The sequence below is a fragment of the Catharus ustulatus genome, chromosome 3 (genome assembly GCF_009819885.2).
Source record: "Catharus ustulatus isolate bCatUst1 chromosome 3, bCatUst1.pri.v2, whole genome shotgun sequence".
Classification (NCBI taxonomy): Eukaryota; Metazoa; Chordata; class Aves; order Passeriformes; family Turdidae; genus Catharus; species Catharus ustulatus.
The window spans coordinates 42,883,841-42,951,171 of record NC_046223.1 but is presented as its reverse complement, the minus strand read 5'-3'; the positions used below and the strand labels follow the sequence as shown (position 1 = coordinate 42,951,171).

At 38.2% G+C, this 67,331-nt stretch overlaps 1 protein-coding gene across 1 annotated transcript; it reads left to right on the top strand.

The window, feature by feature from the left end:
* The first annotated feature begins 12,770 nt into the window (after positions 1-12,770).
* Positions 12,771-45,868, top strand: THBS2 (thrombospondin 2). Its single transcript, XM_033055054.1, has 22 exons — positions 12,771-12,898; positions 13,969-14,043; positions 14,925-15,481; positions 16,932-17,016; positions 21,376-21,569; positions 22,352-22,492; positions 22,723-22,819; positions 23,522-23,692; positions 24,511-24,687; positions 25,429-25,602; positions 26,046-26,173; positions 26,291-26,443; positions 27,440-27,658; positions 30,269-30,376; positions 32,083-32,242; positions 33,659-33,777; positions 34,201-34,435; positions 38,208-38,435; positions 38,890-39,161; positions 40,138-40,235; positions 42,469-42,608; positions 43,284-45,868. The coding sequence occupies exons 1-22, from the start codon at positions 12,892-12,894 to the stop codon at positions 43,289-43,291; spliced, it is 3,546 nt and encodes a 1,181-aa protein (XP_032910945.1). The 5' UTR covers positions 12,771-12,891; the 3' UTR covers positions 43,292-45,868.
* The last annotated feature ends 21,463 nt before the right edge of the window (positions 45,869-67,331 follow it).

The window sequence follows — 67,331 nt, the reverse complement described above, 5'->3', positions numbered from 1 at the left end:
TTGGAGTACTTGGAATAGTCATATTTGAAACAGTAAACCACTGTCAATCCTAACTATAACTCAGTCTTTATACTGGCACTGTTCCTGTTTCATTCTGCGACATTTTTGACTAAAGAATGATTAAAACTCAGTAGGGACATCAGAATTTCTTCCATGCACCATAATGCTGAGGCACTGCACACTGCTGTGTCAACTACAGAAATGCATGTTTTCCTGGCACGACTTCCCAGTTTGATGTATAGTTTAGTGACCTCTTCCCGCTCCCTGCCAAATGCAGCTGTAATGAGGAGTTACTTATGGCTGTCCATTTTAGTTGAGAAGTTCTTTTCATGTTGGTCTCTAGGACACAATTTAGTAGCAACCATTTCAGACTTCCCAAGTCTCATGGGTGAAAGAACCAACAAAATCTTCTATGTTTGTGGTGCAAGAAATATCAGGTATTTCACCTGTAGATTTCACTTTTAGCCGAGCTTTTTTATGTCAACTCAATACATAGAATTAACAAGAAAAAATGTCAGGCACATAAAATTTTCCTGAAAAATACAAAGGATCAGCTTCACTTTGTGAGCAGTTTTTTATGACTTTGTGAGATGTGCATGCCACTTTTCTGGGATATCTGAGTTTTCCTGCAAGACTCCTTTTACTTCTGAAAGTTAATACAATGAGGATCACTTTTTCTCTTCATGTTGCTTGCTTGAAATATGAACTGTGGATTTACCGTGGGTTTTCTTTCATGCTTTAAGATTTGTATTGATGCCAGTTTAGTTTATGTCTGTCCATAACATAAGCCCAAATTAATTTTTAATCAGTACGGAATTAAAGGATGGTTCTTTTCAGGTTTTGGGTTGGTTTTGTCAAGGGTTTTTTTTTCCCCCAGCCATTCTTAACTTCAACCTTTTGGATCAGGCAAAGATTTAGGGATAAATTTCTTATTAGAATAATCACTCAACATACCATGGTCTGACTAGGAAAAATTCCTTGATCCTCCCTTCCTAGAAACATTCCTACACAGTGAGGGTCAACTTCTATTTCCTACTGACATAAATTTCTTTTGTTTGCTTAACATTTGGTAGTGTAGATAATCTGATACTTGTGGATAATCTTAAGGGATCCAGTAACAACTGCTATATACGTGATAGAAATGTCACAGACAGTGTAGATATCAACATTTCAGCATTAATGCTATTTGATTCTTTTTGCTAGAGTTTACATTTTTCCTATGCTAATACTCTCAATTAAAATTTTCTGGTTTTGAGGATGTCCCAGAGATATTTTTTAGAAATGTTCAGGGAAAAAAAAAACAAACTTGGGAAGGTTGTTTATAAAGTTGGAATGAGCACATCTTACATCTGATATCCTCAACTCATACAAAACCCATCATTTAGAAGCAGTTTTGCATCCCCATTCTTGGAATAAAATATCATAATTCAATTAAAAGAGCAAGTAGTTTCACTTGGAAATGCTGAGAAAGTTTGGGAGTTACTTTGAAAGTCAGATCAGGGGAGTCAGGAGCTGGGGAGTGTAGTGCTGGTCAGGAGATAGAAGGACATGTGAGTACCAGACAAGAGAGATGAAGGCAGGAAGGACATCATGTGATTGGTGTCACACATGGGGGACAGAAAACGGCATTTCTTTAGGAGAAAGACACTGGAGTATAGTAGTAAGAGAAGAAGAAATTATTTCCAAGAGAGACACTGATTTGATACAGAATTCTTATAGATAGTTTTAGCATCCTCACTGCAGAATTGAACTTTTAAGAGTTTGAGTTCATGGCCCCCCAAGACATATTTGTGTGAAACCTTCAGGAAAGGGTAAGACCGTTATGTCCAAAGCCTGCATCATTACTCAGCCACTGCTTTTCCCACTCTTTAGTAGCTGCAATTTTTTGTCAGAAATCTGTGCTAATTATCCAAACTGTGGGCAAATGTTGATGTGAAGGAATTCCTGGGTGTTTTCATTGGTTCTTGTATCACTTTTAGAGCCTCTAAATAATGAGGTGTGGTACAAGAGCTGGAATAATTTGCACTTTTTACCCTTCCAGCCTGTCTGTCTTGGTTTATCTTGCTCTTACAGACCTTAGAAGGTCAATGGAAATTTAACTCCCCTTCAGAATCTGAGTCCAGCATTGACTTAAACATCCAAGTCTATACCGGAATTTAGCACGTTCTCTGCTTCTGTGTTAGTGAGGACTTGGTGTCCTCATTCCTTCACTTGGGGATTTTAGACATTCCTTCTTTGTCCCTCACTATTACTTTTCATTATCTGCATTTTTCACATTTGTTCTTTTGGCCACATGTTGAATTGTGAGAGGAGATAACAACTTGGTAGTTAAAGAACAAATTATTAACTCAGAGGTTAAGAAGAAAAGACCCAAAGAGCCTTCAAAATGTTGGATACATAGCAACACTAATGAAAAAATTGTGTTCAAGCTTCTCAGAACAATGTGTGAAGTCTGACAACTCAGTCATTTACTGTCATGTTTTGTTAATTTTTGTCTTTGGTAAGCATTCTGAATCTTGTTCATTTCAGACTAGCTTTTAAGAGGGGGAGAGTCATCCTCTGGAAATGCCTGTGTCTCTCTGTTGACCACAGAAAGACTAGAAGTTGTATAGCTAAGAGCTGTATAATCAACTTCTGAGTTAATTGAGAAAAAAATGTATTTTTATAGTCAGGGAAGCTCTCAATGCATCACAATTGGAATTTTCCAAAATCTCAGTTTCCTATTTGACATTTTTCCTTTCTCAGCAAGCATAGTCCTATTAGTTTAAAAATTCTCCTTCCATGGTGCTGTGCCATGACCTGCTTACCACTTTTACAATGCACAGACCTACACCAAATGTGCTTTTTATCATGAAGACAGATGACTAAATGTAGTTGTGAAATAGGTTGCCTATAAAGCAATCCATTAAAGATCAAAGAAGATCTTGGGCTGGCCTTCTGTTATGAAAGTTCTAAAACACATTTCCTTTTGGCTGTGTGTTCAACCTAACACAGACCTCAGTGATGCAGAAGTCTGATGACGTTTTAACTGTATCTGGCACTGAATTTCTAAGAAAATTAGCATTCTAACCAGCCAAGCCTCAGAAAACAGCTTTCATTGTCTTTTTTCCAACAATAGATTGAGATAATTTTCTTTTATGTTCTTCCATAGATTTGACTCTTGGAGACCAGATATATAAGGCAGGTGAAAGCTACTGATTTTTGCTGTTAAAACTAATCATTGCAGATTTATAAGACAAAGTCAGACTGTATCCCACCAGGAGCAGAAATCACTCTTGTATACTAAAAAGTAACAGACACTCCCTTTAACAGAGATAGTAGCAATAGTCAATGAGCAACTTGTACACCTATGGCTACACTACTCACATAATTAGCCAGATGTCTTTAAAGCTTATTTGAACTAAAAACCACTACATTTAGCTGTTACTGTCTCTCTGTGATGTGTTGAAGCTGTCAGTGTACTGATTGTATTGCAGCATTTATTTAAGCAACACATAACAATAGAGACATAACTCAAATTTAAATCTTATTTACACTGGAGTCCTGCAAGCCTCAGAGGAGAAAGAAAGGTAGAAAGACAAGTTTACACTTCAGCATAAGAAAGCAACCCTGTGAAAGCTGCTTAGGGCATGTGGTGCAAATAATCTCATCCTCTGGTAATGTGTCATCCATCAGCTCCCTTCAGAAGGTGGTTTAAGAGACTGGAAGCAGTATTTGGCTGAATCTATCCTACTCCATATAAAGAACACCAGGCTGGATAAAGAGATTGCACCGCTTCTGTTTAGAGAGTGAAATGCATTCTTTTAGAGGTGGTGTCTAGTTTTACTTTTCAACCCAAGAGGCTGAACTAGTAATTCCAAACAAAGGTCAGGCAACTAGATTTTTATTAATTACTAACAACTTGATTTCCAACAAACAAACCTTAACCTAACGTTGGATCAAAAATGTAGACACAACTAATATTCCACTAACTTACTTATACTGGTAAGGAATCTGAGAAAATCACAACAAGACAATATTGAGAAATTAAGAAAGGACACAAAATAGGACTTAATAAACCACCTCTGATGGTGTAAAAATAACCAACTTTTAAATATCTTATAAACTTCCACTGAATTTGAAATCATAATCTTTATTACATTGAAAATGGTCCCACTTTATATGTAAGAATGTGGTCTCAAGAGGACTCTCACAGGTTTAAATTACTGAAAGTCATAGCTACAGTTCTTAGTGAAAGGTGATGCAGGGAATATGCCTTAGTGCATACTTATGTCTGAAGACAAATGCATAACAGTTGTCCAGGAATGTTTCTTCAAGATCAAACCTGAACAGGACTATAGACTATCTAACAACATCTTCTGAATGCAGGTCGTACGTTGCAAGCCATAGAGAAAACTGAAATGTTAAGCAAAGTCTAGAAGTGCTTAGGAGGAGCTGCTCGAAACAGCCACATTGTTTTTCACTTGGTATCCAAAATTCAGTGGAAGAATATCATTTTCTCTGCAAGACAACACCTCATAAAAGCCTGTTTCTAATGAATTATAGAATTACATTTCCATAGACTTACACTATAGGAACTAGTCACTCTGAAGGTGTGTTGAGTTGCTTAAAAAACAGAGGCTCAGTTACTTGTTTATTTGAATGTGGGAGCCAAAGGTGTTTTAATATGATTTTGTCTGAAACAAAAAATAAGGATGTATAACCAGCTTGATGTAAATTCTCCTTGAGAGCAGGATCAAAAATATAATTAAAGGCTCTTCTGAGCAAAATTTAAGTTCATCTGCTGACATTTATATTAAGAGTTTGTCAGTTATTGTCTCAAGAATATTTTCACCGTAGATCCATCTTATATTAAATGCAGTAGTAAGTAGAGCACAATAACCCTTTTGATTGCAGTAATAGTTAAAAGTGAACGATCCTCACTGTGGATGGCTGAGGAGAGTATTGTAGAGAGGTCCTACAAGGGGATCTTCTCATTGCAGCCACGTTCAATAGTTGCACGTACCTGAAACAAAATACCAAAACTGCTGAGGTCTTCAGATTACATAAATATTTGAGGTGGTGTCCCTTAAGAACGCATAGTTTAATTCAATGAAATATGAGAACACAGGAAGCAGTGACTTTAATCTTTGTAAAGGGTCATAATAATAATTAATTGAACAATCCATTAAGCACTACAACAGGATTATGAGAAAGCACTTACATCTTGGACACATACTTAGGCAAATACCAAGTAGAAGAGGAAAAATATTTTTATCACATATTTCACTGGAAAGCTATATCCCCTGCTGGTGGTCATATTTCAAAAATATAAATGAATTTTGAACACAAGGAATAAAAAGAAAAGGGAAAAAATAAAGAAAAAAATTAAATTAGTAAAGGATATTGAAAAAGAATATAACATCTGAGGTGGAAGAAAAGGCAAACTCCCAGAGCCAGACATTCCCAAAATTTACATCACCAAATAATTTCTGCACCAGGACTTTGAAAGAACTGGCACTGGAGGTTCCAAACCCAGAAGTAAGTAATTTGAATCTGTCTTATCTGGGATAGTCTCACAGGAAACAGGTACAAATAATATATATTTTACAAAGGAGAAGAGTAAGAAAATCAGGTCTCAGTAAAGCACAATGAATTTAAAAATACTAAAACCAGGAGTAAATGAAGATAGGGAGAAAAACTGGGTAATAGCAAGATCTATTTACCAGTGGAAGCTCATGGTGGCTTTTATGGTAAAATAAACCTTGTAGAGAAAGAAAATGCAAAATATCTAGTTCTGCAGTTGTTAGCAAAAGATTAAGGCCTAGTGGCAAATGAAGAATTATCAGTTAAAGGGTAGGAAATGAAGACTGCTACAAGAGCTGGAATTTTGAATGAAGAATCATCCAGGTTGGCAGATAAGTGGCTTGGAAACTGCCTCAGGCACAACTTTTTCTGAAGGTTGTTACTGAGCTGGCTTCTAGATGGTTTTTGGGTAGAGTTTTATAAACCTGCAAAGGATTAGACCTTTAAGTGGGCACAGAAAAATGAGGAATAACAGTAAGAACAATTAAAATTAAGTGAATAATTGCTTGTTTGTTGTCTATTTCATTTTTGAGGTACAAAAGTACTAAATTCAAATTAAAAGCAAATGAGAGGCATTCTGAGAGGCATTTGAACAAGGGGTGTCTGATGACAGGATTAACATGTAGTATAAAAATAAGTAAAGCTACATATTTGCACTCAAGCTGAACTTCAGTGTCTTTAACATGGTGCAACACAGGGAGCTTACCAGGTAAATGCAATGAAGGACACATCTTTGAGCAGGCACACACTTTTGCTCACACAAATGCATCGACAGAACCCCACACAAACCTCACCAACATGCAGGATTCCACCACCAGTGACGTGCACACAGGATCACCCCAACATCTGCAAATCATTCATCCAATTGCAAAAGTGCCGCAATCATCAACTATACTTATTTTCTTTTCTTTTCCTCATTGCTGTGAACCATGCAAATTGCCATGCAAATTTAAAATGCATTATGTGGTTAGCTGAGAGAAAAATTAGAAGCTTTATGCTCAGCAGAGGTTTTCTTGAAGTAGCCAGCTTTTTTACTTGTGATTTCATAGAAGTAAACATTAAGAAACAAAAATTAACTAACTAAATAAACGCAACACAATAATAAATACTAAGGTGTCTCTTCATCTGACCAAATATAATTCCATTGCTGTGCCCCCGTTTCCAACACCTCATTATAAGCATTCATGAAAAGGAAAGTGAAGCAATGCTAAGAAAGCAGTATCACTTGAGAAAAATATAGTTAATTGCTGTAAAGTAAGTAAACAAATAAAAATATTAATATCAGTAAACCATGTATAGGTTGAATGACATCACTGCTGTTTAGCTTATCATTTTCTTATTGTCAGAGAAAAAGTATAGAAATAGCAAGAAAATGTTTCATAGCAAGGGGAGTAAATTGCAGTTTCCTTGTACTCTATAATGTGAAGGCAATTAGATCCTGAATAGAGCAAAATACAAAACTAATTACAAATAAATAAAATATATAAATTAAAGGATAGTAACTTGCAAGAAGTGGCAAGTCTGCAACAAATGTGTGTGAAGATACATGGCTTTGTTCCTGGTGTATGTTGTAAGGAATATTTTTACAGCATTCCATTACATGATTAAACCAAATTGATCAGTCTATGGTTATCGGAGCAAATTTCTCCCTGTTCCCTTTTCAAGAGTACCATAGACAACCACGTTACAGAATGTAACAGCAAAACTGACTTTCTTCACCTTTGAACTCTTTCACAGGGAGGTTGAAATTATTTAATTCTATGTGGATGATGTCTTTGAGAGATATTTCAGAGCAAAATGAATGTTTGTAAACATGAGTACTATAGAAGATCCCACTTTTAACATGTACAGCCAAGTATTTGTATGGGAAGTGATGGTGTGCTAACTGGGGAGCATGAATGCTGCCATCTGACTTCTCTAACTATTTATAGCTAAACAAGATGATTTGGATTTTAAATATTTATCAACAATGCAAGCAACAGCTATAAGAGCACACCCAGATAATTAATGATCTAAGGGAAAATGTGGTCTGAGTGTAGATGTTCTTACGAGGGGAAAAAGATGCAAAACACATATTAGAGAAAAAAAAAATTATGGGAATTATTTGTTCAGCTTTAATCTTCCTAATCATTATCAGGCCACAGCTTAATGACGCTCTTTCTCCCAGTCAGAGACACAGCCAGCAATAGTAGTTTCATGAATTGCCTTCTTTCATCTCTTCACTTCATCCTGTGGGACTCCTGACTCCATCTGTGGGAGTTTTGAACATATGGAGAGATATCAAACCTCCAGACTGTTCTCTGTGGCCTTTCAAAATTTTTGCAATCAATTTCAATTCTTTTCAATATATTTTTTTTCCTTGTCCTATTGCAGCTTCCTTGCATTCAGCTTCTCTACCCAGTGGTGCCTCCCAATCTCTCCAGACTCTGTGTTTCCCATGTTTCAGGGACACACTGTACCTGGTGAGGCCATATTTTGCTGTCTGCCAGCCAATCTGCTGTATCTACAGAAAAATGGGGGCTAAGGACAACAGTTCAGATGCCCAGGCCCTTGCTGGAAGGAGAGAGAAAGCATAGCAGAGGCAGCACCCTTGGTTGTGGGACTGCATATCTGCCAAGAAAAGGGGTCCACAAAAGTGTGGTTCTCATTGCAACAAAAATTATTTTTAAACTAAGATCATTCAAACATTTGTTATAGCTTATTGAGCTCTCAGTAAGCATTTGGCATTTTGTTTCATCTAACTGAATGAAAAGAAACTAGACCCAAGCCTTCAAAAGTAGTTTGCTACTACATCCTCCTGAAATGAATGGCATCTGTTCCCCCAAATAACTTGGAAAATCCAGTTGGAACACTGAAGTTATAATTTTAGTTTTATTCACGCACCTCTCAGCTAAAGCTACTGTCAACTTCAGTATGTTTTACTTCTAAATAGGGATTTAATCCAAATCATCTAAAAGGTTTGAGAATGGGTTGGTTTTGAACATATACAAGAGACCAAATCCCATTCGACATACAGAAAGCACAGTATTGGAAATACAATAAATATTATAATATTATGGCCTGGATAATACGGATAGTCTTAGTTATTTAAAAGTCAGTGCTTTAGTGACCTTTTCCTGTTATAAATGAAAACGTCAATACTTCTGTGATAGAATGTGAAACTGTGTAACAAAGTTGGATAAAAGTAGGTCTTTGGGTAATAAATCTGTTCTGAATCTGGTAAAAGGTTTGGGGTTTTTTTGACACAGAGTAGCAACATGGGATTTACAGAGCATTTTCAGTGCTCATTTGCACTTCACTTGGTAAGGGAATGTTCCTTTTTGGAGGCTGAAAATACTTGGCAGTCTTAATATGTTCAGCAGCTCACGTGGGGAGAGAATACAAAAATTCTGTACAATGGTTGAGGACACAGTTAACTGTTTGTAGATGGATATTTGTTTTGTCATATATACTGCAAGAACAGGGAATTAAAAGGGTTTCCAGATCCAAGTTTCCGACCATGAGTTAGGAGTCTTGGGTTCCACTTATGTATGGCTCTTTCCATGACTTACTGTGTGACACCAGTTAAATCATGTAGGAACCAATGTAGCAAAACACTTAGACATGGACTTAGCTTTAAACTCAAAGTCTTCCTGTTGAAACCACTGCACAAGTTTTTGTTCATAGCCATTTTTTTGAGTAAAGATGAAGTTTGCAAACGAATGGTAGCAGTATTTCCCTCTTTGACAAGTTTATTGTGAAAGCATACCAACTGATGCTTGTGCAGTCTATGGCCATTTGTTCTGACAGAAGGCATTAGCATTTGTATCTGGATATATTTTCTACCTGGAAATTACTTAAGGAAGGTTTAAAACAACCCCAAACACTTATTCCTCTGAAACAAAAAAGCAGAAGACTAAGTACCTAATTATGAGACCCATTTTTATCTGGCACCAGAACTTAAACTAAAGCATTCATAAAGCTATGTCAAAAATACCTCTCTCCCTCATCATAGATGAATTCACTCTCCCTTGAATATTCTATTTCAGGACTCAAAATCTGCATTTAGGTGAAGTACTTATGACATATTGTCATAGGAAGCACTCAGGTCTCTCTCCCTGTCCCTATAAGCTCATTTAAAAAACTCCATGACTGTGTCACATGATAATCTGAAGTTACCTGTTTCAGTTTTGGTTTCAGTTTTGGAACCTCAATACAGTGAATTATGAAAATCAAATTCCACCAGAGGAAGAAAAAACAAGAAAAATTCTTCACGGCTTTCTGACAGCTTTTCTGTGAGAATATTTACAGGTGAAATTCTGGACTGCAGGATAAAACCTGAAGGACATTATCATGTTCATACAGCTAGATCTACTTTAACTAGTGGACACGTTTTTGTCAAAAAGGAAAAAAAAGATCAGCATTTCACCCAGCTAAAGTCACAGAATTTGTGTTTTGGATCATGCCAAAAGCACAAAGTTTCAATTTTATCAGAAAAGCAGTAGAAGAAAAAAAATTGGCATGTATAGCATATTCCACTTTATTGGGATTTTTTCTAATGTAGGAGAGTTAAGTCTTCACCAAAGTCAAGCTAAGTCAGAAAATCAGTGATAAAGTCCTTGGCAAAACCATGGAATATTTGGTGGAGGAGATCCATAAAATCAGTTATTTCTGAGATAGTGCCATACCAGAATCCTGACATTCCCCAGTGATTTACAGTAATGTATGTTACCTTGTACAATGTTTACATGATCCAAAATGGAAGGTCCCAAGGGCTGGTACAGAAGGAAAACTGTAGACTGAAAAAGGCAAAGGGAGGTGCATAAAGAGATGAGAAATTAAGGACCTGTGCTCATGTCTGATGTGCTGGTCTGAAGCAAAATGCAGTGAAAGGTAAAACACTACAGAAAACCATCAGTACGAGATCCACCGTTACCTCAGTTGTGTTCCTACATGTTAGCAAATCTGACTTCACAATCTCTCTACCCTTGTTCACTTTCCCTTTGCACTGAAAAAGCAGGAAAATTGAGACACATGAATGTAATTCCAATGTTTGCATGTGTACATTGGTTCACTGCAGAAAGCAGAGTGCGTATTTGTTTCTTGGAGACTTTCCATCAGGAGTCTTGGAAAGAAGATGTTTACCTCTTCCAAGGTGGCCAGGGTAAAGTGGGCAAGTAAGTATTTCGATGGTTGTGGAAAGACTTCAATCAAAACTGTCTTCTCAAAGGTCATCATCCTATATATAAACACTCAGCTCAAAACAATATGCTACCAATCCTTCATTCCTATAATACCCATAGAGATAGAAAAGAAAGATTTGCTATGAGGCAGCTGTTTAAAAGCTATCACAATAAAATTTGGCTCTTTATTGTTATTTTATTGATTTAAAAATTTCTATTGTAAAAAGACTTTCCATATAAGTGTACAATCAATTCATGAAATTATTTCAAAGATATCTTCTTGGTCTCTTAAACACTTTGCTGCATTCTCTTCTCCAGCTGTAATCCCAGAGAAGCTTCCTGATGAGAGTTATCCCAGCACAGTCCAGTCTAGTGGAAAACACACTATACAGCTACATATATAGATATAAAAACTAAGTCTTAATATAGCAGAGGGAATGAGTAAACCCACTAGAATTTGAGGTTTTGTGAACATCATTAGCTATTTTTTTAAATTCTTGAGGTTTTGCAAAACTGAAAACCAAATGTCTTAGGAAGACAAAAAAGCCCTCTCCCTCCTATCTTGGCTCAGTCCCCTGGACCCTGTGAGAAAGGGGAAGGCTCCTTGGCTCCTGCTACCCTGCAAGGCCAAGGCCAGCCAATTTGGAAGGCGTTTCCATGGTAAGCAGAAAGGGAGCAATGCTTGCATTGGCATTTTCTGTTGTAGTGATAGATTGAGCCTTTTGAAGTCTTCTGAGCTCTGAAATATCAACACCTTTTTCTACTGGAATTTCAAACTGTGATGGGCAAAGTTAATGACTTCCTGTACTGTTGTTTGTTTTGTTTTGATTTAGGAGGTTTTTTTTTTTGGGGGGGGGGGGGGAATTTGTTTATTTTGCTTGATTGGGTTTGTTTGGTTTTTAAATATTTTTTTGTGTTAAAATTTGTGAAGTTTGTCCACCTATGCGTTTGGCAGGGCTACATTTCTTGGATTCTGCAGGCAACTGAGCCGAATCCATGTTTCTTCACACCAGCAGCAGGATAGTTTCACAGATAATCTGCAACCCTAGTTCAGGATGCAGCAGCTGAGATCATGATTTTCTCCTTTGACTTCTGAAATGTATCCACATGTCACGGCAGGTTCTGTATGCACAGCTACTGCAGGGATCCGTCCTCAGCTCCCTATGGAGCGTGATGCTTGAAGCTGTGCTGGCTGCTTCTCAGCATGTTGACCTCGAAAATTCAGTGGTTGTGTCAGGAGTCCTTGCTTGTGAAGATAGTTCCCAGTTCTCCTAACGTGTGACTAGGATAGCCTAAGAGTGAGGTTTCTTGCGTGTCGCTTTCACTGGCCCCGAGCCAAGGCTCCCTCCACAAGGAGCACACCAGCAAACCCTCTATGCCATTCCTGCAATAAAGGGGATGGTGCTGCTGGCGCAGATGAGCGGGACCGAGGAGGTGCTGGGCCCACTTGAGGAGCTGCTGGCGGACATCCCCCGAGCACTTTGCCAACCGACCGGGGGACGGGTCAAGTCTCAGCTTTGGGCTGTTGCACAATTCAAAAATAAAGAGGATAAAAATGAAAGAACAGAGCCCTCGAGAAGGCCCGGTTGTGCCGCGCTGGCGGCAGGAGCACCGAGCTCTCAACCGACCAGTGTCGCTGGGAGAGCCGGGTCGGCCGGAGGGGCCGAGGACGCACTCCTGGCCCGCGGGAACCGGGCTGGGCTGGACCCGACGGCGGCTCCGGTCCGGTCGCGGGGCCTGGCGCCGCCTCCCGGGGGCTCTGCCGCGCTCGGCCCCCGCCGCACCGACGGCAGCCCGGGGTGGGTTGCGCTGGGTTGGGCTGCCCTCCCCTCCGCGCCGCTCCGCTCCCCGCGGGGAGGTCGCTGCCGCCCTGCCCGCCCCCGCGCCGCCCCTGCACCGCCCGCCGGGGCGGGCCGGCCCGGCGATGGCCCCGCAGGTAGGCGAGGTGGGGAGGGGGCGGCGGGGGTTTGTGTCACCGCCGCGGAGGAGCGAGCCGGGGGCGCGCCCCGGCGCCGCTGATTGACAGCGGGGCCCGGCCCGCAGCCCATAAAGGCGTCGGCGCGGGGCGCGCTGCCGTGGAGGGACTTGCGACGGCGGCAGCGCACCGTGCTCCTCTCCGGACCGGCCGAGCCCCGCAGAGCCCCAGCGCACCGTCGGCTCCCCGATGCCAGGTGAGGCGCCAGGCGGGGAGGTGCCGTGCCCGGCGCGGAGCCCGCTCGGGGGGCGGAGGGGACTGTCCGCCGCTCGGAGCGGTCACCCCGCTGCCCCCCCGGGGGTGCGCGGTGCGGGGAGAGCCGCGGGGCAGGCGGTGTGCGGCACCTGCCCCAGCAGCCCCGCCGCCACCCGCCCGCCGCACGGGCAGGCTCCGTCCCGCCGGGAGCCGCTGCCTGCCAGAGCTGGGAGAGGCGTCCTGGCGCCTGCCCGTGCTTGGCTGTAGCGGTGGTACCCTGGGGATGCCAGGTAATAAGAGTTCCGTGTGGAACAAAGAAAATGTAGACAGCGAGCGCTGGCGGCATCCCCGAGTCCTTGCAGTAGTGTGTGGAGTTGGCAGTGCTGAAGTTATTTGGCTGTACCCAGAGAACTGGATTTCTGCACATTCCGGGGAATGCTTCTGCTCCATTCATTGTGAGCTGAGACACATATGGAGATGCAATTATGTGGTTTGTAACTGCGCAGTGCTACAGGGCAAACCCGGCATCACGTTAAGAGTCGCTTTATCCAACTATGGTTGGGTACAGAGGATTGCATATATATATTTATGGAAGAGAGAGGAGTTTGTATCGTGACACTGAAAAAGGTACTGAAAAGTACCCCTATTACTCAGAATCATCCTCTCGATCCCATTATCCTGCAAGGATTTTTGGCTGAATATTGTGCTCCAACGTAGAGATGTGCTAGCAATAAGCTGTATTTCCTGTAGTGTCATATGGTCTCTATGCCAGCTATTGAAATTTCATTAAGAAAATAATAATGTAGATTTTCTGTATGTCTTTCCTTTTTATTAAGGACATTTCCATAAAAATGATCTTTAACTTTTAGAATTCCTCTTCCCTTCACCTGATATCACATTTTACCTCTGCCATCAAGAATAGACCCAGAATGTTACAAGAATCAGTCAAAATAAAAATTCTGATTTTATATGCATAGTTACTGTTTATGGCATTTCATGAGGAAAATTGCACTATTGATAGCTGATAAATATAATTTCCCTAATACTTACTACTTTTTGATTTATTCTTAGGAGTTATGCTGAAGAAGAGAGGGTTGTTGTGGCTTACTATCTTGATAACCTTGTGGTTTTCCTCAAATGCTCAGGGTAAGTTCAGACACTTCTTAACTGGATACAGACTAACTCCCAAAGTTAAAAGTTGTAAAGTGTTGGCTTACCTGAACTACATTGGGCAGAGTAATCATAAAGAATTTTTTTAAAGTGTCTGGGGTATTTTTGGTAGATATACCTTGCCAGTGCTAAATGAAGATTTCTCAATATATTTCAAAATAGCTTTCTTTAGAAGTTATTGATTAAAATGTGTATAATCCCAGAAATAAATGATAGGGAAATGTATGGTAAAAGTAGCATAAACAATCACTGAGTGGGATGAACATTTTAAAAAGGTAGAGGTAGAGAAATAGACAACTACAGATGGAATATAAGTAGAATACAAATTGGCACAGTGCCAGACCCTCATTTACGTCTTTCTTGGTTGCAGTACTTAAAAAGAAAATCTATTTTTTTTGGGTCAGCATGTAGGCACATGGATTCTCATAATTTGATTTTCCACTGTCTGATGATCCAAATACAGAAATTGTCTCAAATTCCTTGTCTATTCATATATGTTAAAAATATTTAATGAATAAATTACTACATGCATCCATACAGCATACATATATATATATGTACAAGTATGTACTATATAGTGTTACAAAATATGAAGCCATATGTATAAGTGTATAATTAGAAGTATTTGCATGCACAGAAGGAGAGAATTGTCAGGTGAATGAAAATGTCAGGTGGAAAACACGATTCACTTGCCTGCTTGTAGGAATAGTTCCATTTGTGGTAGCAGGAGAGTATTGGGTTTACTCTGCTGGTCCTTATTGTCTGTCACATAATTGCAGTTACTAAGTGTACTGTACAGAGCTGTTTCTTGTAAGGCTTTTTGTAGACACATTGTCACACACTGTTAACTTTTTCAGATGGTGACAAGGAAGAGGAGACTACCTTTGATTTACTTCAAGTCAGTAACATAAACCGAAAGACAATTGGAGCAAAGGTGTTCCGGGGCCCAGACCCCACCATGCCAGCGTATCGTTTCATTCGGTTTGACCATATACCTCCATGTAAACCGGAGAAACTCAAAAAGATCCTAAAACTAATACGGCAGAATGAGGGCTTTATCCTTTCAGCCACCCTGAGGCAGGACAGGCAGTCTAGAGGCACTGTCCTTGCTTTAGAGGGTCCCGGCATCAGTGAGAGGCAGTTTGAGATCATTTCCAATGGCCGGGCCAACACCCTGGACCTCATCTATTGGGTGGATGGCTTCCAGAACGTGATTTCCCTGGAAGACGTGGACCTTGCTGACTCACAGTGGAAGAACCTCACCGTGCAGATAACAGGGGAGAACTACAACCTCTATGTTGGCTGTGACCTTATTGACAGCTTCATCCTGGAGGAGCCTTTCTATGAGCAGCTGAAAGCAGAGAGCAGCAGGCTGTACGTGGCAAAAGGGTCCACTCGGGAGAATCATTTCAGGGTAGGTGACCTGCAGGAGCTTGGGTCTCTGGTGTGGTAAGAAGGTAACTGCAAGTAGTTTGAGAAAATGCAGTAGGTGCAGTTCTGTTGCCCCAATGTCTCTTGGATTTGATGGGGTTGTAGGTGTTCCCAAGCAGAGTGTTCTTTTAGTAATTGCTGGATCTATGTTGTGTGATTTTGGGATTCCTGAAAGCAAAGGCAAAGCAAAGTCTAAATCCAGAAAAAGTGTGCAAAAGCAATTTTGGGCTTTCCTATGCAACCATCCCTTTTCAGATGTAAGACTTCTAGAGATGTTGGGTTTTTGTGGTGATTTTTAGATTTTTTTTCAAATTCATTGAAGAACTGTTTTTCCATTGAAATATATCTATTCAAATCATGAGAACATGTCAATATTATTATTTTTTTATTTGAAAGAAGAAGTGAAAAATTATAATTTTTAATGGAGCTGAAGCATGTGGTGTTGGTCCATCCTGTGACAGAACATCCTGGTTTGCCACTTTGAATGTTTCTTTTCAATTTAAATTTTAAAAAGAGGAAAATTTTGAAAAAATAAATGGAATAAAAAGTTTTGATCAGTCCTGTAAATGAGATGATTTTTCTTTTTGTGGAAAACATTTGAGATGAAGGAATTATGAGCTTTCTGGTTTACCTGTCAAACGAAAATGACCTTCTGTGATCTGGCCCAACTGCTTTAAGGATGGCTTTTTTTCAGTCACAGCTGAAGTCAGACTTGAACTCATGACTCCGAAAATTTCAAAAAACCCTTTCTTTCTCATTATGTTGTGCCATCTAGTTTTCAGCCAGAGCCTGCCTGACCTGCTGGAGTTTTGTTCCATGGGATGACCAGGTTTGGGAGGGACTTCAGAAGTTCTTGCCCACAACCTCTCCATTCCTGCCTCCAATGACTAAGTTACTCCACTAGTAGTGCTCATACAACTCATTCTGAAGCTGTATCATTAAGAGGCTCACTGAAACAATCTCTTTATTAATAATTTTTTTCTTTGAGTTTTTTTCCTCCCCAATGAAATAGATACCAGTCTGGTTTTAGAGTGTTGTCTCAGAGTAGTGTCAGCACAACTGAGGAGGAAGTGAGCTATGGTGCATGAGAATGATTGGCTATGGATGGAAGTTTGATGGTGCAGGAAAGTTGGCTTTGACCCTATCTAAAATTCACTATGAAAATAGAGATTTGAGCTTGTAACAGATTAATATGTTTTATTATGACATGTTTCAGAACATACCTAGCTTTGTGGCTTATAATACTGAAATTGTATGTAACAAAACTATATTTTTTTTCCCTGTATGTCAGGTTTAATGCCTTGTAGATTGTTTTTTATGTATTTGCTCATGTCTGAATCCAGTCAGTAGCATGGAATTGAGATAGATCAGTTATTAGTTACTCAAAAATTGATCTTACTGCTTTTAATTGCTTTTTAAAATTATTATTACAGGGTCTTTTGCAAAATATTCAGTTAATCTTTGATACTTCAATAGAGGATGTTCTGCGTAAGAAAGGATGCCAGAGAAGCCAGTCAAGTAAGGCTTTTGTTGTCTTGTTACTACTACTGTTCAGTTGAATCTGAAAATTAGAAACATCAGTCATGAAATATTATCTTAAAACCATGCAACAGATCCCTTTGAAATGAAAAGAAGAATGAATTATTTTTTTGGTGGTAATGGGAACTTATATGTTTATATTATGTCAATTCTACTCGCTAGCCTGTTATTGTAGTTCAGTTACTTAGATTTATAACTCTATGCCTCTGTTTTTAGGGTGGGAAAAAAGTGTTGAGCAATAAATGAGTAGAAATGGAAGGAAAAAAAGCATATGCAGGAAGATATCTTTTCTTACATGAGTTTTCTGCAATTCTTTTCATGCAAGACAGGTGGTGTTGTTTCTGAATTCTGCTGCTGTCAATGGGCCCGCAAACTAGTCTACCATTCTTAAAGACACTGAATTCCTTGGCAATACCTTTGACTGAAAGAGGCTTTAGGTGTGACTCCCAAATTATTGATAATCAAAACAACCTCAGGAAAATAAGAAGTCAAAGGAAGAGATATGGAAAGCATGTATGTTATGGGCTGACGTGTTCCTATTAGTCCAGTTCATGCTTACCCTGCCAGGAGAGGAGCACTGTGTGTAGCAGTGTAGTGGATTCCCCGTAAAAGAATTAGGATTGTTTCTCAAATACATGCTAAGGTTTTGTGCTCAGGCTCATAAGGGGTGCTGACTGTTTTATTTCCCAGCTCAGGAATCAGGGCCAGCTTAATCTGTCAGAGGAATGTTGTAGGTGCGCAAGGCAGGACTTCAGGGTTTTGTTTGGAATTCTTGCCACCTGAAATGCCATTATTTCTGTCACTTTGCTAAAATATGTGACATACAGAAAATCAGTTAAGCAGATTCAACTCCATTTTTTTTGTCGTTTGTGTAAAACACAGAAAATAAACCATAGCAGATCTTGACTTCTTCAAAGGAGTAGTAAATGTTTTGAAGTATCATCTAGTGGAAATGGGATGGCTGTACCTCTGCTATGAAGAGGAAACCAGTGAGAGCCTAAAGGAATAATTGAATTTTTCCTGCTAACTCATACCTTAAGAAGAATTCTTGTACAACTATAAACTGCTGATAACCAACAGATAATATTTTCTAAATGTATTTTTATCACGTCAGTTATCACCTCAGTTCTATAAATTATACAGATTTGGGGTTTTTGTTCTATCCTTCCTGGGAATTATTTAGCAAATAATTAAATTCACAGTATTTTTACTTTTACTTTGCAACACCAAGAGAACACTACAAGATGGAAATTTCTTGTGCAGTAACAAAAAGGAACTAATAGCACAATGAGGCCATCAAAATTACTTGAGAGGTTTATGTGCATGTCAGATTCTGACATTGCCTATCCAACTTAATTGCGTACTCATGGAATGGGTCAGGTTGAAAAGGACCACAGGGCATCATCAATGTAACCTCCCTGCTCAAGGAGGGTCATCCAAGAGCACGTGACACAGGTTTTTGTCCAGATGATTCTTGAATATCTTAAATATCTCCAGTGAGGGAGACTCCACTCTCTGGGCAACTGTTCCAGTGCTTGGTTACCCACACAGTTCAAAGTTCTTACCCATATCCAGGTGGAACTTCTTTTGCATCAATTTCTACCCATTGCCTCTTGTCCTATTCCTTGGCACCACTGAACAGAGCCTGGTTCCATCCTCTTTAGTTATTTATATACCTTAATGAGGTCGCCTCACAGTTGTCTATCCTTGAGGCTGAGCAAGCCCAGCTCCCTCAGCCTTTCCTCATGAGAGGAAGTATTCAATCCCTTAATTAACTTTGTAGTCTGTGGCTGGACCCAATCCAGGAGTTCCATGCCTTTCTTTTATTGAAGAACCTAGAATTAGACACAGCACTCCATATGTGGCTGAGGAGGAGGAGAGGGGCAGAATGGTTCTTCTCTGCCCATCTCTGCAGCCTGTTGAGGTCCTTTGAAGGTCTTCAAAGCTCTCTGGGGTCACTTGTCTCAGCTTTGTGTCATCAGTGAACTTGATGAGGACGCATCTGTCCCTCCATCCAAGTCACTGATGGATGGTTTAAACAATACTGGGCCCAGTATTGAAACTTGGGGGATGCTGCTAATGACAATTACAACAGTTGAAAAACCATGAACGACATTACTGACCACAAGATATTTTCCCATTTTGATGGCTCACTCATTTAGCCGAAGTACAGGCATGAAGATGACGTACTTATGTGTTAATGTCCCATGACAGCAAGGCTGATTTCACCAATGAAGTTCCCTCACCCCAATGACACAAAAGGGGACAGGGTTGTGTTTTCCCAATGTATCTTTAAGCCTAATATGGGAATGTGACATATGGTGAAAGGGTGACTTGGGAATGCTGTTTGGTTGATGGCAGGAAAGAATGTAGTGTGGTGGTTGCAAATACTTTAGGCAGGATTTATACACTGCACTGGATAGGAAAGATGACAAAAACACACCTAAATAGGCACATCAATAAAATCTCTTCTTGAGTTATATCAACAGAATGATATTTGCATATGTGAGAGGATGCACATTTTGCTCTTCTGGTTTCTCATTTTAATCATCTGGTCCTTAGGAAATTAGCAGGAAGCCAGCAGCAGAGAACTGATTTCCCAGTGATCCCCAGGCATCTTCTTTCAGTCACTGCCAAGTACCAGTAGGAAGTGAGGATTTAGTTCTTCTAACATAGTTTTGGTTTATGTTTCCTGCTGAGATTGCAACTTTATTAATGTCCTCAGAATATTCCGGTCAAGGCACACTCCATGTTGGCTTGAAAAATATGAAATTAATGATCTGAGAAGTGCTGTGGGGGGATCTGAGAAATCTAATGTTTCAGTGTGGTAGGAAAATTGCATTCTTTCCAGGGAATCAAAAAGCAGCTGAAATAAACTGTTATGACACAGAGAGTTCTGATTTGCTATGTGGTTTTCTCCCATCCTGTAAATGAAGCTGGACAGTTGCTTCAACTTTGGAAAACTGTGAACAACTTTTTGTAGACCTTGGCTAGTGGCAGATGTTTCATAGCTAATTTAAAAGAACATCAAGCCAATAATTTTAAGTTTGATTGAGAAGTAACCACTTAATGTTGTACTGTGGATTGGTTCTTTGTTCCTTTAATTTTAGCCTTCCAAATGAATGAAGAATACTTTGCTCCTGTTTTCATTTCCTTTTATGTTTATATATAACATTGTATGGTAAAGCATCAAATCAAGCAGCCCTTAACAGTTCTGAAGCTTTGCCACCTTCAACACTGATTTGTCAACACTGAATGGTATTGGGATTTTGACACATATGTTTTATGGCATATATTCCTGCGCTGATTTCTTCTTTTTGAAGATACAGCAATTAAAAAAGAATCTTTTCTCTTTGGTAACCTTAAGCTATTCCAACATCACTAAATCTGGTAAAGAAGTCTTTGTTAAGAGATAGGAAGTATGGATTACTGTATAGCTGATACCAACTTTGAGTTTATCATGGAATCCTTAGAGAAAGCATCCATGGAATCCATAAGACATTTACCTGATGGAGATTTAAATGCTTAACAGAACATAGACTCTTTTATTTAGTTGTTGATGTGCTTTTTTTATTAATTAAAGTCATGCTTTCTGTTATGTTATTTTTCAGGGATTTACTGTAGACAGGGATGGCTTTTAAAATTATATTAGAACATATCCAGTTCTCCCAGTCTAATGCATGCAAAGTTCTGTTTTAATTACAATCTGCCTTTTGGTGGAGTGTTTGGAGTGACAAATCAAATAATCTGTCTGATCTTAGCTTGACATCCATTTCTCTCCAGAATGAAACTATTTTTATGACAGCTCCTCTGAGCTTAACACTGGGCAGTGCAATATAGAGCAGCCCAAAGTCTGGTATACATTACATAACGGTCCAAATTTGATCCAACCATGGAATTTATGGACAGAACAAGGACAACAACTTTCTGCAAGGAAAATCTTTCTCCTGACTTTTTCTCTGCCTTGAGAAAATGTGATAGGTCATGAAAAAATCTGAAACCTCTTATGTCTGAGTGGATAAAATAGGTTTGCTTTTTTGATACTGTCCTTTTCTTAGCCTTCTTCATAAATGAATGTGTTGCAGTGCCAACAATTTTAAAGTGAAGGCCATGTGAGACACAGCTTGGCTCTTGATTTTGAAAAGGGAAAGCCTATAATTGGAACCAGCTGACATCTAACCCCTCTTTTATTCATGGGTATAATAAGCAGGAAGTTGTGCCAAAATAGATGTCTTCAAACCCTACCCATGGGTGCCAGTCTGTGATTTCAGCAGGAATCTGTAATCTGTGGAAGAGCTTTGTATATGCTGCTCTTCTCTTTCATTCTCTTGCTCCCAGCTGAAGTGAACACCATCAATGAGAGTACTGAAATCCTTCACTTGAGCCCCGCTGTCACAACCGAGTACGTGGGTGAGAAACCGGAGAAGGCCGAGTTCTGTGACCGCTCCTGTGAGGAGCTGGGATCGATGTTCACAGAGCTCACCGGCCTGCGCATCGTGGTCAACAACTTGGCTGATAACCTCCAAAAAGTGGTAGGTACCTGCAAGTCTGGAGGACTGACAGAGGTCTGCTCTGCAGGGCTCTTTCCTTCCTTCTTTTGTGCCGGGGCATTTAATAGAGATTTCTGTGTAACATACAAACACCTGTTAGTGTATCTACATCTAAAGATGTCCTCTTTTCATTGAAACTAGTTTGGTAGTTTTTGAGTATAACACTTTAATCAAGGCTTGGTTTTCACAGACTGGGTTTAAAAGAGAACACACACATGTGCTCACACACAGGGGAAATCCTTCTGAAGGTTTGTAAATTGGAAGCTAGCAATCCCAACCTTGCTTGCACACTGTTAAAGTCTTATTACCATGTTTAAACCATTTGTGAATACGTCAGTAAGTGGCTACATGGGGTACCCAACTGCAAGTAAATGCATGGGATTTTCATAGTTGAAGTATGATGGTGATGTTTTGCTGAAGTCCATCCCTCTTCTTTTTCTGAATCAACTAATTATTTCTGAAGGAATTTTATTAGTATGCCATATGTGTCAGGACTAAAGTCTTACCCAAAGATGAGCTGTACTAGAGGAAAGCAAAATGACTAAGAACAGATTTCCCTTGGTATTGTGTGACTGTGTTTGTACCACTGCTAGAAGAATTGTTATGCAGGATTGCAATACTTAAGATCATCTTCTTTATGTACATAAATATATAAAAATACATTTTTGATGGAGGAATTAAGTCCAGTTGTGTCTCAGTTTTGTCTATTTTAAACAGTTTGCTTATGAAAGACAAAATTTTTTCTCATTAACTTCGTCTTCTAGTCTGAAGAGAACCAAATTATGTGGGAACTGATTGGCCCTAACAAAACACTGAAGAACCAACCAGTTTGCTGGCAGGATGGCCGTGTTTTTGCAGATAATGAAAGCTGGATTGTGGATAGCTGCACCAAGTGCATTTGCCAGGTAAGGTTTTGGAAATATTCTTCTCTGCAGAAATGGAGTTCCAGATCAACTGTCCACATCAGGTCATATTTACTTAGAGCTTAACTGGACTTAATGACATTTATAAAAAGTAGTCCCCATGTGTATGATAGAACAAATCAAAACATTTCCACACGTGAAATTTCCCCAGATGCCCTCCCTCATTTACCTCTTTGTGAGCATAAATCAGTAAATATTTTTTTTGCCTTTAGGAATCCAAAATTGTGTGCAATCAAATCACCTGCCCAGCAGTCTCCTGTGCCGATCCAGCTTTTGTTGAAGGTGAATGCTGTCCAGTCTGCTCTCACTGTGAGTATTTAACTGAGGAGAAAGACAGAGTCTTTGGCATTATTTAAAATTGCTACCAGTGTTTTTCAAAGCTCAAAACAAGTAAGATATCAAGGCAGTTAAGATCAAATATAGAACTTGTATGTTTACAAAGTAACTTGGGTACTTGAAGTTACCCTCTGAAGGACTTCGTCTGTCTTCATTGGTTATATCGGTTGCTTAGAATTAAGATGATAAGCTGCTTAGCCACCTTGGGCATAAAATGCTAAAAGCTCCTCCCCAGTAATTTTTCACATTTTTTGCCAATTCAGAGTATAGGGCTTATTCTTTCAATGGGCTAGTGATCACGTTCACCATTATGCAGCTTTCAAAGCTGGGGCCACATCTCATCATACTCACCTATGTTCTGAAGCCAAAGGCAGTTTTGGATTAAGATTTTGGTTCGGTCCATTCTAGAGATAAGATGTTCTTCCTTCAAAGATCAGTGCTTCATGCAAACACACTGCACACAAGTTCATGAAGATCCAGGATTCTTATCTGAACTAACCTCTCATTATATTACACAATAATTCCATAATGTCAGTGGCAGCTTGGGAAAGCAAAATTAGAAAAGGAGATCTAAATGTTAAAGTACATATTCTTCAGAAAAATATAAGATCTTCTAAATAGGATAATAGAGCAACTTTCAAAGCTAAGCACTTTTTCTTACCTTTTGCTCTGCAGCTGATGACAGTGAGGAGGGCTGGTCACCATGGTCAGACTGGACAAAGTGCTCAGTTACCTGTGGCTCTGGGACACAGATGCGAGGAAGGTCATGTGATGTCACCAGGAGTGCTTGTACAGGCCCACACATCCAAACAAGGATGTGCAGCTTTAAGAAATGTGACCATCGCAGTAAGTAATACATTTCTTCCTTTTGAAAAACTTTTGGACATCTCAAAGCTAAACCAAGTTTAGCCAGGACTGTATGTACTTGAGAAATCCTATATGCACAATTAAGGTAGCTGTCATTAGATTCTTTGCCAATCTTCCCCTCTCAAATATTCCCCCATTTCCTGACAACTTAATAGGTACATTCTGGGCTCAGCTATGTTAAAAAATAAAGGTTAAGAGTGATCCTTTCTTTAACATTATGAACTAGTCTTTTGTTTGAACTCAATTGGAAGACAACACTTAGTTTGTAAACATGATATGCAAGGTTGTGCTTACATCTGTCATCCATTGATTGTTGGGTCATTCCATTAACTTAGCTGTGTTTAGGAATACAGTAATCATGGAAGATTTCTGCAAAATATCAAACTGCTTTTATATTTAAGGCACTCATAAGGATGATATTCCAGAAGTGTAGTTAATGCTATTGCAAGTACCTGTGATACTCAGGCTAATAAAGTACCTAAGGCAATATCTAGCAACTGAGACTGCTAGATGTCCAAATGTGCATTTTGAACAAGAGTTTGTTTCATTGGAAAAGTTTATTTTTAAGTAAAATGTGAGACATAGTTGTTAGTCATATGTTGGCTACTGAAATTCCTAAGAAAACTGTTCTTGAATACCTGAGCTGACATGCTGGGCTTTGTAAGTGAAATGGTGGAAAAGAGATGGGACATTCATCAGATGTGTTGAGAAGCTCATTAGAAGGCTAACTCACAAGTGAGTCTGTGTTACTGCTGCAAGTGAGCTGTTTGCTTGAGTTTTGCTCTTTTCTCTGGCAGTACGTCAGGATGGTGGCTGGAGTCACTGGTCTCCCTGGTCTTCCTGTTCAGTTACCTGTGGAGTGGGAAATATCACCCGCATCCGCCTCTGCAATTCTCCTATTCCCCAGATGGGTGGGAAAAACTGTGTGGGGAATGGGCGTGAAACAGAGAAGTGTGAGAAGGTTCCATGTCCAGGTATGTCTGTGGTCTTGATTCTAAAGTAACACAATAATACTCCAGCTGAATTGCTTCTCTTTATTCAGATGTAAATAACAGTGAATTTCTATGATGGAAAATACGATTTTATCTTACGAGTGAAATAGTACACAAGGGTGTTTTGGAAATGAAGACAACAATGCAGTCAGAGGTTTTGTAAACCTTTCAAGTTATAATTTGGCTTTAAATATTAAGAGTCTGAGAAATTTCCATTTTAGCGATATATCTTCTGCATATCAAAAATAAAGACTTCCTTTCTAAAAAGAAGCTGTCTCTACTTGTTAGGAATGGACATAGAATCCCTCAGTAATCAGATTTCTTTGATATTTGTGCATGCATTTTTTACACATTTGACACAATTAATTACTATTATAATTCTTTCTTATTTGTCTACACTTTTAAACCTTTCTTTAGAGACCTTTCATTTCATACACGTTCACCTTCCTTTCATACAATTTTTCCTCTTTTTTTTTCTCTTTGTATATCCACTGGGCATGGCATACTGTTTTGAATTATTGACCAAAAAATGCCTATGAAGCAATTGGGCATTTTAAATTTCTTTGTTTCTGAAATATTGCTATCTCAATGCAAACATCTGCCATCACCTTCCTATATGTACATAGTGAGGAACTGTCTCTAGTCAGGGTTGTTGTCATTGGCACCAGATGTTCCCACTTCATTGCCTGTTATTCTCTGCACTTTTGCATATCTTTTGCATAGTGAATGGGCAGTGGGGTCCTTGGTCTCCATGGTCTGCCTGCACTGTTACCTGTGGAGGAGGAATTCGTGAGAGGTCTCGCCTCTGTAACAGCCCAGAGCCACAGTATGGAGGAAAGCCATGTGTGGGAGATACCAAGCAACATGATATGTGCAATAAGAAGGACTGCCCAATTGGTTGGTATTCATTCTTTATTCAGTCTGAGTAATTATTGTTGCTGTTATCTCTTTAATGGGTAATTATAAAGTGACACTACAGGAATCTGCTAATTATCCCTTTGTTTCAGTAGAGGACATTTTACTATTTAGAGTGCTGTTTAGTGGGATTTTACATATATTCATGATACCAACTTTTTGAACAAGTATACCTTTCTTAAATAGGGTTTGAATGCTGTAATGTATTCAAATGGATGTAGAAATCTGTAATTTTTTCTTATTAAATCAATACTAATTAGTCTTAAATGCACTTAATAACCCTAACTTTAGGGGTTTTATAAGAGTCTGTTGCATCAAGTGTAATTTAAGCCAATGATCAGAGAATATATGTTTCTTAAATGAAGTTTTACATGCCTTTTATGCTCCTTACTTAATTTTCACACGGTTTTGTGTGTCTTTGCCAGATGGGTGTTTGTCAAATCCTTGCTTTCCTGGAGCAGAATGCAACAGTTACCCCGATGGGTCATGGTCATGTGGGGCATGCCCAGCAGGATACCTTGGCAATGGTACCGTCTGTGAGGATCTTGATGAGGTATTGGCTTTGTTTCCATTAACATCAGGAAATCACCATGAAAAATGCATTACTTGGGAACTTGGACACAACCATCTAATTGGTTTCTCCTTGCTTTCTTTCTTTCTGTACCTGCAGTGTATAGCTGTGTCAGATGTTTGCTTTAAAGTGAATCAGGTCCATCGCTGTGTGAACACAAATCCGGGTTTCCACTGCTTGCCGTGTCCTCCACGCTATAAAGGAAGTCAGCCCTATGGAGTAGGGCTCGAAGTGGCCAGGACAGAGAAGCAAGTAAGTGATTTTGAAGGGAATTTGATGGCTTTGAGTAATTCTCATCTGAAATATCTTTGAATGATGGCAGAAGACAAACTTGGGTACCAAACAAAAATAGCCTGAAATAAATAACTGTTGTTTCAGAGTATTTTTGTTTTGAGTAACAAAACACTGAATTTAGGATTGGCTTCATTAAGGGTTTGATTTTCTTTAGGCATCTACGCAGTTGTAGCAAATGAGCATAAAATTCTAGGAGCAAACACTTCCCTGTTTCTCTGAGGTTAACATACCTGTTCTGGAGAGTGGAAACTGAAGAATTTGGATTGTCTTTTTCATAAATATGATGCTGTTGATGTCAAGGTTATCAGACGCATGTCTGAAGTTCTCACTCCCTAAATTCCATTGCTAAGTGAGATTGAAGACTACAGTTTCCTAGAAAAGGCAAAAATGTTAAGTGGAAGTCATGGTTTGCCTTCCCTTTGTTGCTGTTGAATCAATCTGTGGTTAGCTCAGCTTGTGAATTCTACATGTGAGCAATCTGTGTAAGATTCTCAGATACTGTCAATGCAAAATATAGTGGTAAGGAAGAGGTAACAAAAACCTTCATGAAACGAACACAAGAATTCCTTAGGGTGTCTTTGATTTAGGAAAATAAGATAGTCCTTTTATACTGTCAGGCAGAACACTAAAGAGAAGAGGTGAGTACAATGTCGTTTCTGTTCCAGTTAATTTCTGGAGTATAATGACATCTGGAAGAAGGTAGATAGATACAGTTCTGAAATTGTTAAACACTTTAATTGCTTTTTAAATAATGTCCAATTTTTCCTGTGGTTTGTTTTAGTTATTTTTATTATACGCATTTGTTGGAGTTGTGAGCTGACAGAGCAGTATGATTTACTAACCACAATCAAAACAAAGTTCCTCTAAATAACTTGTCTGATTTTGACAAAGTTGAGGCACACACAGCTGGCTGTGATTATCGGGTTTTAAGTGAATATGCTCCATCATTTATAGGTCTGTGAACCTGAGAATCCGTGCAAGGACAAGACACACAGCTGCCATAAGTCTGCAGAGTGCATCTATCTGGGCCATTTCAGTGATCCAATGTACAAATGTGAATGTAGGACAGGTTATGCTGGTGATGGACGCATCTGTGGTGAGGATTCAGATTTGGATGGCTGGCCTAATAATAACTTGGTCTGTGCTGCTAATGCGACATACCACTGTGTGAAGGTAGGTGAAAAAGGTTGATAAAAATTCCGTTTTTTAAAAAAAATTTCACTTTTTCCTAAATAGTTGTGAGTAACCCTTTCAATTCATGAAGCTGATGTTTGCTTTCAGTAAGCTTTGACTCTTACAGCATGCTTGTTTTCTAGGAGATGCTGTGAAATGTGTATTCGCATAATCTGGTAAGATACAGTAAGGGATTCTCAAAATTAAATCCAGAGTCTTCTGCTTTGGGTTTCTTCCCGCTCAGAATACATGGACAATTTGGATGCTTGTGAATGGAGTTACACACTAAGCTGGAGTTGCCTAAAGCACGGGTGTGAAGCACAGCTAGCAAGAGCCAAACAGGGATCTCAGGGCCCAGGCGAGTGTGAAATCCTACCTGCAGGGCTTGTAACGAGTCACTTACAACCGTGTAAGGGCTAGAGTTCAAAATGCTGTCTTGAACTCCTTTTAAAGAGTTAAGCAGACCACACACTGTGAAAACTGGATTCAGAGCCTGAGATAATTTTTAACAATAGGAGCTTAAGAGAGGAATGAATGTGACTAATTGGAGGAGTTCTCCTTATTGCAAAGGCTCAAGGGGACAGAGTGAGAGATTCAGCCACTCTCACCCTTCAGAGATGTGAAATTGCCCTCACCCTCCCAAAGGAATGACCTGACCTGCCTGCCATACACTGTTTGGAGCAGCAAGTTTAGCAACCAGGATGGAGTTCTGTCAGAGTAGAAGGCACATGCAGGTGTTCAGTTTTAAACACCTACCTATGGGACCAACAATAACACTGAACCTCTATACGTTCTCTAGGCAGATGCTCAAGTATTTTCCTAGTCAGTCATGGCTGTAAGGACAAGCTTTCTCTTCTGAGTTTCTTGAGATTTCCCAGACCTGAAACATTTTAGATTCTTCTTCTCTGTGTTAAAGTGATCAATCTACCTCTAAATCCTCTTGAAGTTCTAGCACAAAAACTTATGCTTAAAAAAATGAGGAAAGAAATGCAAAAAATGACTGAGCTCTAGACTACTATAGTGGTTAAAACAAATACAGACCAAAAGAGTAGGAAAGTCTGAAATCAGGCTGTTTGAGAGAATAAGTCACTTGTGTGAATCTGGGCTCTATCAGCCAAAGAGTTTCAGATATGGATGGAAATTTGGGCCTCAAATGTTGGTCTTTCTCACTGCAATGGAGGTCTGTTCATTGTAGATTCAGCCAACTGAGCTGTTGCAGTTCATATATACTTCTCTCAGTTCCTGTCATCAGAATTTGCACATGTTCACTCTCGATGTGACACAAAGCATTAGTTTTGGTTAAGCACAGCATGCTGAACCCATTCAGAAGAAAACTTGTTTCCAAAGATTGTTTCATATTTTGTGTAATATGTGTTGATCTAATAGTCACAAGTACTTCACTTAGGGGGACCTCTCCAACCACCAAAAAAAGCTCTTAAAAATACCACAAATTTTCAGGCCCTCATGTTCTTTGCAAAATATCCTTGTTGAATAATTTGATTTTAAAAAGCTTTTTCATTGAGCTGATAATGATTGAAAATTAACTTACTTGTGACTAATTTCTTTCATTGTTTCAAAAAAATTTTGGTGTCACTGGTAACCAGTGATGAGGTGGACAGTCAAGACTCTTCACAGGTGTTTGTTGAAAATTTTGGGGATTCGATATTTATCACAATATTTCCAGTTGTCTTTTTCTTAGCTTGTCTGTACTATTAGAACCACTGAGATTGAAAACATCTTACTATAGTATTCAGAGTATGTGTTACAAAAGATATTTCTGCATTCTTTTGACAAATTCAGTTTTGGGTGAGGTAGATCTGGAATGTGAGTAAAGATGAGAATAACAGAGGGTGTTTTCATAGATCTGTTTATTCATAGCAAGTGGCAGAATTGCAATCCATTGTAGTTGATTTTAGTATTTTAACAAAAATGCATATTAAAAGTTTGGCAGGCTATTTTACTTCTTATTTTTCAGTGTAACTTAAGAATTGTTTATTTAAAATAATCATTCGTTACAAAGCTGTGATCAAAAACAAAGAGATCTGTTAGTCTTTTGTTTTTAAAGCCATGGAAGTACAAAGGTACTGTTTTGCACAATGGTATAAAGACACTTCTTTCAAAATCCTTTCTTAGAGTTTTCCCCTATTGCTTTGTAGTACTTTCCATTGCTGTATAGTAACTTTCCATATGAACAGCTGTTTCTGAAGATGTTCTCTTGGCTTGTTTTTGTATTTTTCTGGCAACAAAACCTGGCCATTTTTTATGTAATCTTCAAGCATATCTCATGAATTGTCTATAAAAAGTTGGTGTAAGAGTGCATGTCTGTGCGTGTGGTGTGTTTGTTCTCTGCTAGTTCCCTCCAAAACTTACTAGAAACATGACTTTAATAGCAACTGGGAAGTAGAAAGATTTGCAGCTGCATTTCACTTACTTTACAATATGGAAGCAGAAAATGAATACTACCTTTGGCAACAAGAAAACAGGCACTTCAAAAAGTACTTTTCTGATTGCTCGTTTCATAGTCTCTGGTGTACCATATCCACTCTCCTGCCCAGGCAAGTTACTCTGACATAATGTAAACATAATGCATTGATTATTTCTTTTGTCCAGGATAATTGCCCCCTTCTGCCTAACTCTGGCCAAGAAGACTTTGATAAAGATGGCAAAGGAGATGCCTGTGATGAGGATGATGACAATGATGGTGTTGAAGATGACAAAGTAAGATGTGTATATGTCTGTAGTACATTTGACCTAAAGATCTGATTTTAGGGAAAACCATTACAATAGATGTGAACTTTATTGTTCAGAGCTGCAGCTGAGTTATTCTTCACTTCTTACCTGAATGATGTGTAGTGCAGAGTAAAGCTGTGTTCAGGCAAAGGAGAGCTGTGCCTAGCAAAGCAGCCTAGGGAATCCCAGGACTATGTTGTCTGTATCAGTTTTGAGTTCAGTTTTGTACACAACAACAGTTCAATGGAAAGTGGTATTGGAGTTTTTATATTGTAATGGGAGAATGAAAAGTCTACTATGTTTGAAAAGCTAGTCAATATTATACATATGATGTTATATTTCATTCATTGTATCTTGTTTCTAAAACAACTATAAACACAGCCCAGTATCAAAGGAAAATGATGGGAGGAAAATACCTCCAATACTAGCTTGGTTCATTCTTTCCTTCAGATCTGCCCAGAAGACAAATTCATTTACCTGCAGAACCTAAAAGATAACCACTTAGTCTAAAATTGTTGCCATGTATATTCAACAAAAAAGATAGAGGCACTTTGAGAGTTTACTTCACCCTGGCTTTTGAGAACATGTTTGGCATGAGTGAATTGGTATTAGAATTTTGCTGTTCCTCTTTGTTCCCTTCAGAGGAACCCTGGATGCTCTAGAGCTTCAGATGGTTCATTTGGTCTCTATTTAAAAAAAACATAAAAAGCCCCCCAAAGAATCGTTTGATAAAGTAATATGATTTAGTATGTGTATTTTTTCAAATTGTAGCTAGAAATTGTTTTATGAACAGTGTAAGATTTTTACTTACCTGCACTAAAAATTATTATTAAATGTGGTTTTTTCTATTTAGCAGAAGAAAAAGTAGTTTAAAGATTTTCCTTATGACCTCCCTTCAGATTCCATGCCACTGATGTAGCCCTCACTCCCACTGTTTTGTTTTTCTTTCTTTCTTCTTTGCATTTCACACTGAGTACTTTTTTGTGCCTGTGCAAAAGTCCATGTGCAATTTGAGAATGTGTGAAATGTAAGAATTATTCTTCTGGCAGATTTTGAAATTAAAGTGATATGAAATTTTCAAAATTCCATTAAGAGGTCTCAGGCTTTATAGTCTCAGTAATTTAGTAATTGAGAGTATTTAATTTTGACATATTAAAAAACTTTTTACACTTCATTATCTTGTTCAATAGAACACAATCAACAAAAAGTCAATACTTTTTAAAATAGAAAAATCAAATACGTGATATATACTTGAAAATACCGACAATACTTTGTTCCAAAAAAGTCAGAGTAACAAGTCTAGTTGTTCCTTTTTTTTTTTCAAATGTTATAAAATGCAGCTGAAGTTGACCTGACTTTGCAACATGTTCTGATTTTTTTTTAAGTGCATGTACCAATGATACACCTTTATTTAAATGTCTGAGTACAGATCCAGTTTAAAATACCTGTTGCTCTCCCTGTGAGATATGGAGCACAATTCACATGCTCTGTGCAAAACAGACAGTGAGCCAGGCTGTCCAGACGCCATCCTGATACTACCAAGACCTTCAGTATAGGTACAGCTTGTCCATTGAAAAAATAGTGGATTAATATTTGATTTTTGAATTCTGTCCTAGATGAACAGGAGTTACCACTTCATAGTATCCTCTCATGAGTTGTGATTTATGTTGTGAAATCTATTTTTTTCTTACTAGGACAATTGCCCTCTTCTGTTCAACCCTCGCCAGTTTGATTATGACAAGGATGAAGTTGGTGACCGCTGTGACAATTGCCCCTATGTGCACAACCCTGCTCAGATTGACACAGACAACAATGGGGAGGGTGACTCTTGTGCTGTGGACATTGATGGAGATGGTATGATTTCACTTTTGAGAATTAGGTGCTGTTCCACAAGTGCACTTTGCTTTATGTCCAGTAAGATGGGCTATTTGCTCTTATACGTGGAATAAAATTGGGTCTAGTAACTCAGAAATTTAGAAGACAGAGAATGCTGAGGTTCATCTGCCCTGTGTAATATAGCTGCCCATATAGTCTCTAAATGACTACAATTAATATTACTAAAGAATAAGTCTCAGCAAGTCTTTATCAGTGTACTCTTTAAAAAAAAAAAAAAAATCATTCCTTCATCTGTGTTCCAAAGTAATCAGAATCTAATATGACACTTCTGTTGACTTTTCCTTTTAGGGAGAGAAAAGAGCATCAGAACATTCAGATAGTTAAGACAATATCCATAGTAAAGCAATCTGCTTTTCTATGAGTGTATAAGTATGCAAAACTCACAGTAATCCAAATACATATTTTCTGTAAGTCTTAAAATATTATTGTAAGTGCTTATTTCCTCCACCGGTATATCCTGTTTTAACCCAGATTTCATCAGAATTAAGATGGGGGAAAACACTTAAATATTTTTCAAAAGTCATATCCTGCAGGATTTTTGAATGTGAAATACAGAAATACTGATTTGGGTTTTCCTCAATAATGTTTTAAACATTTGGAGGCTTATCTGTCTTTAGCTTCTGAACATTTTGAAGGTCTCTCATCCTCCTGATTATCAGGTTCATACTAATACTCATGGTAGTTCTGCATTTGAAGAAAAATCCAATTATATGTTATTGGCTGAAAGATCATGCAAATATACAGAGACCATGTAATACAGGGAAGGGTTCTTGTATTTTTGCCAGACAGATATGCCAGTGTGTGTTTGTTTCTTTTCATCTTATAATTTTGAAGTAGTATGTTGGTTTTATAATGAAGTTTCCTGAGGAGGAACAGTTTCTTTTGACAATTTGGCACGCTATGGAATTAATGCACATGTTCTGGTAAAATTATTTAATGCTGAGGCAGCTGAATATTATTACAGTTGTTTCTATACAAAAGTTCAGAAGTTTGAACATGGTATAGGTGTGCATTCTGTGCCATTTCTTAGAGTGGAGGAATAAAACCCAAAAAAATTATTTAAGATACCCCACCCCTTTACCTGTTAGTCAATGAAAATGACTAAGTTCTTGAGACATCAGACCTTATTCTTCCATAGGAAAATACATACAGAAAATTCTGTCATAACAAAAACAAATGGAATTAATACCATAATTTTTTTTCTAATATTAGTCTTAACTATTTGTAGCAAAGATGTTGTAGCAATCAGAAAGTTTATGAACCACTTAAGAGCCTTGCTTCTTTACTGGTGACTCCCACAGCCTATGTCTGTCTGCATTGGATGTTGTATAGTTTTGGTTTTTTTCAATATTTTGTTGGTTTTTTTTCCCCTAGACATTTTTAATGAACGAGATAATTGCCCTTACGTCTACAACACCGATCAGAGTGATACAGATGGTGATGGAGTTGGTGATCAGTGTGATAATTGTCCATTGATGCATAATCCAGACCAGGTAAATGATGAAAACAGTTTCCTTAAAGGTAACATCAGAACAAAGGCAGAGAAAAGAATACAGGAATTACTATCAGTCCCTGTACTGAACAGCTGAAGAGGTGGATCTGTGTTGCTCACTTCCACATCTCATATTGTGAGATCCTTTTGTGTCAGATGAAAGGGAAGTACAGTGCTGATTGCTTTAACCCATCTGCAAATAAGGCCCTGCCCTGCAAATATCCTGGGAACCTGATCTTACCCACTGATAGAAGAATAAGTAGTCATAGTTTGAAGTTCTGCTTGTGCTTTAAGCACGGTTGTCATTGTGGTATTGTCACTACAGAAGACCTTGAAGAGAAGTGTTGAACAGTAAAGAACCAGGCTGTACCTCCGTATTGAGTAAAAATAATAAAATTACTCTGTACTATTCTTTTTGTGGTAGACTGATGCAGATAATGACCTTGTTGGTGACCAGTGTGACAATAATGAGGACATAGATGAAGATGGCCACCAGAACAACCAGGACAACTGCCCTTACATCCCCAATGCTAACCAGGCTGACCACGACCAGGATGGTAAAGGAGATGCCTGTGATTCCGATGATGACAATGATGGTGTCCCAGATGACAGGGACAACTGCCGCCTCAGATACAACCCTGACCAGGAGGACTCAGATGGTAAGAACAAGGTCATATGAATTTCATTTAGTTATTGGTATCTGATTTTGATCTTGGAGTATTAATGTCTGGTGAAGAGTGACTTCACATCAAACTGAGCTGCTTCTGACACCATGGAATTCAATGGAACTGAACTGGTCAGTTTGGTCAAGGGTTAGAGCATTAGGGAGTATCTTTGACAGGGACTCAAACATGCACCTACTTAATTGTAGAAGAAAGCCTTTAATTTTTTTTTAAAAACCAGAAGAATCTGTGTTTTTGTTAATATTCTTATTTTTGCATTTTATTGAAATGTTGAAAGTGTCAGAAAATATTTCAAATAGTTTGAATTACAAATGTCTTTAAAAAATGAAAAGTGAGCTGTTTCACTTTCAAAACAAATTATCATCTGAAAACTAAGATGGAAAAAAATATGCCTTACTGCTGTTTTATTTAAAAAGCAGACTATTTCTTCAGGATGTTTTAAGTCTAAAAGTATTATTAATTTTTAATTATTTTTTTAAAATCAACTCCTGAGTAACTTTGCTCAAATTTTCTTTACAGACTGCTATAAATATGTCTTGATGATATACATGTTGCAGTTTAAAAAATTGATATGAAATTGCTCTTTTTTTCCTCTTTTTTTCATAAAACGTTGGTCACCTCAAACAGTCCTTCACTGTTCTTGGTATTATTTAAATACTGAAATAGAGATAGTTTCACAATTATAATTTTAATTTTGAAAATGTTTATGATCCTTTGAAAACCACCAGATGTGTTTACAATAATGACCCTTGCAATAAAGGCAGGTAAGCAATTTCAGTTCCAAGTTATATAACTTGCTGGAGCCATTCCATGGCTGTGCTGTAGAAATTGAACACAAAAGTTATTACCTACACAATGTATTTTTATTTACATTTAGAAAGATGAAATGCTGAGCCTTGTCTGACTTCCTGGTGAGACAACTGCTGTCAGTAAAAAGTTTCTGGTTGGAGTAGTAGCTCTTAATTTACAGTAATTTCACGATTATAAGCCGCACTGATTATAAGCCGCACTTCTGGGTTTCAGCAACTTTTTGGTTTTTGTCCATACATAAGCCGCACCTGATTATAAGCCGCATGTTACAATACAGAGTGTGATAAAAGGTATCTGTTCTATCACCATCTGTTGAGGGTGGGGACAGTGATCCTTATCTCAATGGCAGATAATTTGCTAATGGGCCATCCATTGAAACCAGGCGGGGCATTGTTCTTTATCTTTTCACAACCCATCCTTCCTCCAGCGAGTCATTGTCTGCTAATGGCCATTGAGTCCCACTGTGTGACTGATAAAATTACTGCATCCCATTGGAAGTTGCTCCAGCCAGGGGGAAGAGCCCAACATTTCTTACCAAGATAAAAACAGAGGTTTTGGGACAATAAGGTAGCCCCTTTCTCCACTGGACTCCAGAGGAAAACCAGATTTCTCCACATCACCACTGGACCTCCAGAGGGAAACTGCACCTTCTACAGGAGCACTGCTTCAACTGAGCCACATCTGTCACTGCAAGGGGACTGCAATCACCATTTAATGGGACTGCTACCAACACCCTGCCTGACGGTGTCAGGTTGTACTCTGACTGTGTCAGGGTTTGGAGTTTGTTTCTTTGTAGTACTGTATTTCTATTTTAATTTCCCTAGAAAAGAACTGTTATTCCTAATTCCCATATTTTTGCCTGAAAGCCCCTTGATTTCAAAATTATAATAATTTGGAGAGAGGGGGTTTGCATTCTCCATTTCAAAGAGAAACTCCTGCCTTTCTCAGCAGACACCTGTCCTCCAAACTAAAACAGCAACTTTTCGTTCTTTGTCCATATATAAGCCGCACCTGATTATAAGCCGCACTTTGGGTTCGGACCAAAATTTTAGTCAAAATGGTGCGGCTTATAATCGTGAAATTACTGTATATAACCTTTCGGTCCTCTAATATGCGTCCAGAATATCTTTGCACTTACCAGTCCCTGGAATAGCCCCTTAATTTCATAAAACCAGATTAAGGCTGACCCCAAACTGAGATACTTTAAGTCATCCATTACCTGGTTTTTGTAAAGGAATCTACATTGATGTATGGATTAACGATTCCGAAAAAAAACATATTTTTAATCAGTTTAGTCAGCTCATCACTGTCATTAGCAGCAGGTCCAACAGAAATCTTGGAAAAGGGGTAAATAAAACCAAAAATCACTCCCATACTCTCGAAGATTTGAGTTTTAGCACATAAAGATGAGGCCCTGGAGAGAGCTGTTGGATGTGACTGGATAAACAAACACTTTCTAACTTTCCTTGAGAGGGAATGAATGCTGTCAGCAACAACTCACTACCAAATGAACATCAGCTGGACTTGCAGTGAATAACTAGATTCTTCTGTGAATTATCTCTTTGATTTGGCAAAGGAAACAAAATAGGAAATTCATTCCCTTTTCTCCAATGAGTGCTAAGACAAACAGGTGGAGGAACACACAGCTGGTCAGGATTTGGAGTTGTCTATGGCAGATGTCCAGGGTGGAAAATGGGACCATTTTACCACGTATCTGAGCTGCAGAGAGCCCGAGATACTACATGCTTCAATTTTCTCTAATTACTCTTTTTCTTTTTGGCTGTTGCCTAAAGCTCATTCTGCTTTCTGTCTGAAAGCTCCATACTTGGGTAAGGTTAATGGTTAGTAATGGTGACATAGCTTTCTGTTTTTCTGTGAAACGCCTAGTGGTAGGTCAGTATTGGATGAGCTGGGACATTGCTATTTCCCACTGTGTTAATTCCCATGTTCTTAGGGCAGCCATAAACACTGGGAGAATAAAAAAAGGCAGATGCTCGGGTATGTGAAGATAAAAATAAATTAGTTGGCAGCACTGGTTTTGCATTAGTACCCAGTGTAATATCCAGTGATTTCTGTTGTAATAGTTGGAGCCATTTGGCAATTTGTTTCTGTACTTGTCTAGCCAAGCTTTTCTACATTATTTTCAGGTCTTTGTGCTATTGTATGCCATGGAACAATAGAATCACTGGAAATGAACTTTATAGCTGCCTCCTTTCACTCCTTGCTATTTGAGGCAAGTCACATCTCCTGGTTTCCATTAATATTTTAGGTAAACTAAGAAAGGAAGTAATTTTTAGTTTTTCTAAAATATTGAGTATAGTAAAAGTATTGAGCAGAAGCACAACTATAGGTGAACTGTACTTTTTTGTTCTCTAGAAAACTTCCTGTAATTCATATAATAAAACCTAATTTTTTCATTCCTCTGAGGCTAGTTGAATACAGTGCTGCCTTCTTTTCTTATGCATTTTTCTGAAGCACTATGTTTTTTATAAGTCAAATTGTTCTACCTACAAGTGAAAGAGTGGCTAAGCATGTATGCATGTTTTACTGCAATACTTCCCTCCCCTCCTTTCTTTTGACATAGTGGTGACACACATGTAATCTGAAGTATTTTAGATGGATTGTTGTAGAAAGAATCTTAAGGCAATGATAAAGGTCTGAAAAAAGTTTAATATGATCAACAATATATAAAGCTTTTGTAATGTGTGGAAGATTAAGATTTTAATGCTATTCTTTGAATTGATTTTGCAGCATATATTAAAATGTGGTGTTGTATCCACATCTGGAACAAATCAAACTGAAAATGTAATGCAAGCATTAGTGAATTACATCGACATAGCAAACTTCCAACTTCTCCCACCCTGATTCCAAAGTGGTGTATAGACTTGGGCTGGATAAATTGCTAACAATTGCCTCTGCTTATTCACATTGCTTACAGGTGATGGCAGAGGTGATATTTGCAAAGATGACTTTGACAATGACAACGTTCCAGATATTTATGATGTGTGCCCTGAAAACAATGCCATCAGTGAAACAGATTTCAGAAAGTTCCAGATGGTCCCTCTGGACCCTAAGGGAACAGCTCAGATTGATCCCAACTGGGTTATTCGCCATCAAGGCAAAGAACTGGTGCAGACTGCCAACTCTGATCCTGGAATAGCTGTAGGTGAGTATCAGATGTCAGTCATCATCTGTGGAAAAGCAACCAGTGATTCTGTGACAAGGAAAGGGAAAACTGTGTACATAAATGCACCTTTTTGGTACTGCAGACTTTGGACTAACAATGAAGGCAGTGTGTACACCCAAAGTATAAACAGCTCAGTGCTGCCTGCATTTGTCCATTCATCTCATCACTGACTGTAAACATACATAAAATACACAATTGGAAAAAATTGTATAAGTATAGTGCCTGCTATCTTCAATGCCCCTGTAAGCAATTCATTTCTCTCCAGAATTCTCCATGCAGGCGAGTGTAATTACCTCCTCTCCTACAGGTGAGGAAACTGAGAAATACCACTTATGTCTCCTGCCAAAATTCAGGATGTAGCTGGGACTTTTGGGTATGTGTAACTGGACCCAGCATTGTAAGTCAGTGATTTGTCTCTTTTGTCCCCTCCCAGGCTATGATGAGTTCAGCTCTGTTGACTTCAGCGGGACGTTCTACGTTAACACAGACCGTGATGATGACTATGCCGGCTTTGTGTTTGGCTACCAGTCCAGCAGTCGGTTTTACGTTCTGATGTGGAAGCAGGTCACTCAGACCTATTGGGAGGACAAACCCACCAGGGCTTATGGCTATTCTGGTGTGTCACTCAAAGTAGTGAATTCAACAACTGGTACTGGTGAGCACTTACGAAATGCTCTCTGGCACACAGGAAACACCCCTGGACAGGTGAGAGATTTCAAACTTCAGGCCAATAGGGCATGACTAATATTTTAAAAATAAGGGACATGTTTCAAAAAGAATTTCCTTTCACACTTCAGTTTTTCTGGTTTATCAGTTTTTCTTCAATTCCCTTATTGGTAGTGTCAATAGTAACACATGTATTTCAAAGAAAATCCCATGTATAAACGGGAAGATGAGGTGTGATCAAAAGGAAAATGAGAGAGATGTCTCAGTTATGCACAAATCATTGGTTACTTCTGTATTGGCACTTGTTTCTTTTAAATTATGCTTGGTTTAGAGTACAGTAACCAGTGACACAAAAAAAAGACATTTTAAAAATGAGAGAAAAACTGCTGCTGTTCCAGATGGGGTCCAACCATGGAAGAAACTTGTGCATTTTGGAAATTAGGTTAGTAGGGCTTCACATGTGGACAGGAATTGACAGGACTGTTACTGAGTGGAAATTTTCATGAAGCAAGTGGAAATTTTCAAGATGCAGTAATATCTGTGCAAGCTGAAGTTCCTCTCTCTCACTGGAGACGCTCATGCAGCATCAGCTTTGTCAGGCTAGTTGTATGTGCAGACCCAAAGAGTTCCAGAAGCATTTGGACAATACTCTTGGACACATGGTGTGATGCTTGGGGATAGTCCTTTGCTTGACCAGGAGCTGAATTTGATGATCCTTGTGGGTCTCTTCCAGGTCAATTGATTCTGTGATATCATAAAGGAAGTCAGTGTTTGTCTTCAGTGGTCTTCAGTGGTTATAGCTATGAAACTGCAGATAAATTATCAGCAGTTTAATACATCATATATTTAATAGTTTAGTCATCCTAAAAAAGAAATGTTTTGATGGTACAGTCAAATGTTTAACTATTTTTAGTTTCACAGTCTGCAGAGAATAAGCTTTGGCAGTTACTATGATGGATGTAGAGTTACTCGGGCACAGTGTGTTTCTAATAAAGCATTTGTGTTCCTTCTGTAGGTGCGTACTTTGTGGCACGATCCCAAGAACATTGGCTGGAAAGATTATACTGCCTACAGGTGGCATTTGATTCATAGGCCTAAAACAGGATTAATAAAGTAAGAAATATTTCTGTACCTCTACTTTTTCTAGTAGCAATGCTATTGTCTCTGTTGATTTAAAAACTATGTTATCAGTTTCATTGTTGTTTCTGATAATTATGTTACTTGTGTGACAGTTTGTCCAATATTTTGGGAACATTTTGTTATCTTCAGAATAAGTTATTTTCCTTTTCAGATGTGTTTAATTTAGTCTGGATTGTTCGATATTTACATCAGCTAAATACCCTTAAATTAAAGAAAAAAACCAAAAGAAAAAGTCCTCTTTCTCAATAGTTTTTCTGTAAAGAGACCAAAAATTCCTGAGCAAAACTCAAAGCAAGATTAGAACATGAGATTGCTCCCCAGCCTGTGGAATTTCAGTGAATGAAAATAATTATAAACATGAGCATTGCCTCAGGGAAGTAGGCCAAGGGCCTGTCTACTTCAGCATCCTGTCTCCTGTAGTGGCTTACACAATGCAGAAGTGGCCATGAGCACGTCTGTAATGCGCACAAGGAGCTATGGCAAATGACTTACTGTAGAGCCCAGCTGTTTAGCTCATGTTCCAAAGACTGAGCATTAACTGCCCATGTCAGTTTTATCTTCTACTAACTACTGGAACTGTAAAGGATATTTTCCATGGGGTAGAGTCAGACCTTATCTCCACAGGTCTTGCTTGTGCTTGTGTGCAGGGGATTTTCATTTGTTTGTGAAAGACAAATTGTAGACAAATTAGGATAGACTAAGTTACCTGTTTCTTGGAAAGAGAGGAGTTTATGCTTCAGTGTATTGCATTGACTGATATAGGTCAAAAGGAAACTTTTTTTTTTTTCATGCTGCTGTTACCTGTAACAACTTTACAGAATCTACATAGTGTCAGACAAAAGATGTTACCACTGGTATCACATTAGATTAATCTAGCATGGCAAATTCTGTGGTTTGGAGCATTAAATTCTTTCATACTTTAGGGTGTCCTGATAGAAAATAAATTAATTTTTTCACTAATGTAGTCATGAAATAATTTTATTTGTACAGAAATATCAATTTCATGTGAACATGACCAGTGCCATGTAATTTCTTTGGTGGGTTGAATGAACTACTAAAATCTTCTCATATGTTTTGTGTTCTTGATATTTTGAGAGTAGATTAAATAGGATTATATGAACATGAAAATGTCTTTTTTTTTTCACCACCATTCTTTTCACCATCCATTCAATACTGATCTCAGGTAGCAGTCTCATACTTTTCTTTGTGCACTTTTCAGGAAACAGGATACTTCATTACACGTGCTGGACATGCATTTCTGCCTAAACAGAAACCTGCCCCTACCTAATCTCTGAGTTCTAGGAAGCTGCTCAAGTGTTTTCATCCTCATGTGAAGCTGTCTTGCTGTGTGTAACTAATGTATTGTCAATTGAAGCAAGACAATAATCCCTGCCTCCAAAGACTAGTCTAACTAACAAACTATGAAGTAATTTCTCATTTGGCCCAGGAGACTGAGAGCCTAAAAATCTAGACTATCTCGAGGTCTCCCAGGAGAAGCGGAGCATCCAAGTTTGCGGAAATGCAGTCTCTCTGATAATGAAGTGCTGTCTTTCAAGGTCCCTTGTCTCCAGGCTGGATGCCTGAAATACTAAAAAAATCCTCCAAAACCAAAAAAAACCCCCAAGTTCTCCTTTTCCAATTTATTATTAATCAAACTGTTTGTGTCCTAATCCTTCCAAGCTTTCATTAAACTATTAAAATGTCTGAAATTGAAATTCAGCATGTCTCTAATTAATACTTTGTTTGACTCTAAAGGGATGGTTCTTCCAATTTCTGATGTTGGCCCTTGCACATAAAGATAAATAAATCAGCTGTTCACACAGCTGCAAAGACAACTTTGCTCAGTGATGTGACAGGGTCGTGTGCTAACCCCTGAGTTCACTGGGACAGGGGCTTATCAGTGAATGCTAGTACATGACATAGTTCATTCCAGGAGACACGACTGTTCTAAATAAAGAACTGGGAAATCTTTTGCAGATGGTGTACATAAAATCACTTAAGGAGCAGCCTCGCTGCTTCTGATTAATGTGTTGTGGCTGCCAGCCAGGTGGGTGTGAGATAGAGATGAGATGTGATCCCTACAGTGAAGCTGGGTTTTCTGGTGCCTTGCTAAAATTAATTCTGTTCCAGTTTTTAGAGACTGTTACCAGCTCCTACACTGGACACTGTATTATCTTCCTTGTTTAATTTATGTTCCTCTTTACAGAGTTTTGGTTTATGAAGGGAAACAAGTCATGGTGGATTCTGGACCAATCTATGACACAACTTTTGCTGGTGGACGATTAGGCCTTTTTGTCTTCTCTCAAGAGATGGTCTATTTCTCTGACCTCAAATATGAATGCAGAGGTTAGTTACAAAAAATGTCTGGAAGATGCTTGAGCCTCTCATAACTTGTGGAAAAAGCACAAAATATCTAAATGAAAAGTATCCTCTGAATGAAAAGCAATCAGTGATATCATAGCATGGCATAAACCTTTGAAGTGCCATGAATGCCCCTTGCCCCAAGAGTAATCTCAATTTGAATAATAAACCCCAGATGTTTAATACTATCCACCTGGAAAAAATGAAGTAGAAATTTCTGAGAGAGACTTGCTTAGAATTCTCTCTGTACATCCACTGTCCTCTGTAGGCTATTTCAGTATGTCCTGCAGGCAGAGAAATACTTCTGGATCACCCCTGTTTCAAGGGGCATGGAAAGGAGAGCAGATATCTTTAATAAGCATGTCTGTCTGTAATGCCTTGTCTGAAATGTTTTGATATACAGAAAATGCTTTTCCAGGTTTTTTTGTACATGATTTTGTATATACATTCAGATACCCAGCTGCACATAAACCTGCTTGTCTCTTTCTATATGTAGGCAAATGTGTTTTTATATAAACGTCCTCCCATTTGTAGGAAAATGAAGAACAGAAAGTGTTGTGCTGCTTCTCTGTAGTGTATTGTGGTGGAGTTCTTGTGTGATTAACTTCCTAGCCAAAAAAACCCCAACCACAATTAATATATTTTTCCCTATTCTTTCAGATGCTTGAGCAATGGTTGCTGCATTACTAGCAAAGTACTGTAGATGCTATGCAACCCAGACACCTCAGTACACCCTGGTACTCCCAGTTTCTATTTTTGTGTACCTCCTGCCCTCTCCTCACGCTCCACTCTCCAGGATCCTCCCAGTTGCCAGGAGTGCCTCAGCCACCCTTCCACCCAAGTGCCTTCTCACCACCAGGACTAATGAAACCTAAACGTGAACGTCGGACCCACCACTGAAGCAAAAGCAGATTGATACATTAGAACACTTTGGTAGAGTGAAAACTTAGTAAAACTTGTTTGTTTGTTTACTTGTCTTTTTTTAAAGAATGACGTTTACATATAAAAATGTAATTACTTAATGTATTTATATATATATGGAGAACAAGAGGGGGAATTATGATTATCAGTTGTTACGTTTAAGTGAGGAAAAATGTGTCTTAATTTTTTGGGCATATGGTTGGCACTTCCTTGCTCTGATCAAGACTGGACTTCAGTAACACAGAGCTTCTGAGTCTAATTTTAACAAAGTGATGGAGGGCCATATCAACAGTGAAAACTACTTTGGATATTAAAGATCAATGATAAACATTTCTTGATTCAAAAAGGTGCTTGGTTGATAAGGATGCTCTTAGTAACACTCTTTAAAATTATTATTGGTAGAACTGTCAAATTTTCAACCTAAAGGATTCTTTAGTAGGGGCTTCATTTAGGCCAAAAAGAATTGAATTAGAAACTCTCACGTGAAAGGGAAGAGTGATTAGTATAAACATCTGAAGTTATCACTATTGTCTGACTTTCAAAAATTATTTCCAGTTGCCCTGTTTTCATCATATTCTGCATTGCCTTGTAATAAAGAATATACCGTGACCATGTGGAGCAAAATGAACCTGAACCACTTTTCCAACTCTGCTGCAAAAAGCACTTTGACATCCTGAATTCTGATGTGGGTTTTTGAAAAGGTGGCAATGCCACCATTACTTAATTTGGTAACATATGAATTTAAGGTTCCATTTATAAATATTTTGTTAGTATTTATTGTGATTATCACACCAAGCTACCTTCTCTGTAATTGATTTTAAAGCATATAATCCATCAATAATACATTCACAAATAATGATATTTTAAAGCTATTTTTGAGAGCATATCGCAATATGTAGATATTGTCAAAGCATGGCCTACACTTAAGTATAGCTCCATGGGTTATAGTCATGTATACATTAAAGTTAAATGAACAATAATAAGGAATTTACAAATGGAACCTTAATATATATCCAGTTACCCTAATTTTAATATTTTTGTATTGTTACGTATGTCTGCTGTATATAGAACTTCTTAAGTAATGCTGAAGGGGTACCAGTGTTTATTCTAAACAGATACAACAGTTACTCAGATAGACAATAGTATAGGTATGTTTAACATTTTTGTTTTGTTTAAGATGTATGAGCTTTGTTCAGAAAAAGAACATAGGCTGGTGTAATTTTATTCATAGATGGGATACCTGATGGAAGAATACAGTACCTCTGCCTTCTTCTAGGGCACAGTGAGCTAAATGTCAAATCAACTTTTTCTCCCTTGAAATAGATTTTGTGGCTATATTCATTAGAAAGGAATCAACATTTGCTGGCTTTATTGCACATTTTATAGTATACATATTATCAGTTTTTTAAAAATTTAATCTCAGTTTGTTTTGTTGTTGTTTTTTCTTTTGTTTTGGATTTTTTTTTTTTTTTGTTTTCACAAATCCTCTTCATGAGGTTTTTAAATATTTTAGTTTCCTTTGGTGTTTCAAATGGCATCCCCAAGTTTCAAGTGGAAGGGAGGATGACTTCATTAAATGTAATGAGTAATGGCTGTGTAGGGTTTTTTGTTTTGTCAGAGAGAGACATCAGTTTAGGGATGAAGATGTTAATATTTGGACTGTATCATAATTTTCCTATTCTATGTAAATTATTTATGATGGGGTTTTTTAAATTTCTTTTTCTTTTTTTTTCCTTACAAGTGTGTGTGGGAGTGAGATTGATGAAATTTCATTTTGTTTTGCCAAAGATTGTAAATAATTATTTATTTGTTTACAGGGACAGACATTTATCAATTGACGTCCTGATTCATTTAGTCAGATCCTCATTTTTATATATATATTTTAAGAAATTAATAATAGGAAATAAACTGTAAAAAGGTTTTATAATCCAAAATCTCTTTACCTTTTTTATAGTTACATTTTTTGTTTTAAGAAAATATTCTATTCCTCTAAGCCCTTAGTTAAGCCTCTTGCCTTGCTGTAAGGCAGTTCATTTCAAGCAAACCAGGAAATCTGTTGCTTCTTTTAAAAATCACTGTGTTCTAATGTAAACAGCAGGTTTCCTAGTATCTCTGACAAGACATCATTCCCATGAAAGCTTTATCTGGCAAACAATCATCAATTTTATTTATAGCATTGTGAATGAGAAATTTTGCTCCTACTTCTCTGTATTGTGTCTTGGCCCATGTGTTTGAACAAATACATCTTATTTTGCAACTACTGCTTCTCTGAGTCCCATCTGGGTCATTGGGATTTGTTGGTGTGAGTGGGGATTGCCTTCCTGCTGGAGAATTTCAGGAACCATCAAAAACCAAAGACAATAAAATGGAAGATACAATTCTTAGCATGAGACATCTTTCCTATGAATATAAACTACTCACTGGGAGGGGAATTTGAATTGGATTTGGAAAAATGGGAATGCCCAGCATGTCAAAATGCCAGATTTGGGATGTGAATGCAAGTTCTAACTTTTCTCGGCCTTACAAATATCCCAGCTATTTAGTTTCCTTGGCTTCTGATTCCCATGAGAGTACTTGAAACATTTCACAAGAAAGCCATGTTGTCTTCAGTATATTTTTTGATGAAACAATACAAATGTTCAGTCTTGTAGACAGCTGAAAGGACATCAATGATTGACATTATTCAGCTAATAACGTGATCAAGAACTTGTTACCCACTTCCTCAAGCGTTTTATGTAAAACTCTGGTATGGATTTTCTTTAGATTTTTGAACCTGAGCACTTACTTATGATTCTATAGGGAAAAAATCACTTTTTGGCACAAAACAACCCCCCACAAAATTAAGACGTGGAAATAAAATGACTGGAAATTTTTGACAACATAACAGCAGCACTTTAGCACTAATACAGGGTCTCTCAGAAAAACAGGAGGGAAGGACAAAAAAAGCAAAACTGCTGTGAAAGCAGTGGCATCCTCTGACCTGTGTCCATTGTTCTACCTACCTTTTTCAGGGCTTTTGGAGATACTCAGAAGAATTTGCATAATCTGGTAACAATACATATTTTAAAAATTTACAGCGTCTGCATATCTGGTTCCCAAAAAGAGATGGGTATGGAAGAAGGTCTGAAATTCCTGTGGAGAGGCTGTTTTTTCTCACAAGGACACACTAAGAAAGGCAGGTGAGGATTCTGCCACCAACACATGAGTAATACTAGGCAGAGTTTTTTTTCACTTCCCTGGGCATCAGGTTCCTGCCTACTAAAATTCAGTGATTAATGTCCTCACCTTTAAAATACTTGTTATATCTTGTATATATCTAACTAGTTTTGGGCCAGCCAGAAAACCAGAAAATCCTGAAATCCCAAAACTGTCTTAAAATTGAGTTCTGATGAGACTTCTTGACCACTTCTAAACGTGGGGGTTTTGGGTAAACTTTGGATAAGCCACTGAATTCTGAAAAGTTAAGCTGAACTCACAGTATTTAAGGATTTTTTCCATTATAAGAGAAGCAGGTTTGCCATGGTTTATTCCAGAAAAAAACGAAATAATTCCATCCAAGGATTATACCGGTGCTTTTGCGCATCAGGCAGCCCAGATAATAGTGTCATGAATGCTAACATATGTGTGCACTCCTTGCTGGCTGCATGATGGGTCAGGAGCTGAACAGACTATCACGGTCACTGGGCCAAACACTCATTTTGGTCAGCTCAGTGTGAGTTTTGCTATGGATTTGAGTGATAGCTGGATGAGATTCAGTGCTCAGTTTGCGCTGCAGATATCCAAAGAGCAAGAGCTCTAATGCTCGCCTGGGAACATCTGCTCTCTAAGCCATTTGGAAAAAAAAAAAGTAACTATGTAATAACTTGGCACAGCATTGTTTCCATTGTGGAGAAGACCACCCTTGTAGATCAGGAAGGGTGACTTTGAAGGAAAAGGAGCCTGGTGCTGATTAAACCAAGGGTTCTTCTAATCTATCATCCTGCTTCTTGAAAACTCCTAGTATCAAATTCACTAGAGGAAGGTGTCAAGCATTTATCATTAAAAACCATACATTAGCACTTCTAGAAGGGAAACATGCTTAGCCCCAGGCAGTTAATGGGTGGGTCTTCCTTTGTGCCTGCGTGGTTTGTTTTGCACTAACATAACTGCAAGTATTATTGTTATTCATGTAATAATCCGAGATTTTTAATCCCAATTCTCCTCCTATTGAGAGTTCTGGAGATTGATTATACACTCTATGCACTATAAATTTTCTTTTACCAATTTCAGGTTTGTTACTGTTTAATTTCATTGACAGGCTTGGTTTCTCCCAGACTTTGGAAAGAATGAATAGTATACATTTAATCATAAAACAGTGTGCTAGAAAAACAATATCCTACTTTGCTTTTACTGCCTTGTGCAAGTGTCTGTAATGGGTTCATGTGTTACATCAAAGGTACAAGAATTTCCTCTGCTTGCTGAAAAGCTGCTATGTTGTTAATATTTTGTTGTAGGTACAGAATACTCCCCATGTTTATGGCCTTCTCCAAATCTATAATTTTAGCTCTTGTGCAGATGTGTCATATATGCACATGCACGCACAGAGAGAACCATCTACATACTTTGCAAAGGTGAAGTATCATTCTGTGCTTGGCTTGTTCTTAATGCCTTCCCTAGCCAGCTGCTACTTACTGACCACAGTTGGAATCAGGAAAATGAGTTGGACAGGTCTTTTACAAGCTTTTCTCTTGCCAATTATCACCGATAATTACCTGTTCTTCTTGATATATTTAGAGCTAGAACTGTTTGGTCTATCTCCTCTAGAAACAAGTGAATTTTTGTTTTCAGACACCTGCTGTAATTTCTGAACTCTTTTCAGCCCTGCTAAATGCACCAGTCTCTGTAAGCCTGAATGCATCAGTCTCTGGAGGCTGGAGTATTGCATTGAAAATCACACTTCAAATCTTAGTAACAACTGTAATAAAGTAACTGGTAACTCAGAAAATTATTTTAGTCATTGAGATTGCATAGTCATTCAGTAACTTCTGGCAATAGTCTTGACACCCCCTTAATGAGCTGATTTTTTTTCTCTTTTAATACTGTTGGTGAAAAAGAAAAGGAGAGGATAGCAAACTGCAGGCACTGTTAGCAGTGAAATTGATGATTTTTGATCAATGCTTTTCTTTTCCATATATGTGAAGAAAAAGAATCCAAATAGCTCCAGTTTCATGCAAGGCAGTCTTTGACTGATCATTCAATCCAATTTACTTCCTGGAGTTGCTGCTTCTGCCTTCTTGCAAATAGCAACACCCTCCAATAGAAAGACACTGTTGAGACACTCCTTGCTGGTGAGACTGGAGTACTTCTGAGTTTACAGTGTTTTCGAGCTGGAGCCCAAGCAAATGAATCTGTCCTGGTTTTTAAAGATTCAGCTCAATGTCTAGGTTTTTACAGCCAGAAGCAAAAGACCACCCATCTGGATGTGGATGTAATCCAGTGGGTTTAACTACATGTAGTAGCTCACCCTGGATGCTGAAGAAACAGGAACAGTTTTTCGAGCTGAAACTGGTGACAACTGGAAGATCAATTGCTTTCTGAAATGAGATTAAGTTCCAAAGATTTTGTCAATCACTGTTACAGAGGAAAAAAATTCTTCATTTAGAAAGTTCCAAAGGAGAGGGAAGAAAACCAAACCAATGTTAAATGCTCAGGTCAAGATTTGCACAATTTTCAGAGAAATGGAGCACACACAGGCAGTAAAATGGCAATAGACCACATTATGTTTTGTTTTTTTCTTCTTGGAAATTCTTCTTTTTAAGTAATATTTTTTTAAAGACAGAAATTAAGAGTCACTGTGCTTTCGGATTTGTTATTAATATATCAATATAAAGCTCCCACTTATTTGAGAAGGAAGCAAACTCAATTTTACACAGAGGACACTGAGACAATTATTTTTTTCTACAGTTCCAAATCCCTCCATAAAATTTAATTCATTGCTTTTGGTTGAAGAATTTATAGTTCTCTTTGTTTAGTAAAAAAATTAAAATGGTCAACAATGATAAATTATTTCTTTGGGTCAGCTTACTTGATGTCTCCACCAAAGACTGGTGTGTAAACTTGAAATACATCTTAAATTAGTATTATTCATTCAATGGAGAAAAATGAAGCCATTCGTGGTTCTAGATAGGAAGATTTCTCGACTCTTCATAGAAGCTCTATTGTCCATCACTGGACAATCAAGAAACCTCTTGTTCTTCACCCCAAGCATCAGCCATCCCTGTGATGTGAGAAAATAATATCCTCACACTCCTAAACATAAGGGAAAGGGGAGCTGTAGCTAAACAGAAATGAAGCAGAGAGATTTTGAGCACTAGGGCAATGACTTTATCACAAGACCATCCATTTTAAAACAATAAGACACAAGTCATTACGACAGCAATATGAAAAAATCAGCTCCTGCTATTTCCTGTTTAGAAGTTCCTCTAAAAATTAATTAACCTCCCTTTAAGCGAAATTAGGATCGGCACTCTTAAGTGAATGCTTCCATATTCTCTTGTTAACCTTCTAGTTATTAATTCAACCACAGGCCACCATGCTGGAGATGTAGATCAAAAGAACTCTTTCCTGCTAACGTGTTAGATTTGGCAGGTTGAGACCAATACACTGTAAGGTCCAGACTTTCAAATATATCTGCAGCTCTGAGTACAGAAAAATGTTTTGGACCTAATGCCTGATTTAACAAATGACCCTGGTATTTAACATATTATCTGAGTATACTATTAAAACAAATAATATTTATGGAATATTTTCAAAGAGGGAGTGAAATATTTAATATTTTATATTTGAAGATGTGTGGATAATATCCCCTTTTATACAGTGATTGAAGGGACTTTTATGTAATCTTTTCATTTATTAGGTTTGTTTTATTCTGTTTCCATCTACAGTAATATAAAAAGGAAAAGATTATTTTTGTTATTAGCAACCATTCTCAACTGCATGGAAGATATGAAGTTACTGAAATCACATACCCTGGGCAGGAATGTTCTATCCATAACCATTTGACTGTTTTGTGAAGGGGAAGAGCTGTTCTCTTGCAGTTCTCTTCCAGAAGGCATTGACAATCTTCTGATGGGAGAGATGGTACAACTGAGTTACTGAAATCAGAACCTGGCATCTGTGGCATGAATTCACTTGACCTGTCTTGACAGCCAAAGAAATAGCCAAGGTAAGAAGTCCTGCTTACAGCTATCCTGGGTGCAGTCTTCTACAGAGAAGAGGCCAAGTGCCAAGGCCATGGATAGTTACTTCAAGCACTGAGATTTGCAGATCAGCTCCATGGCTTCTGTGCTGCCTGTACTAAAAATACTTTCCCTTATCCTTATGCCAATGCATCTGTGTACAATCTAGTTCCAGATTTAACACCTGAATACTGCACTTAAAGTTTATTTCTTTTCTTAATGATGCATACAGACTAAAATTAAACAGTCTTGCTTATTTCTGGAACATTTGTGCCAGTGCTGCTTTTTTTTTTCCTTCTATGAACTGGGGTTTCATAGTGCTCCTGTATGTCCCAGAGCACAGAATGATTTGAAAGAGTTCTCAGAGAAATTCCAGTGCAAACCACTGTAGTGTTATAATACTGGAAGGACCAATTGCTTGTGCATTTTCATTCCTGTCCGGGACAAGTTCATAATGTGGTGGGTCCTATTTCTCAGAAAGTGTGCATTGTTTTGCTCCTTAATTATATACATACTTTCTTCCCTCTTTTGTTTCTCTTGACAGAGCATTAAACGTTGTGATTTAACAATGCAGTTGGTAAATCATAACCTATTTCATATCAGCTATTACTTCATATCAACTTCTTAGGTCATGCTCAATTCCCAAAACAGAGTGGAGCAATTGTAGTTTTTGTAGCACTTTAAGAAATAAAAGATTATTTGTAAAAACATTGCATTAATTTCTATAGTTTCAAAAGAAATTAATGTGTGTGTTTGCACATAAGGCCTTTTTATATAGAGGAATTTTTGGTGCTGCATTTCCATATGGATTATCAATATACATTTTTGTGCCCCTTCCTGCAATATTCTAGTGAAGTTTTAACACTGAGGAATGGCTTGGAAAACCTTTGGGCTGTGGTATCTAAACAATTCAAGACACGTATCTGGTATTTCTCAAGAAGAAAGATTAATTTTTGCGAGAAACTGTAAATATTTCACTGTGATTAATAAGTAAGGTAATAAATGGAAGTATCTTTACCTCTTCTACTGTTCATTCAGAAGTCTGCATAGATGTGTCCTTACGGGGTAAGCCAATGTTGGCAATTTGCCTTATCATGACTGCCAGTTTTCCATTGACATGCTCAAAATTTTGAGATACATACATCATTTTTGAGCAAAAGGCCAGACACTTACGTTGCAATATTTTGCATTTGAAATGTAAAATAAAACTGAAACTGTGAAAAAGTTATTAATTCAAAAGGAAACAATCTCAGAGCATTTTAATTTCCTGACATAATCATAATTTTCTATCTCATCACCTGGGAAGTGTATTTATGTCTCTGTCATCCCTATTGCGTGAGAAGTTCCATTTCTTCTAGGGGTAACCTATAGGAAAGATTAAAATGTCCTCCCCTTTTTACCTGCCACAAATCTGGGAAGTGCATAGCAATGCCAAGGTGGTGGGAGTCAGTCAGAATTACAGGCCATCGGGTTCTGAGAAAGAAGCAAAAGAGAAATTAAGACAAAACTACCAATGGTAGGAACTGGTACTCTTACTTGCCAGGTGCAACAGCAAATAGTAGCTCCTGATGGGGGCTTTTAAGGATTTCTAGATTTTCTTTGGTTTAATTTCCTGAAGCATGTTAACCCAAAGGGAATTGTTTAAAAACTTGTCTGATACAGAACTGTGAATGCCAAAATATGCTTTATCTATCTATCTAAAGTTTTTTCATTCCCTTCTATTGATGATACTTAATTTCAAGGAGTAAGTTAAAAAAAAAAAAATCTCCCTATTTTCTTACTAAATGAAACACATTTTGTATACTATAAAGAGAAATTATTTAACTGTCCGAGAGATATTTTTTTTCTTATTTAAAAATTGTTATGAGCTTCATGAATGCCAGAGTGCCAGAGATGCTGCCATGGAGGAAGGGAAAACTCTGACTGAGAAAGTGCATGGTGAGGAGCAGGGGAATGCATCTGAATTTGTGTGGTTTAGTTCTGAGGCACAAAACCTTGGGAAACTCAGTTAATAAAGTCTATTAATATAGGCTTTATGTTGATTACTGAGTCAAGGATATTAACTTTACTGACTTTACTCACCCTGTAAGTCAGTCACAAAGCACTTGTGACTGTGTCTGTACAAATAGACAAACCTGTATTTAGACATATTCAAATTAAATGCTCTCGTGCTCCGGGCTTTGCATGCAATTCACAAAGAAAAATGAATTTATTGCACAATTCCCATTAACAGCAGCATAGCTGCTGACTCAAAATGGTCATAGACAAAAAATACCAGTATTAAACTTTCAGGCTTGGTGGCAGATGGAGGCATATTGTGATGATTTGTGCTGCAAAGGGGCCTCCACTTTTTTACAGTATTTATGCCAATATCACTTTACTGAAACTATTGAGAAGCCAGCAGAAATCTGTCAGATGGAGACATGTAACATTCCAGATGTGACTTAGAGGAATGAGTACAGGAAAAACAGCAGAGGTAAAATTGCACAAAATTTTATAGTGACTGACAAACTCCACAAAAGAGGTGGGCAGAGGGAGAAAATCACTCTGCTCAGGCCATACAGAGTACCTGCAGAAATGTGGGGTCTGGTCTGCAGAGACCATCAACCAGTATCTGAACTACTGAATATGCCTGGCAGGATACTCTGGGGAACTGCTGTGCTGTGTGCATCAGAAGCCAACTGCTAGACTGACTTTGTTGCAGTGCATTTTTTATCAAATAACTATAAAACCAGAAAACCAAATGCTTGCTTCACTTGTGCAAAGACAGGATGAAGAGTTTGATGTATGCATAAAATACAGATGTTCTGTATATCTTCCTCAGAGTGAAGTTATAGAAATGGCAATCTCCAGTAACATTCCTTTTGCTTGGGACATTTTTCTCTTCTTCTGTTTTCTTAATACTTTCAGAACTGTATGAAGGCAATTGATTCATGTTCATAACTAGGAAATACTGAGGGTTCTTAAAGATGAAAGCAGAAATTATTTGAGATTGCTAATGTTGAGCTGAGGGCAACTGTTAAATATGTTTCCCAAAGGAATGCTGGTCATAATGGATTGTCTGTTCCATTTGGTCTGTGTACCACAATGCTCCATTTGCATAATTAGCTATAAGTAAAGATTTTTTTCCAGATGAGTGAGACAGAGGATGTTATGGTAAATAAATGGGGAAGGGAAGGGAAAGGGGAGAAGGCAAGAAAACCAACCACCAAACACAACCAGAAATGGTATTTAACCATCTGAGTAGATACCTACACCTGGCTTAACTTTTTATACATTATTTTCAGTTAGTGTAGGAAAACAGTTTTTTCTTGGAACAATTTTTTTGTTTTTTAAAATTTAGATGTGTAAGATAGGACAAAGATGAAAAACTCAAGTCCAAGCCAAAGGAAGTTCACACTTAAAAAACTTTTCTTTTGGATGCAGAGGGAAAGCACCATTCTTGCTGTGATCTATTCAAAAGTGAGTATAAAATCATAATTAATCCATATTTTTCTGGTACAGCCTTTAAGTGAGAAATTTTCTCTTACGAACTCCTATTGGGATATAAATAAAATAATTCTTTTCAAGGTGAACTTAATTTTATCCAGGCAGATGAGAGCAAGTGTTTGCCTATATAGATTCAGGAGAATTCACTGCGTGTGTTCCCTGGAGTGACTTCATCCCAGTTGACCTTGTGTTTGACTCACACCCCTGCACTAAGGCATTTGAATAGAATGACTCATTAATGACTTATTTCTGAGCTTAAGCAAACAAACTCTGACCAGACAGAAGGACCCAATTGCTTGTGATTCTGGATACCAGCAGCTGCATTCACCTGACATTGCTAATTTTAGAGCTATTAACAATATTGGAATAGATACGTCATCTCCTAAAAATTTAGTAATGCTGCTGTGATATATAGGCCATTGCTTGGATATAAGAAACCTCATCACTAAACCAAAAATCAATTTTGAGTAACTGTTCCAGCTGGCTCTGCTTGAAGCAGGGGGGTTGCGTTAGACATTTTCCAGCAGTCCATTCCCACTTCAGCCGCTCTATGACCCTATGGAAAATGATGGAAAAGTAAAGGAGCTCTTACAAGACTGCTGGAAACCCTGGATTCAGTTGCTTCATTGTTGATGGCAAAGTTTCAACAGCAAATTGGACTGAGCAAGAAAATCTGTTATCAGTGGTGAACTTAAATCTGATTTTAGGACAGTGGTATGTGTGAGGTTGTGCAGTTATCTTATATTTAACCTGCATTTAGTACCACATGCAGACTATAAAATTACATAGATCTCGAAGGAAAACAGAGTCCTGTCTATTCTATTAGACAGATACAGGAAGTGAATGTAGTCCTACTTAGACCAGTAGATGTTGAGAGCTGGAACTGGTTTTAACCACTAACAGAACTACCTGAGTGGTCACAAGACACCTGCTTTGCATCAGAAAATTAGACACTTGGAGAGAATTGTGATGATGCATCTTCACAAAGACTTCCACCTCTTTATTCCTCTGACTGAAAATCCTTTGCTTTGACAGTTATTGAAATAAGAATATTTTAAAACAGTAAAATGTAAACACAAAAGAATTAAGGATACAGAACATGCTTTGTATCAATTTTACAGTGAAAAATTAACTAGTAACTGAAGTAGGGCTCTTACAAATCCTAGTTTCTCAAAGAAATGAAGCTGGCACAACCATGCTCTCCATCTGTCCATCATCTGCTAGTAAATGACTTACAGAAGTTTTAAGCTCTTTGGACAGTTTTTTAATTGACTTGACAGAGCTGAATTTGACAGACATTTTGAATATTATAAAGTACATATGTTTTTTGTGCCAATAGGATTGATTAAGTTTTTTCTTCCATGTGGATTCTCTTTCTACTAGTAAGTTAAAAAAAGACTGAAATCTTTCCTCATAATTAGCAGATCTCTAATCTCTTTCTCTTTGATGTCTTATAAATCTCATGAGGAATGAAAATTCAGCTAAAAGACAAAAATGGATTGGAAGCCAGTCATTAGTTCCAGTGCCCATGGAGTTGCTTGTGTCCCTGGAAATACCTCAGAACCCTCAAGAGTGGTCTATTCATGTGAAACAAAAACAAACAAACAAAACTAAGTCATAATTTCTTTGTTCTGTATTAGTCAAGCCTCATGGACAACTTGCTAGGTACTGCACAAGCACAGTTTGAAGTGCATTTTGCTGTCCTGGAAAATCTGTTAAGTGCCCAAGATTAAAGGTACACATGTTCAAGCCTGTGTAAAAGTCATGAGGGGAGGGAAGGGCAGATGGAGAATGGTGTAATAGGCAGGTCAAGGGGGTTTACCCTAATTTCCATAGAAGGTCATAGAGGAACAGAACAAAATACAATTTTCCCCCAATGGCAGGTTTTGTCCTTTCTCATTCATATCTAATGGGAAGTCTTAGGCAGGATTTGAAAAGCTGTGAGGAATGAGTTTAGTTTGTCCTCCAGCAGGTAAGATCTTTAAGACTAATTACCTTTCTTCATGGTGTTGGACACTGACATTATTTATGGTAAAATGGATAAAAGTAAAAAATATAGGGTAGTTGTATACTATATCAAATCATTGCTGTAAAATAGGAAAGATCCATTCCCTGGATCCACACTTCCTCCTCAAGACAGGGCCGCCTCTATCTAGCCCATTCTTGACAGATGATTTTCTTTGTCTGTTCTTCAGAGAAGGAATTTCACAACTGCCCTAGATATTATGCTTAACCACAGCTACAGACAGAAGTATTTGCCTAATTTATAAACTATTTCTAGCTGCTATTTGTACCTCTTCTTGTCCTATCCACTGTGAACACAGACAATACTTCACTGCCAGACTCTGTGGCAACCTTTTAAATATTTGAAGACCTTTCTTTTTAACACTTCCTCCCATGCAATCCAGTATCAATTTATTCTCATAAGTTACACATTACAGGTCCAAAACACCTTTCTTGTTTTCCACTGTAGCGTTTTCAGGTGTCCTGTTGTTTTTAACATGCTTGTTAAAAAATGCCCCAAATCTGATTAGAAGCAAAGCAGAAGGTTTGCATCACGTGTCTTGCAAAACTACTCCCCAGTTTATAAATATCCAATATGAAGTTTAGTTTTTTCATAAGTTTATTTTGTGGTCACCTCTCATGTACCGTACTGCTCAAATTTTGTGCTTTCTGTTTGGGCAGTTGGTTATTTTTCCACTTTTCTGTATCAGTTGTCCCCTGATAAGGATGTACTGGAGGAATGGTTGTCCCCTTTGAGAACAGGACTGATTTGTTTTTTCAAGATCTGGATGTCCTTTGCTGCTGTGATTCTACTCGGTGCTGGGAGTTCTTTTCTGAACTGGCATGGATATAGGGTAAAGAAAAGTGTATAATGTTGATTTCCTTTCTATTAATGAACTTAACAGAACCACTGGTCTCTGTAAAAAAAGTTCAGCAGTTATTCCAATCTCCATATGGATAATTAGGTGAGGATATAACTACAGATGCTGACTAGGTCTCTTTAAATACTTCTTGCAGTTTCTCAGGTCCTTCTTGGAAAAAAAGTGATTTCTTTAAGCAAGAAGTAATTTAGTCTTAAAAGATGGGCATTGTTTCAATCCAGCAACCCCAGTGTGGAACAGCTTATCCCAACCAAGGAATCTCATCAAATTTCTGACTACAAACTAAATCTGATTAGAGAACTTTGAGGGAACAGCTACCTAATTAGCACTGTTAAGCTAACACTACTGACTATTGACTATAGTACCAATGATAATTCTGGAAGAACATGAATGCTGAGAAGAAACTGTGCTACTATACATGAACTGCCCTTTGCAGTTTTGGGATTACATCAGGTGGACATAGAAGAATTAGGAATGTACTCAGTAGATCCTGCTGGCCAAAGATTTCAAATTGCAACCCCATACTGTGTGTGCATACCAATAGGGGAGTACACATATGGACAAATACTCGAAGTGGAAATAAATGTTTCAGCAGTCCCACTTCATAACAGTAGTGAGAATCAGAACCTCATGTTTGCAACTCTTCGTCACTTCTGTGTGGGAATATCTGAAAGCCTTAATTGTCCATGGACCTAATCATGAGGTGATGATCACTGCCAACAAAGTGCTGAGAGCTCTCAACTCTCACTGCAGTCAGAGTGGGGACATGAGGATACTTAGTACTTCACAGCAACAGCAGCATCATCCTGCCTCTCCAGACACATACTGTTTTCTGAAGTTCCTGACTGAGAAGAATTGTTGTTCCTAAACAAATAACAGCAGCTCAGCTGGAGTCCCAGCTGCACTCAGGCCAACAGCCTCAAATCCCTAGTGTCACTTTGAAGCAATCTGTTTTTGGCTCTGGTGAAGAAAAAACCATTTGATCTGTGACTGGGAGAAGACCCTCATCCTCCTGTGCCTTTCACATCTCCTTGAATTGCATCTCCTACCACCAGTGTGCCGGGGAGGCCAATTGTAGTGATGTCAACAGGACTCCTCCAAGCAGACTACGTGTCATGGAAGGGCTGCTCCTCCTCAGAGACCTGGAGCAGTGCCTGGAGTGAGCACAGGCTGCCAGCCTTGGACAAACATTCCTGTTCCTGAACAGGGTCAAGGGCCAGTGGCGGCCCAGTGAGTCATCAAATCAGTCAGGCACCAAGGAGCAATTCCAGCAAAAGTGTCCAAAGTAAACACTGTGATTCTGAGAAGGATAAACTACACAAGAAGCCAAAGGAGTCCTTGAAAAAATGGCATGGTAATATTTCATTAGACTACCTATTGCCACAGTTAGACAGCTCCTTTCTGTAAAAGCATAAGGTGATCAGGTCTTGAAAAATAGAGAAGCTCTGCAGGAAGGATGGGATGTGCTCTCACTCAAAAAAAGAGCTTAGAAATCCTAGTCCTGAAGCTTGTTTAAAAAAAGGGCAATTTTGCCTACAAGAATTCTTTCAGGTGGTTGTTCTTTCTGAATGTATGCTGACATTATTTGTTTTGGGTTTTTTCTAATACACAACAAATGTTTACTCATGCCAGGACTATGATAATAGGATTACTGTCAGTGTTTTAAATCCCATAACCAATGACTGTGTAAAGCCTTTTACTGGTAGATGAAGTTTTGATAGAAAGGACATAGTTTTTTTTAACGCTACTCTCCTCAAAATCTGTTAGGCTAGATCTATTCAGAAAAGTAAGTCTCTTTAAAAGCTAAATCCCATATTACTAAATTTACATTATCTTGTGGTCCTAGTACTTGTGGTCCAACTTTCTGACAGTGTGGTGATTTTAAAGGGTACAGCAGCCTGGTCTCTGTCCAGCTAAACACCTGTGAGGAAGGGAGGGAGGGAAAGAAAGAGGCAGGTCACTCAGGCCCTGAAAAATTGTTATTCAGATGCACTCAATTGTTATTCTGAAATTCTCTGCTCTGAAAGATTTGGCAGGGCTAACTCTTGCGTAAAACTTGAGGTAATTTGTGTTTTATACGAGGTTTGGTGATCTTTTAGTGAAGCGCAGAAGCACTGAAGCACCTGTCAAACCAGGTGGGTCAGAGATGCAAAGACCATGTGAAAGGTTTCTGCCAGCCATACAGACAAGTTACAGCTGCATTCATGCTCTCTTTTTCAGAAACCAGAAAATCAAATGCATAATCCCACACAGGAATTGGAGCCAGAAGTTGTATCTGTTCCTTAGAGCTGTTATCCCTGCTGTGCTCTTTCAATACAAAGCTTTGCCTTCCAGCAGGACAACAGCCGTCCCACTGCATAAATTTCTGCTGCTTCTTCACTAGGGAATTAAATAGGACATGCTGTGTTGCCATGTAGCTTCAGCTTTGCTGGCATCCCACTGGAAATGACCTTTGGCTTTCTCAGACAAGTGGTGATATTGACACAGGCTGTGCTGGTGGAGGAGGCTTCATCTTTTTATTTCAAGAAATTCTGTAATGGAGAAACCTAAGTGTTTTGGGTTTTTTTGTTTTTTTTTTTTTAATGTCATGAAAATTGTTTCCCCATTTTCATGATAGTCATCTTTGCCCTTACTGGTGCACTCTCAGAAGTAAAACCTCAGCCCTGCTCTTCTGTTAGGATGGACAGAGGAACCATTCCATAGCCCATCACACCTGTTGAAATGGTTGTGTATGAACCAAGGATTCTACAGCAACCAGGTGCAGCTGCAGATCAGTTTCATTGTGTTCTCAAGAGTCCCAAAAGTCTTTGTAACAGTCTCTTCCCAGTGCAAAAATACAGTTAATCTTGTAGACATATATATTTATACTATTAAAGCAATACATATTAAATATAGGATTCCATGATCTTGTGGCTTGGGACAGTTCTGCCATGGCTAATTTCAGTGAGATGGTTCCTGCTTATCAATGATACTTATGGTTTGACAAGGTTTTTCAGTATCATTGATAGTTTCTATGTAGCAAGAAAAGTGCTTAATATGAGCACCAGTAGATAAATAGGCTGGCCTCAGATGATGAGCCTGTAACCAAAGAGCTCTGGAGGTAGAGGGGGGACTGGGGTTGTAGGGATTGAAGAATTAAGTAACAGGGAAACCTGTGTGAAAAATGTCATTGAATACCTATTCTTTGATATTTAGATAAAAGTTGATCATAGTAACCAGGAAATATTTTACATGTTTTATGAGATGCTCAAAACCAAAAGTGCAAACACAGAGAATTGATTTTTATTTTTTAAAATAGAACTAGTTTGAATGGAAAGTAGAACTATACATGCTTGCAAAAGACATGGATGCTTGACCACACATGATTTTCTTTTCCAGGTCAATGGATGACTTTGCAGGTGTTTCATGAACTTGACATCACAAGATATGCCCATATTATCACAGAAGATGTCACACACAATTAGTGCAATTTTATATTATTGAGATTAATACATTATGGATTGGAGTTCAGCCATTGGAAAAGAAATAAAGGGACAGAAGAATTTACAATTAGAATGAAACACTAAATAGGTTTTCTCATTATTGTATAGGCACATCAATCATAATTGCATAATGGAGAAAAATTAAGTAGTCATTTCAAATCCATGTTTGGGTAAGAAAAGAAGTGTTGTCTTTCCCTGTTTTCTGCTAATCTCAGTTTGTTTAATCTTTCCTTTTAACTCAATTTTTCCAGACAGTTGATCAGTTTTCAACTGTCTCCAGTTAGTTCACATCCTTGAAATACAGAACCCTATCCCCTACATAACCCTTCATTAAGCAGTGTCTGCACAGTGCTGCAGAAAGCAGAACAAATTCATTTATTTTGCAGGCTGGATTCTTATCTGAATATGCAGACATTATTTGTTTGGGTTTGACTGGTGTTTTTTTGCATCTGTATAACAATGCTGAAAGATTCAGCTGGTTACTGTTAGTCCCACATCACATTCTTTAGTAGCTGCTCTCCATCTTGTATCTGTCAGCTCGAATATTTCTTTTATTGCTTGTTCTAATAAGTTTAATCCAAGGGTTTTTTTGAGAGTAGCCTAAACTGTGATATGTAACTATTGAAATTAATATAGTTTGTTCTACGTTCTGCATGGGTTAATTTGGTTTCTAAAAAGGCATGTAATGACACATCAGCAACACGTGGTAGAAAAAAAAGATTTTTCTTTTGTGACTTCTGAGGTCACAAATCCAGTTTCAGCTGCACTCTCTACTATGCAGACAGGAAAATGTTTCTCTTTGCCAGAGTTCCTTAGTCTGATTTACCATGCTTTTTAGTCTAGGTCTCCTTTGTTTATGAAAAATTACCTTGCTGATTCCTGTGTTTGACCTGAACTATCCTCTTGTTCACTAGTGCAGAAGTCAGCTCTTGGAGAGCTTGGTCATGAAATCAGACTTGCTTCCAAGAACAGTAAGGTTTGTATAGCTAGATAGATTGAGAGTTTTTGGCAAAAAGATGTCCTGACAGCAGACAGCTGGAGCAAGCACTGCGTAAGCATTTCAATAAACTTTGTGGAAAGAGAAGGAACGGCCACCATGTGAAGATATGTCTTTTAACCAGCCTTCAGCACTAGGCAAAAAAAAGTGGTATGACTGGGTTTCTGAAGGATGCTGGAGCAATATGTTCTCTTCCTTTAAAATTCCCAGCTACCATTTATAAGGACATGATAAGAGTGTTTTTTTCATTATCTTCATGTCTCGAGCAGAGTGAAATACGTGGAGAATCTGTAGTATGCACTTCTACTCATTAACCTCCCAAGTATCTTCATAAACACACAAACACACCATACTGTGAGGGGATTGTACAGTGTTATTTATTTATTCATCTTAAGTCTATAGTCTCAAATGCTGTAATCTTTGGAAATCTATATGAGGGCTATAACCCTTGTGAGACCTCAGGACTCTTTTCTCATGGCTAGTGAGGGTTAGATAAACCACAACAGGGTTCTGTTATTTATCTATCTTATATTTGTTTTATTTACTAATTTTTTGATTCACTCCCCTTGAACCTTTCAGAATGAAATAGTATTGCTTAAGTCAAGGAAAAAGAAATGCAAGCCAAGGCTAAAGAAAGAAAGAGGAATATTTATAGTTCAGACAATTTTGTAATTGTTTTGTCTGGGTCAATATGATCTACAAAAGCTTCCTTGGGCAATGAAAACTCAAGTGAAAAGTTTTGGTCAAATCTAATTAAATTTGTGCAATAGTGATAGAAGAACTAAATCATCCTGATTGACAGACACATTCTTCTCTTTTGTGCATTTTTTTGCTTATTTTTTGCTATACAGTGGTCCTTGGAGGTTCCAGTGGTCATTAGGGCCCATTCCGTCAGTAGAAAGTAAGAGTCTTCTCTTAAAATGCCCTGTAATGGAAACAAGCAGGCTCAAGAAAGGGTAGAAATGCATAACCCACATGATGATTAGCAAAATCCCCTTTTTGTTTAGTCATTCCAGTTTTTATCCACTGGTGGATTGGACTAGAGTTTATTTACTGGATCATAGTTTATCAAATGTAAGCTAGGGTATTAAAGGAAAAAAAATAGCTAAAGCAAAGGCAGAATCATGGGAAAGTAGGGTGGGTGATTATGGTGAATTTATGTTCTCTGGCCAGATAGGTAAGCTTGTTAAGGAATAGAAGGAAAAAGTTAACTAGACAGAGAGTATATTTTCAGAATCATATCAGTTCCTGAAGGTCCCTCAGAAAATGCTTAGTGCTGGAACCAAACCTCAGTTCAGTTTTTTCTCTCTACTGTATAAGTCCCTACATGGCAAGGGTAGAATAATGCCTATTTACAGTAATTTCATGATTATAAACTGCATCATTTTGACTAAAATTTTGGTCTGAACCCAAAGTGCGGCTTATAATCAGGTGCGGCTTATATATGGACAAAGAACAAAAAGTTGTTTTAGTTTGGAGGACAGGTGTCTGCTGAGAAAGGCAGGAGCTTCTCTTTGAAATGGAGAATGTAAACCCCCTCCCTCCAAATTATTATAATTTTGAAATCAAGGGACTTTCAGGCAAAGATATGGGAATTAGGAAGAACAGTTCTTTTCTAGGGAAATTAAAATAGAAATACAGTACTACAAAGAAACAAACTCCAAACCCTGACAAAGTCAGAGTACAACCTGACACCCTGTCAGGCAGGGTGTTGGTAGCAGTCCCATTAAATGGTGGCTGCATCCTCCTGCAGTGACAGATGTGATTCAGTTGGAGCAGTGCTCCTGTACAAGGTGCAGTTTCCCTCCGGAGGTCCAGTGGTGATGTGGAGAAATCCGGTTTTCCTCTGGAGCCCAGTGGAGAAAGGAGCTCCCTTAGTGTCCCAAAACCTCTGTTTTTATCTTGGTAAGAAATGTTGGGTTCTTTCCCCCGGCTGGAGCAACTTCCAATGGGATGCAGTAATTTTATCAGTCCCACAGTGGGACTCAATGGGCCATTAGCAGAAAATGACTCGCTGGAGGAAGGATGGGTTGTGAAAAGATAAAGAACAATGCCTCACCTGGTTTCAATGAATGCCCATTAGCAGAGTATTTGCCATGGAGATAAGGATCACTGCCCCCACCCTCAACAGATGGTGATAGAATAGATACCTTTTATCACACTCTGTATTGTAACATGCGGCTTATAATCAGGTGCGGCTTATGTATGTATGGACATAATGAAAAGTTGCTGGCACCTGGAAGTGCGGCTTATACTCAGTACAGCTTATAATCGTGAAATTACTGTAAATTGTTAACCTTGTCTGTACACCTTCAGTGAGAGAAGAGAAGGAGTATTGTTTTGGAAAATCACTTTATTCCCTCCTGACTGCATCTGCTGAATTTTCCAAGGTGTAAGTGAAAACCCTAGCAATTTAACTCAGACAGAATTTAGTGCCTTAGGTGACCTCAGATGTGTGTGCTTTTCATGGGAATCTCCTAATGTCTCTCACTATCCATGTAGTGGTTCTTGCTGCAGAGTCATCCTGCAGTGATGAACTTGGTGCCTATTAACAAAGTGAAACCAGCAGATGTGCTCCAGAAGCAATTAACTGCTCCTCCCCATGACCTGCTGCTGTCAATGAGATTTCAGACCACAGGACAGCCAAAAACCAGAGCACCCTGCCTTCCATCCTTGGAAAAAATGGAGCAATGTGTCCCTCCCCAAAATGCCAGATCTGTTGTTCCTTCTTTCACTTTTTTATCTGCCTTTACCTTCCAAACAGAGGTGCTATTTCTCTGAAGGCCCACTGGGGTTGAACTCAAATCTTGCTTTGTTTCATGCTGTGAGCTAACTCCTGGGCACCTTGGGCTTTGAGTCAGGTGGTCAGAAATGCCCAGATGAATCCATTGTTACTCGTAATTACTACTGGCTAAAATGTCTGCATGCCTCACACCAAGACAATATAACTGTTTGATGCTTAAAGGCAGTGAAAGCAAAAATATGGAAGAGTGCAGAGGCAATAAAATATTGTCCTCATCATCCTTCTGCTTTAGCTGTATGGTGAAACTGAAAAACAAAACAAAAGCTTAGATAAACTTCAACTAGTGAGTAAGTTATCACTGGAATAGAGTTAAAAATTCAAGCAGACTTGAAATTTGAGCTGATATGACTAAAAAAAGGTTCCTCTCTAGAGTCTGAGCTATAGATTTTTTCATATTTTTTCTCCTCCCATTTTGGTTACTGCAGTGAAATTGTGTTTATCTTTTATAGCAAAAGTTATTAGCTACTTGGGAAAATATAAGCTCATTCAGTCATACAAAGCAGCAGCAAAACAATACAGGTAAGTTTTGAAAAACATGAAAAACAAATGAAAATGGATCAGTCATCCTCTCTGCATCTCTATGAGTCTGCAGAGAAATCTATTTCATTATAAATATGCAATTTAATAAAGGAATCAAATGATTTCTTTCATGTGCATAAGGAGATTTTGTAAAAAAATCCAAATAATCGTGAGCAGAACAGTAGCAACAACAAATGGATTTTAGCCTTAACCTATCGCTCCAAAAGAATTTGGCCTTGCCTCCTGTAGCAGGGCTCAGCTGGTAAGTATTCAACATATTCAATCTTTTCTGAACTCTTCTCTTTCTCTAGTGTGTATGTTTATGCTCTGATTTTCTACTGAACTTTACCCCCATAATATAATTTTTGTGCACTCCTTAAAGTTTGTTTCTCAGAAATATTTCTGTTTATGCTTAGTTCAAGCCTATGAAAACATTAGATCATTTTCACTTTTTAAAGCCTGATCAATAAGTTAATTGATACCTTTAATGAACTACACAAAAGGAAATTTGCAAAGTGGGCAACCCAGTGGAAATTCTCTAGGGATATATTCTACTTGGTTATACAGTCTGTGCTGCTAAACTATGTGATCAAATCAGGCCAGCTGTGAGAAAATTTCAATTCTATTAGTGTTAAAGTAGGCTTTCCGCTTTCAAGGTTGATATTAGCCAAATTAATTTCACTAACCCTACTGCATTTATATGGAGTCAGGCTACTCTGTAAGCCCGGTGGAAGTAAGGGAGAGGAAGGAGAAAGGGCTGGTCTGAAGTGTGAAATACTTTGACGTACTTGAGTCAGACATAAGGAGAAACCAAGTGTCAATTTTGCATAGCTGTACTTCAGAGTAAAAGATGAATTCAGAGAAAAATTTAAAATATTTTCTGAGTCAAGTCTACTTAAACAGAAAATGTGCTGCAGTGCCCAGTTATGCATTCATTTATGTGCTGTGTTAAATCACCCAGGGTGTATTTGAGCTTATGGGTTCCCTGCTTTGTTATGTCATTTTTGTTTGGCAGGGGAAAACAAATCTGACTTAAAGGAATAGATTGCGTTTAATCTTTAAAAGTGGGAATGTATCTGATGTTTCAGAATCTCTGCATCAGCCTGTAGAAACAATTAATACTCCAACCCCATCTCTAAAAAATCTTCTTTCTTGATGTATGTAAAGTAGTCAGAGCTTTTTTTTTTTTCATTATTTCAGCCATAGAGAAAGACTTCATGATTGCTCATGAAAACAATTTCATGACTTCCAGCCATGTGGTAGAACTAAGGAAGTCTGTGTCTGAACCTACCCTCCTGATTCACAAGAACATTTTCCACACTCAGACTTGCACCACATTTTGCAGTGTAGTTCCTTTTGCTGTTTCCAATTCATATGCAAGAGGCATTCAAGGACACACAATGTGGTTTTTAAAATGTTTGGGTTTGTAGCTTTAAAAATGCTATTTGTAATACAAGTACTGTCCTCTTAAGGCTGCAAAAATTTGGTCATGTCCACTATAATTTTTTTTCTGACCTCCATATTTGTCTTGGATTGCAACATGTACTCAAAATCCCTCTCAATGGCTAAAGCCAATGCTGATTTTAAATGTTACTTGTATTGTGTAGGTTTATACCAAATGTTTGTATAGTAAGTGTAATACCCATACATATATTGCCCTGAAATATATTCTACTTCAGGTAACTGTGCACTTCACAATGCACAGATGACAAATTTTGGACAAATTTTGGACAAATTTTGTCTGTGGGTTTTGCACTGTGTGAAAGATGCTGTGGACGAGACATGGATCCCTCATCATTCAGATCTGCTTTCACCACAGGCTTCAAGTCACTGCCTGTCTACCTGCTCACTTGTGTTTACCAGCACTTAAAGAATTTGAATAAAATGAAGTACCTTAGGGTGCTCTGTTGATGCATACATGTCACTTTCAGGGATTTAGAAGCAATTAGTTCCTCCGAGGCAACCCAAGCCTGAAATCTAAATAAAACAAGACTGCTAACACACCTTTGCCAACAGAATCATCTGTCTGGTTGCTTCTCTGTAAAGCTATGTGCTTGATTTCCAATTGTTTGCATTATCAATGTCTATGCTAGGGACATTTTTAAACAATGGTGCAGAAATTGCCTGTGGCAAAGGAGTTAGAGATTCTCTAAATGAGGTCTATGATCCACAGCCTTACCAGGACTACCAGAAGCTGGGAAGTTGGTCTTTCATAACCAGTAAGTAAAAACGTGTGTAACTGAGGTTGCTATGTCCTGAGAATTCCTTGTGAGAAAGATTTGCATATGGTACAGTTGTCCAGAGTATGGGAATCCCTGAAGGAAGGCTAACGTGTTTGGCTGTGTCTTACACAGAAACAAAGCAAAGCAAAACAAAGAAGGAAAAAACAAAGCCT

Coding starts and splice junctions, on each gene's coding strand:
- THBS2 (XM_033055054.1), top strand. Junction 26,174..26,290: donor TCTGTGAGGATCTTGATGAG/GTATTGGCTTTG, acceptor CTGTACCTGCAG/TGTATAGCTGTGTCAGATGT. Junction 33,778..34,200: donor TGATGCATAATCCAGACCAG/GTAAATGATGAA, acceptor TTTTTGTGGTAG/ACTGATGCAGATAATGACCT.